The 71895-nt window shown below is 40.3% G+C and overlaps 3 protein-coding genes and 1 long non-coding RNA gene across 8 annotated transcripts in view; 2 read left to right on the forward strand and 2 right to left on the reverse strand.

Moving 5' to 3' along the window:
- ZNF263 (zinc finger protein 263) overlaps positions 1 to 460 on the forward strand; it is a 9502-nt gene extending 9042 nt beyond the window's left edge. Inside the window, exon 7 of the mRNA XM_036737700.1 lies at positions 1 to 460. This exon is cut by the window's left edge and continues 1991 nt beyond it. The gene's annotated coding sequence lies outside the window, so the exon portion shown is untranslated.
- Positions 461 to 22197: 21737 nt separating this feature from the next.
- On the reverse strand, positions 22198 to 30406 carry LOC118830770. Its single transcript, XR_005009105.1, has 4 exons — positions 30173 to 30406; positions 28259 to 28653; positions 25716 to 25928; positions 22198 to 24825 (listed from the first exon to the last, which is right to left on the reverse strand). It is a non-coding gene; the product is annotated as an uncharacterized LOC118830770 (long non-coding RNA).
- A 71-nt stretch (positions 30407 to 30477) lies between these two features.
- Positions 30478 to 48064, forward strand: ZNF75A (zinc finger protein 75a). Of its 5 annotated transcripts, none has more exons than XM_036737701.1 (8): positions 30485 to 30565; positions 32064 to 32142; positions 32554 to 33098; positions 34841 to 35051; positions 35895 to 35986; positions 36361 to 36487; positions 45879 to 45989; positions 46155 to 48064. In XM_036737701.1, the coding sequence occupies exons 3-8, from the start codon at positions 32655 to 32657 to the stop codon at positions 46919 to 46921; spliced, it is 1752 nt and encodes a 583-aa protein (XP_036593596.1). In that variant the 5' UTR covers positions 30485 to 30565; positions 32064 to 32142; positions 32554 to 32654; the 3' UTR covers positions 46922 to 48064. The 5 variants fall into 5 exon arrangements, with proteins under 5 accessions (XP_036593599.1, XP_036593596.1, XP_036593600.1 ...); XM_036737703.1 differs by lacking the exon at positions 30485 to 30565 and adding an exon at positions 30577 to 30611; XM_036737702.1 differs by lacking the exon at positions 30485 to 30565 and adding an exon at positions 30735 to 30807.
- A 5138-nt stretch (positions 48065 to 53202) lies between these two features.
- Positions 53203 to 54943, reverse strand: LOC118831121 (translation initiation factor IF-2-like). Its single transcript, XM_036738279.1, has 3 exons — positions 54878 to 54943; positions 54132 to 54761; positions 53203 to 54046 (listed from the first exon to the last, which is right to left on the reverse strand). Exons 1-3 carry the CDS (start codon positions 54941 to 54943, stop codon positions 53927 to 53929), a joined length of 816 nt encoding a protein of 271 aa, XP_036594174.1. The 3' UTR covers positions 53203 to 53926.
- Positions 54944 to 71895: the final 16952 nt, after the last annotated feature.

Below are 71895 nucleotides of genomic sequence, written 5' to 3' on the forward strand. Positions count from 1 at the left end.
AAGAAGATTTGAATAGCCTGGGTTTACTGAGGATCATAGGGGATGAGGATCAGAGGTCACCGACTGGTTCTTCCCCACTCCTCTGAAGTTGTCCCGATTAAGTCATGGAGCATCCTGTCCTCTATTGAAGAAGGTGCATTAGAATGATCAACACATCTTTAAAGAACCATAAATCTACCCTCTTCAACGCCAGTATTGATCTGCTTCCTTTGCCTTGCTTTGGGTTGATGGCTCTTTCTTTGTATTGTCTTTCTAGAATGACCTGGAAAGTTCTGATAAAAATCCTAGCAATTGGATTTATTCTGTGTCCGTGACTAGCATATACTGAGGCTAGAACAATTATGAAGGTCCATGGGTAAGCGCAATACCTGTCTTGCTCACACTGGACTTATCACAAAGCCTTTAAAAGGAATGTTTTTACCTTCTATGAACATGGTATAATAAAGTCAAATTTCTTTCATGTCTGGCTCTTAATTGTATTAAACCTTTTGTGGAGAAAATGAGATAAGGTAGGTGATGTCATAAGTCTTATCCTCAAAGGACAGGCTATTTTGGTGGTCTTTAGACAATTTCCAGGAAGAAAATGAAGATGTTCCTGACCATAAGCCATGAAATGTTTAAATTCCCTAAAATCATGAAAGTAAAAAGGACGGTTTGGGTGAAGAGAGTTCAACAATCAATGTCCTGGGAGAGAACATGCCTTAGTAGAGAATAGGGTTAAGTGTTGTGGTGAAGGATTGGGGGTGGGTGTTCCAGTGTTTTCCGTGGAAGAGAAAGAATACGTGTAGAATTTTTTTCCTAGCCCAGGAATGTATCTTCTGAAGCTAACCTGAGAAATTAATCCCCAAGCAGTTTATTAAGAGCCTATTATGTTTGAAGTTTTGTAGTAGGTACTAGGGACTTCAAGACTCAAAAAGAAAGCCCTTGCCCTCAAGGAGTTTATATTCAGTCAGGATAGATGTTAGGTAGAGGCCTTTCAGGGGAAGAAAGCAATGGCAAATTCCACTGGCGATGGATGATCCAAATAGAAGAATCCTGGTGTTTGACATTTTCTTTCACTTCCCTTTGCTCATCAGTGTTCTCATTGCTGTAGTTTTCCTATCAGTCGTCTCTGGGTTTCTATAGTAGCCAATTCCTCTTACTGTTTTCTTGTTATTTCTTTCCCTCCCTTTCCATTAGTTCATCTTCCTTCTTAATGGTTTGTTTTTCTTCCCCCATGGATTTCATTTTTAGTATGCATTTAAGTACTTACTATGTACAGGATGCTGGAGATACAAAGAAAAACAGTCTCTTCTCCCAAGGAGTTTGCATTCTGTCTCTGAGCTTTGATTTCCCCATTGGCATTTTCTTTTCCTCCTCAATTTTTCTCCACAATTCCTCCTAATACGCTTAATTGACTGTCTCTTTCTGACTTAGAGAGGGCTCCTCTGCTAGTCTGAACAATGGGCCATCTGAGTTTTCCCATGATGCCGACTAATAATTGGCTCCCTAGGGATCCTTACAGTTATGATAACCTGTGCCTGTTCTACTTGAACACAACCTGTGGTTCAGACCTGAGGGATGGTATGGAATTTTAGAATGGTTTCTGGCTTATTCTGAATTGCCATTTGAATCCTCCTATCTTTCCTTTGCCTCCTAAAAAACATTTTCAGGAAACGACCTTGACACAGTCCATCCCAGGGACAAGAAGTCAAAATTTTGGGAGCTCAAGAGGAGCCACATAAATGAAATGGGATTGATTTACATAGGAAAGTGAAACTGAACAGTTACAAGTTGGGGGAAGAGAGCTTCCACGATTATTGTTGGGGTAGTTTCTGCCAAAGTCACGTCTACATTCTAAGCAAAGACTAATGTCCCACACATATTGCCTCTTCCCTACCTATTGATCATATCAGTAAATAGTTAATTTACTCTCATTAACCTTCACAGTATGGTCGTGAGGAAAAGTGCTTTACAAATTTTAATAAATGTGGCAGATTATGATGTGCCCAGCATGTTATACAAGGGAAGTATAATGTGTAGTCTTATTCTGGACTTCATAATCTCACTGGGAAGACAGAAACATGGAGCAATTAGAGCAGCAGAGGCTGAACAGTGTTGCTGAGGATACACCAGTTTCATGGTGGGATAAAAACATGTTGGAGTAGCTGGGTCATACGGACTTACTAGAATTTAGGATCCTAGATTTCCGAGCTGGAAGAGGCCTGAAAAGCCACCGTAGTCCAGCGCTTTTATTTTATAGATGATTAAACTAGCCAGAAAGGTTAACAGCTTTGCCTAAGTCCCACAGGTAGCAAGTGGGAGAGCTGGCATTTGTACCTAGGTCCTTGGTCTAAATCGAGTGCTAACTTTGAGGAGGGTCTTCAAAGGTAGGGATACCGATAAATAGGCAGAGTAGAGGAAGCATGACTTAACCTGATGGAGGAAGAGGGTATGCTGAGGAATTCGTTTTTCAGTCATTCAGTTGAGTCTGACACTTTGTGACCCTGTGAACTATGCTTTCCATGGGGTTTTCTTGGCAAAGATACTGGAGTTGTTTGCCATTTCCTTCTCCAGTGGAGTAAGGCAAATAGAGGTTAAGTGACTTGCCCAGGGTCACACAGCTAAGTAGTGTCTGAGACTGGATTTAAACTGAGGTCTTCTTGACTCTAAGCCCAGCATTCTACCCACTGAACCATCTAGCTACCTCTTAAGATTATGACATAATGTTCATTATGGTTCAAGTGAACTCGGATTATGGAGACCCTTGAAAACCAGACAGAGGATTTTTGCTATTGCAGTAGTGGGTAGGAAATCATTGTATGTCCGTCAGCAAAAGAGTAACGTGACAAGAGTGAAGTTTAAGGAAATTTATTCAGGCAGGAGGTGTGAAAGTAGATTCAAGTTGGGAGATGGGAATCAGGGAGACCAGAAGAAGGTATCACAGTAACCTGAGCATAAAGTGCTAACACACTGAAAAAGGATAGTGGCAATGGGAACAGAGAGGAAGGTATGAATATTTACATTTTGGAGGAAAAAAGGACAGGCTGGAACTGATGACTAACATAGGATGAAAGAGGAGCATATGTTTTGTGACAGTTTCAGGCATAGATGATTAGGAAAATGATGGTAGCATTGATTTCCCAAAGTTGAAGAAGTCAATCTGGAGTTTGGGAGGTGGCCAAGAGGAAAGGGAGGTAATGTGTTTGCTTTGGGAAATTTTATTTTTTAAAATTTATTTAGTATTTTTTCCCCAATCACATGTAAAAACAATATTTAACATTCATTTTTAAAACTTCGAGTTCCAAATTCTCTCATTTCCTCCCTCCCCACCCCTCTTCATTGAGAAGGCAAGCAATTTGACATGGGTTATACATGTTACAGTCATGCGAAACATTTCCATGATAGTCATATTGTAAAAGAAAACATAGACAAAAAAAAACCCTCAAGAAAAATAGAGTAAAAAAAGTATGCTTCAATCTGCATTCAGACACCATCAGTTCTTTCTCTGGGGATGGATAGCATTTTTTGCCATAAGTCCTTCAGAGATGTCTTAGATCATTGGATTGCTGAGGTTAACTAAGTCATTCATAGCTGATCATCTTACAGTATTGCTGTTGCTTTGTACACAGTACATTTTACTTTGCCTCAGTTCATGAAACTCTTTTCAGGTTTTTCTGAGAGCATCCTGGTCATCATTTCTTATAGCACAATAGCATTCCATCACGATCACATATCATAATCTGTTCAGCCATTCCCCAATTGATGAGCATCCCCTCAGTTTCTAATTCTTTGCCACCAGAAAAGAGCTGCTATAAATATTTTTGTACATAAAGGTCCTTTTACTTTGTGTTTTTTTTTATCTTTTGGGATATAGACCTAGTAGTGGTACTGCTAGATCGAAGGGTATTCATGGTTTTATAGTCCTTTGGGCGTAGTTCCAAATCGTTCTCCAGAATGGTTGAATCAGTTCACAACTCCACCAACAGTACATTAATGTCTTGTTTTTTCCCACATCCTCTCCAACATTTGTCATTTTCCTTTTCTGTCTTATCAGCAAATCTAATAAGTGTAAGGTAGTACTTCAGAATTGTTTTAATTTGCATTTCTCCAAGCAATAGTGAGTTAGAGCATTTTTTTCATATGACTATAGATAGCTTTGATTACTTCATCTGAAAACTGTTCATATCTTTTGATCATTTATCAGTTGGGGAATGGCTCTTAGTTTTGTAAATTTGACTCAGTTCTCTATGTTTGAGGAATGAGGCCTTTATCAGAGAAACTTGCTTCAAAATTTTTTCAGTTACTATTGCTAACTGAATTTCTCTCCATCCTATTTGCCGTGCCCCTGCTCATTTATTCTATTCTCTCCCCTTTCCCCCCATCCCTCCTCAAAAGTGTTTAGCTTCTGACTGTTTCTTCCCCCAATTTGCCCTCCCTTCTGTCACCACCACCACCACCCCCTCCCCTCACCCTATTCCACACCACCCCACTTTTCTCTTATCCCCTTCCCCTCCTACTTTCCTGTAGGGTAAGATAGATTTCTATACCCAATTGAGTAAGTGTGTTATTCTCTTTTTGAGCCAGTTCTGATGAGAGTAAGGTTCACTTGCTCCCCCTTACCTTCCCACTCTTCCCCTCCACTGTAAAAGCTTTTCCTTGCCTCTCTTATGTAAGATTTACCTCATTCTACCTCTTCCTTTCCTTTTCTCCCAATACATTGCTCTCTCACCCCTTAATTTTATTGTTTTTACATATCATTCCTTCATATTCAACTCATACCTTTGCCCTTTGTCTTTTTATACTCCTTCTAACTGCCCTAATAATTTCTTATGAATTATAGTTATCATGTTCCCATGTAGAAATGTAAACAGTTTAACCTTCCTGTTTACCCCTTTATGCTTCTCTTGAGTGTTATATTTGAAAGTCAGATTTCCTATTCAGCTCTGATGTTTTCATCAAGAATGCTCCAAAGTCTTCTATTTCATTGAATATCCATTTTTTTCCCCTGAGGAATTATACTCAGTTTTCTAGGTAGGTGATTTCTTGGTTGTAGTCCTAGCTCCTCTGTCCTCCAGAATGTTATATTTAGAGACTTCCAATCCTTTAATGTAGAAGCTGCTAAATCTTGTGTTATCCTGACCGTGGCTCCATGATACTTGAATTGTTTCTTTCTGGCTGCTTGCAATATTTTTTCCTTGACCTAGGAGCTCTGGAATTTGGCTGTATTCCTGGAAGTTTTCATTTTGGGATATCTTTCAGCAGTGATTGGTGGCTTCTTTCTATTTCTATTTTACCCTCTGGTTCTAGAACATCAGGGCCGTTTTCCGCTGATAATTTCTTGAAAGATGATGTCTAGGTTTTTTATTTTATCATGGTTTTCAGTTAGTCCAATAATTTTAAAATTCTCTCCTAGATCTATTTTCCAGTTCAGTTGTTTTTCCAATGAGATATTTCACATTATCTTCTATTTTTTCGTTCTTTTGGTTTTGTTTTATTGTTTCTTGATTTCTCATAGTCATTAGCCTTGATTGCTCAGTTCTAATTTTTAAGGAATTACTTTCTTCAATGAGCTTTTGTACTTTCTTTTCCCTTTGGCCAATTCTACTTTTAAGGAGTTTCTTCTTGAGTGAATTTTTGTGCTTCTTTTTCCATTTGGCCAATTCTGCTTTTTAAGGCATCCTTCTCCTCATTGGCTTTTTGTACCTGTTTGACCGTGAGTGTGTTTTGATCTTCCTTGTCACCATAGTAACTTTCTATGGTCAGAATTTTTTTTCTTTTGCTTATTTCTCAGCCTGTTTCTTAACTTTTAACTCTTTGTTAAAATTGGGCTCTGCTTCCAAGGTGGAGAGTACAGTGTCCCAAGCTTCAGGAGTTTTGTGCAGCTGTAAGTTTTTGGCTTTTCCAAGGTGATATGATCTAGGGAGAGTGTGTTTACTACTCTCCTGGCCTGTGAGTGGCCACAAGAGCTCATTTCTGCCCTGGAACTGTGATGAGGGTCCCCTCTTTACTGGAACTGCAAGCTTTGCTGTGCTAGTGCTCTTCCTCACCCTGGGACTGCCACCCAGGACTACAATCCAGATCGAGTAGGGGCAATGCAACAGAGTCCTACCTAAGTGCCAGCAAAAAGACCCTTGTAATCGCCTTCTGACTAGTTGTTCAACCCCCTTACAGTCTGTGGGCTGCTGCCACTGCTGATTCAGTGGTTCCCAAGGCCTGCTCCTGGTTTGCTGGGGCTGAATCTGTGCTGATGTGGCCTGGGGTGGACTGTGCTCCACATTCACCCAGGTGTGACAGACCTTTCCTGCTAACCTCCTAAGTTGTCTTTGCCTGGAAAACTACTTCACTCCATGCTTTTGTGGGTTCTTCTGCTCCAGGAATTGTTTTATGGCATTACTTAAAGGTGTTTCAAGGGGTTTTGGGGAGACCTCAGGCAAGTTGCTGCCTTTTCTCCACCATGTTGGCTCCGTCCCCCTTTATCTTCTCCTCCCCTCTCAACCCCTTGGCACATTTTAAAGTGACTGTGAGTCATCCAAGTAGAAATCTCTAATAGATGGTTGATAGATTATAATTAGGCTGAAGGATAGGATCAGAGATAAAGATTTGGAAGTCACAGAGGCCTGAATCAATCACTCCACAAGACTTCATTAAGCTCCTAGTATCAGGCATTGTGTTAGGAGATGAGGATACAAGTACAACAAATGAAACAATCTCCAGTGTATAGACCCTAACCCTAACCCTAAATAAATGTAGATTACACCTAGGGAAATACTAAAAAGTTAGGAGCTGGGAGGAGAAAAAAAGTCAATTAAAGAAGCAGAAAAGTTGGAGAGCCAGAGATGTATATTAGTCAGAAGCTGAGGGAGGAGGGACATTTGAGGACACAGTAAATGAGCAGTTTAATCACTGAGTGAGAAAAGGACATGCTGCCCATCTGACTAACCTTATTATCTCTCTCTTCTGGGTAAGAGGCTCCCAACACAGACATCAGATTCCTTTGTCCATTGGTTAAAGCTCTCTCTCTCAGTAGTTCCAGTTGGCCTTTAGTGCATGTCACCTACAATTTATATGCTGGGTTGCTGGAGGAACATTTTCTCTCTGATGGTTTGGCTTTAACTTATTGTCAAAAACAACTCTCCAAGTTCCTTTCTCCAGTTTCTTGCTGTGCGCTGCCCCTGACTTCTCATTATATCATGCCTGCTACTCTAGGACAGTTGTTTCCACCAGTTTATCCTTCATGGTTAATAAAGTACACCACTATTACAAGTATCTAGTGGATAATGGGCAACACTTGTGAAAAAAAATTTTTAATAAATATTAAATGAAACATAAATGATAAAAGCTGCTTTTATTCTAGGGTAAAAGAGCTCCCAGGGAACACTCCAAATTTTAGCTTATAAACAGGACCTTGCAGAATGTTGAGGTATTTTAAGGCTAACAGTAAATAGAGTTATTGATTATCCTACTGAAGTAGTAATGCACTTAGGTTTTGATCATTTTAATAGTCCCATTAAACCATACCAGCTCATTGGTTTGCTGGAGTGGGCTGTGGCCGTCAGATGTTTCATTCCATACTTCTACGGATAACCCATTCATTAGGATAGGCAATTTGACCGTTAAGACAGGAAATTTTATGAATGTATATGGCAGAGAGCATAAGATCTCTGAAGGAAAATCCAATCGTAGACAACTTTTATCAAAGCTTCATTTACTGAATGATCAGTGATTGATGGGAGTCCTTTCTCAGAGTAATGAGCAGCAAAATCCATCATTATTTATATATACACACACACACACCCATTATTTTCACTGGAATACTTAAAGGTATTCCCAGTTGTTATGCTGTCCCTTCCACTCCATTTTCTACCTCTGCTTTGGGGTTGTCAATGTCCTACTTGATATGGGTAAGTATTTCTTGATATTACAGGCTCTTCCTCTTCTTTCACCTTGGTTGCCAGTGCTATAGAGACTTCTTCCTAAGTGATATCCCATGTTTGCCAGCCTCACCATTCACTTTCACTCCATTCAAATCTTCCCCCTAAGAGCTTACAGTGTGAATTTAATTAACAAAGTCATGGACAAATGTTCAGAAGACATATATACCCCACTCTACAAAGCAAGGTATTTCCTGTACTGTTTGCCTACTATTAGTATGATCCTTACAGAACTGAGCCCATCTACCTCCATTTCTTATAACCTCCAAGAAGGGAGACATCTATCCCTCTAATACAACCCCCACCCACCATCCATATTCTCAGACACTACTTTGCCCTCCCTCTCAGAAATGAAGGTCTGAATTAGATGAAGATAGATCAGATGGAATGGATGTGAGTCTGTGGCCTATTTTCAGATTAAATCAATATGGACTAGGTTAGGGCCTTGGAAATTTTCTAGCATTCTGGGAACTTGATGGCTCTAGCATTTGAGTATTATGAAGTAATTCTTGGGTGCCTATTATGTCCCTAGCACTTCACCAATCCTTGACTTCAAGGTCAGCCATAATGGTTCGGTGTCTCTTCCCCCATCCTGCCCTTGGTAAATGTTGGGCCTTGAAGATGCCCAACTACGGTGATTTCTGTGCAGTAACTTAACTTGCTTCTATTGTTTTTGTGGTCAAGTGACAACAGAACAAAGGATACTAATCTGCATCCCCTACTTTCCCACAATTGTTAGTGTTCATCCTTTATTGAAGGTCCCCTTATGAAGAGGACCAATGACATCAGGAGGTGATGTCTTGACTTGCGAGTGAATTGGATTTGAATGAGTCAGGGCTGTGCAAAGTCATCAGCATCACTCTCTCTGGACAACTGGTAATGGCCATGGATGAAGTGGGCCTTCCTAAGCTATAGATGCCTCCCCAAACTATTTTGAACCCCCAAGACCTGAGAAAGGCTCAAAACCTGGATTGGCCAATCAAGAGAGACATTTTGGCCCACTGTGAGCTTAGCCTACCATAATGCTTTGTGTCTTCTGGCATAACAGACATGCTTTGCTTCGCTCTCTGAGTGAACTCAAAATGCCCCTTCCTGTGTTGACAACTACAAGGCCAGATGAAGCTGACCAGCAGCATCCTTCTGTTTATGACTACCGGACCCAGACACTGTCTTGAATAGTGGGACTTTTCTTACATTATGTTATGTTATGTTGTGTTGATGGTAAGAGAAACACAGACATCCTGGACCTAGAATTTCAGTTGACACCATTACATTCTCCTTTCTTATTGTAATTACAACCTATCCAATTAAGAAGTTCCTTTCTCATGTCTGGATTAACACATCTGGAGATAATAATTTTGGCTGACACAGGCATCCTGAGCCAGGAAAGAAGGGAGAGGTGAAAAGGAATTGCTCTGTGTGTCCAGCCTCAAGTTCATTGCCTATCTCTATATGCATGTTCTGTAAGCTTTGGGAGAAATAAACACTTACAAGCAGCCTGATTTTGTTTGTCTAAGAACAAACTTAGTAATGGCTGACGAAGCTAAGATCTTTTCCAGGTCTCAGTGTGTCTGAGGCAGCGCCCATTCAGTGATGAAAGGCTAGGTAAGATGTGAGGCAAAAGATGGCCTAGACTGATTTCACAGAAGAATCCATCTGAGAGGGGAAGACCCTCAGACTTTCTGGCCAGAACGGAAACAACTGCCATCTTACACTGGCTGAGTGAGGCTATTGTTGGCCAATCGGTGAATTTAAAGGTGCTCCATTTGTCAAGTGGCTCCATTTGAATCCCAATGGGCTTTATCAAAACCGGGCTTACCAGAGCGTATTCCAAGAAATCGTAAATGAAAACTAGGTGACACAAAAGAATTGTGTTCTTTTTGAATGAGAAGGTGGTTGAGGGTTGTAAGGATCGAATGAGATACTTGTAAAGCACTTTGCAAAGCTTGAAGTGCCATATAAATGCTATTATTGTTGGGCTTCCCGGTGTGGAGAAAAGCGCCAAGAATCTTCTCAGTTCCTCTGAAAGTGGGCGTGGAGATAAGTTCAGAGAAGGTCACACTCTGAGCCACTTGGGATTTTTAAAAATCACTTTTTCCACACTGACTCCCAGAATCACAGGATATAAGGAATTCTCATAAGTAGAAGGCAGAGGAGTTAAAGCATTTATTGAAACTCAAAAGTAGCAGACCCACGGACCAGTGTCTCCAATTCGACATCCTGGCAAGAACCTTCCAAGACCAGTACGCCCATCTCATAATAGTGACCAGGAGGCCGCAGAAAAACATTATGGCAGCAAGCCAAGCCATACTGCTGCTTCCTTCCCCCCAATGCCAGGGCCCTCCAGCAAGAAGACCACCCACTGGCCTCAAGCCCCTGCTCAGCACTCTCCGGTCTCCACTGAGGGTCAGTCCTGCTTTTTTTGTAACGCCTGTCGCTGTCACTGCCGCTTCCACCGCAATCTCCAAGCTGTGTTCCAGCTAGCTGACTGCTTCCTCTCTCCTCCAGCTCTTAACTGCTCTCACCAACTGCCTCTTAGCTCTGCCCCAACCATTCAGCAAGCTCCTCCCACCACAGGCTTCCATTGGCTCCAGTCCTAGCCACTCCCCCCAGGACCCTGAGAGCCCCGCCCCTGAAGCCCAGTGAATGGGCAGGAAAGATCTTCCCATTCACTGATTGCCTTTACACTCCTTCAGAGGCCTAGACGGTCTCTTCTGCTGTTCTTGCTGAACCAGGAGTTAGTCTAATGAGACCCTGGGATAAATATTGTTAGTTCTCCACCTTTGTACGGGGCGGGTATGAGATTTGCCATATGCTCAAAATTTATTAAAACTAAGTTCATCATACTTGGATGCAGACTAAAGCATACTTTTTTACTTTATATTTTTTGCAATATAGCTAATATGGAAATGTGTTTTGCATGACTTTACATGTATTATTGATATATTGCTTGCCTTTTCAATAGATGCAGGAGAGGTGGGATGAAGGGAGAGAATTTAGAACTCAAAATTTTTTAAAAATGAATGTTAAAAATAAATTAATTAGGGGCAGCTAGGTGATGCAGTGAGTAGAGTACCAGCCCTGGAGTCAGGAGGACCTGTGTTTAAATATTGCCTCAGACAATTGACACTTACTAGCTGTGTGACCTTGGACAGGTCACTTAACCCCAATTGCCCTGCCCTCCCCACTGCAAAAAAAAAAGTAAAAAAAAAAAAAATTAATTAAAAAGTAACAACTAAAAAAACCAAGTTCATCATAAAAAGTAGTTCTCCAAGGGAGCTAATTTCTATACTTGTGAACAATGATTTGCATATTTTTCTTTGAGCTAAAATCTCCCCAGTGTGATCAGTGGCAATGTTGAGTTTTAGGGGTGCCGGGACCCCAAAATTCAAGGGCAAGTGATGCAGGTCCTGCCTCAAATGAATTTGACCCAAGCCTTCTTTCAGCCAAAGACAAGGTTTATTAGAATATTGGTCAGGGTGGGTGAGATTTTAAGAATCTGCCATATATATGACACTTGTATTGACAAGTGGGCCAGATTAAATCTGAATATTGGCCAGATTCTTAAGGAATCTGAGCATATTTTTTTGACTACAAAAAGGCCAAACTCTTAAGGAATCTGGGCAATTTAAAGGGGGGGCTAGATGGACCTTGTATGCAGAAAGAGGGTGGGAAGGATCTAGGAGTGGCCAAGTAGTCTGAGGAGACTGGGAGGTAATTGAGAATGACCAGGGAAGGGCTGGGTGTCCCAGGCAAACACCAGGGACCTGGGCCAAGAGGAAGGAGTCTAGATGGAATTAAGGCGAGGTGGTCTAGGGTAGGGCCACAATGAAATGTCAGTTGAAAGGATTACTGGGATGGGTTGATGCCTCAGGTTACTGCTGGAGACTTGGTCATGTGGGAAAGTTCAAGGTGGGGTTTCTAGGGCCCATACCCTATCATCAATATTGAAAGGCCACAATCTCAGAAGAACAAAAATTGCCAGTGCCCCAAGGGGCAATGGAGACACACATAGTGAATATAAGTAGGCTATACCATTTTACTAATGAAAACAAGAAGCAATAATTTTTTTTAAAATCATTAAGACCTACTCCAGTTCCCCATTGTGGCAGAAAAGGTGAACCTGGGTTCTCATAGACTATGCCAACATAGCAGAAGCTCTAGCAGCTTCTACCACATTGGTAGAAGTGCAGTTCTTTCAGTAGCTTGTGCCTATTTCCTGAGGACCACAGTAGAGATAAGTAGAGATAGCTTCATAACCAGAAGGCCAACCACCAGGAGGTGAATTGTTTGGTCATTTGCAAAATAGTCTTTAGTCCTGTTCATCTCCTATTTCTGCAGTGATGGTAGCAGAGAACGGACTAGAGGATGCTAATACTCACAGTTTTTAGAGTGTCTATAAATATTTATTACTGGTACTCTTAAAGTGAAATCATCACCCACTGACTAATTCATTGACACACTTCTGGAACACTTGTATCTTATCAATACTGACATTCTGGCTACAACTGAAAGCAGAAGGAAATGGCAGCTAAATGGAAGGAGAGCTCAGACTACACAAAGTTGCAAATAAAGTCAGTGACAGCTGGTCTAATCAAAAGTCCAAAGGCAACAAGAATTATCATTTCACAGGACACTCATCTATTTCACATGAGGAGCTCATAGGGAGCCTACGAAGATAAATGAAGGTTAAATACCAACATCTATTGATACAGAGAGAGAAATTTTACTAAGAAGTTGATAAGACTTTCCAAATCCAATCAACATGCACTTTAATACTTAGCCACACTAATGCAAAGGTAAGCAGAGTGGTGACCAGTGAAGATAAATAGAAAACTGTTGTTCTTTTTCTAATGAGCAACAAAAGAGACCAAAGGTTTGCAAAAACACCAAAGCCTCATCTCTAGATAATCATGAACATTTTCTCCAATAAGAGAGCTGGGAGGTTCTAAATATGGTCAGCACTGAGTAAGATCCAAAAAATTAAAGTCACTGTATTAACTAACAGGAAATGATTAGTTATCTTGGTCAATAATTTCTGAACCAGCTGCCTGTGTAGAATGGCTATTTTTTTTTTTGGTGTAGAATAATGATAGAATTACCAAATTAGAAGATATTATTGTAATTTAAAAGCTTCAACCTGATTTTAAGAAGTTGTTGACACTGAGAAATAGAAATGAATAAAGAAATAGATATCAAGATGAACTATAACTATTTCCTATAGAAACTTAATCAATTTCAATCAATTGCCACAATAAAGCCAAGAGAACCTAGAAACTGCCACAGGCAGTAAACACTTCTTAAGAAGAGAGCTATGTCACCTAAAGTCAACAAGAATTAAGTATACAAACTCATTTTCCAAATCTTGATTATGAGTCATATTCATAAAACAGCAAACAGCCATCGAGGGGAGGCGGAGCTAAGATGGCAGAGTAGCAGGAAAAACAGTAAACTTCCCCTTACCCCAAACTCCTTCAAACAGATCTAGAAAACACATCAGCATCCTTGTGGGGAAATCCAAGAAAAAGCCACATTGAGAAAGGGGGCTGGCCATAAGAAAGGTCCTGAACCAGGGTAAGAAGACAGCTTAGATCATTAACAGGGTACCCACAGGCTCATACCAGGGCACTATCACGGTAGCAGGTGCCAGCTAGCAGCTTCATTGACCACTACCAGTTCCAGGTCATAAACCTAGGTAGATTGAGACATCATATTTCAAGAAATCTTTATTTTTAATTTTTTAAATTTTTAAAAATTTTTTAAAATTTTTTTTTAATATTTCAAGAAACCTTAAAACTGCCCAGATCTCTTAGAAATAGAGGGTAAAGTGGAAATAAGAGAGAATGCACTGGTAACCTTCTGAAAGCAGTCCCAAATTGAAAACTCCCAAGAATACTATAGCCAAAATCCAGAACTTCCAGGTCAAAGAAAAAATACTGCAAGCAGAAATAGAGAAAGAAAGAATTCAAGTACCGAGGGTCTAGTCAAAATTACACATGATTTAGCAGCCACTACTATAAAGGAACAGGGAACTTGGAATATTATGTTCCAGAAGGCAAAGGATCTAGGCTTACAACCAAGAACAACATACCCAAGCAATACTGAGTCTACAGGGCAAAAAACAAAAAAAAAAATAAGCCTTAATGAAATAGAGGACTTACAAGCATTCCTGATGTAGAAACCTTCAAGTTCCAACATAGGATTTAAGAGAAACATAAAAAAGTAAACATGAATAAAATAAAGGACTAAACAATGACAAACTGCTTACATTTTAATATGAAATGATACATGAACCTTATCATCAGGGGTCATAATTAGACAAGGCCTGGCAGCGGTTCTGTTATATCTTGACGATCTTAAAAGAATAGAAAGTGAGGAGAGAAGAAAGGCGGTAGGTAAGGGAAAGAGAGGTTAAGGAAAATTATTTCATATAATCAGAAAGTGCAATTAGAAGTCTACACAAATAAGGAGGAGGCAGTAAGAAGAGTGACTCTCACCTGAGCCTTGCTCTCATCTGAACTGGTCAAAGGAGGGAAGAATACACACACACGCACATATGTACATATATACACATATATACACACATATTATATATGTATACATACACATATACACACACACAGAGTTGGACATAGAAATGCATTTCATTCACCAGGGAAATAGGGAAAGGGGAGAGGGAGAAGGGAATTAGAGAGAAGGTAAGGGAAGGATAAAGGAAGGGTTAGTCCTAAGCAAAACAAACTCTAAGATTGTACAGAAATATTTATAGTTCTTTTTTGAGGTGGCAAAGAATAGGAATCTGAGGTGGTACCTATAAATGGGGAATGGATGAACAAGCTATGGTATATAAATATGATGAAATACTATTGTGCTGTAAGAAATTATGAAGGGAATGGTTTAAGAGAAATCTGAGAAGATCTGCATGAACTGATACAGGATGAAGTGGATAGAACTAGAACAACCAACATATACAATGATAATTTTGACAGACTTAGGAATTCTGATCAGCATAATGCCCAACTATGATTCCAGGTGAGTGATGATGAAACATATTACCCACTTCCTGATAGAAAGGTGAAGGATTCAAAGTGCAGAATGAGACATTTTTTTTTTTTGATCTGGACAACACAGAAACTTGTTTTGCTTGATTATACATGTTTGTAATAAGGGTTTTGTTTTTCTTTCATTCCCAATTGGGTAGGACACTAGGGTAGAACAGAAAGATGTACATTTTTGCTTATTGAAAAAAATATATATATTTTTAAAAAGCAGTGGAGGTAATAAGGAATTCACAGTAATCTTGTCATGAAAATTGATTAAGCCATGAAAATCAATTAAGCCAGAGTCTTCAAAAAAAATTATCGAAGAAAAGGGAATGGGGACAAAAAACAAAAACGGGAAATGGAAAAGATCAATCAATATTTCTTCAACAAACTATTTTCCCCACCAATGACAGAATTACTAGATTTGGACTCAATATATGTAACATGATGAAACAGAACTAATACTAAGTAAAATAAAGATGGGAAGAGCATAGAAGAGGCCTAGGTTGGAGGTGATATAACTTTGAAGACTCTTAAAAGCTACTGGATGAGCAAAAATCATAAATGTTAATATTACAGAAAAAATATTTCAATAACTGCCATCCCTTATGCCTATTTTAAAAAATCTTGATAAGAAAAACTTATACACGTATTACAGTCAGAAGCTTGTAGATTACACAAACGCCTCATGCCTTTATATAATAAATATTTCCTTCAAGAAAAGTATACTCTAGCCCTTTCCCTCCGCTCCCCCAGACATGAACGCCGAAATACTCTCTTTCTCTGACTCTCTTTCTCCATCTCTCTCACACACACGCACACGCACACGCACACACACTAGATCATTAGTATTTTTGATGAAAATACAGGCCTACCTTGTTTTATTGCGCTTCATTTTATTACACTTCACAGATATTGTTCTTTACAAATTGAAGGCTTGTGGAAACCTTGCACTGAGCAAGTCTATTGGCGCCATTTTGGTGCCATTTTTCCAAGAACATGAGTTCACATCAAGTCTCTGTGACACATTTGGTAATTCTCGCAATATTTCAAACTTTTCATTATTATTATATCTATTATTATAATTATTATAATCATTACATATTGTACTTATATATGTGAGAAATAACCCCTTCGGACTCAGAAGGGGTGAAGTAAAAGCCAAGTTTATTATGCAACTGCAGCAGTGAGTGTCCTATGGAATAGACACAGCCTTACATACCTATCCCAACCACAAAGTCCTGCTTCCCCATTAGTTGGGTACTGCAGGGTGCACAACTTTCCAGTATGCCTACTACACATTTCCCCTTGCTATGGTCCCCCCTCCCATCAAATGTATTGCATGACCGTTGAAATGACCCTTTACTCCTCTCAGGGGAGAAGTTACTATTCATAAGCTCATTGCGCAAGAGTTCTCCAGGCAAGACTTAACCTTTGCTCTGCTTGGCTGCCTTCTAGCCCAGAAACCGGATAAAACTGGCTGGGTCCTGCTTTGCCCGTTTTTTCTGCTGATTGTTATTTTGGAGTTTCTGGAGACAAACCCCTCTGTTATCTCTCTCAATAGATAACAAATATTATCATTATAACAGACTGTATATGACACATTTATATTACATTGTATATTATGCATTATGCTGTAATGCTGTATTATAACATGCCATTTTTTCTGTTGTTATGATCAGTGATCTTCGGTATTCCTACTGTAATTGTTTTGGGATGCCATGAATCATTCCCATATAAGACAGTCTTCCGACTGGTCCACCAGCCAGCTATTTATGCCCATCTCTCTCCCTCCTCAGGCTTCCCTATTCCCTGAGATACAATACTGAAGTTAGGCCAGTTAATAACCCTACAATGGCCTCTGAACATTCAAGGTGAAAGGAAGAGTTAATCAATGTGGCAAACTTCACTGTTGTCTTATTGTAAAGAAATGACCACAGCCAGCCTGATCAGTCAGCGGCCTTCCACACTGAGGCAAGATTCATCAGCAAAAATGCTATGACTCACTAAAGGCTCAAGCGACTGTTCGTATTGTTTCAGAAGTATTCTTTAATTAAGGCACGCTTAGTAGACTACAGTATAGCGTAAACATAACTTTTATATGCACTGGGAAACTTAAAAATTCATGTAACTCACTGTTTTGGATATTCGCTTTATTGAGATGGTCTGGAACTAAACATGCAGTATCTCTGAGGAATGCCTGTACTAGAAGGGAAAGATCAGGCTTTCAGAAATTAATTCTACATAAGAACACATCTTTAGAGTCAAACATTGCAAGTGCCTGAATGAAAAAACGCAGGGCACACAAGATGCCATTGTATCACTTTGTTGACATTTAATTTGGTAGGGCAGAACAAAGCCTTAAAGGCTCTCCTCCAATAAGGCATATCCCATGCATCTCTTAAGGTTTCAAAAACTTTCCTCGTTGCTGTTTGTTTGTTTGATTGAAATAGATGCGACAACAGAAGAAACTCTGTTCCACAATCTTCTGGTTAGCATCAAGCAGTACACAAAACAGAAGATACATGCTTGCTGAAGGTGTTCCCCATTTTCGTACAGAACATTCAGTACAGAGTCCAAATGGAAAAAAATTCCTTATGTATTAGGGGTTCTTAAACCTTTATTGGTCATCGATCCTTTGCAGTCTGGTAAAGCCTACGGCCCCTTCACTGAACAACATATTTCAATGCATAAAACAAAAATACTTAGAATTACAAAGGGAACAAATTATATTGAAATAAAGTTATCAAAATATTTTTTAAAACAAGCTCGTGGGCCCCATGTTAAGAACCCTTGCTATAGATGGTGAGATCTTCTAAATACTCCCTCCCATTTGTGGGTGATATTATACTGACTGCATCAAGCCAGTTAACAATGTTTAATCTCCTCAACGAGATTACCAATCACTCAAGAGAGTTCACTCAACTATCTGAGAAAAAAACTAGGTAGTTGCATGTAACTGGTCCATCAGTACATATCTCTTGGACAGGCACTGGAGGTCTGTAGTGCATTCGATACATAACTGAAGAAGAGGAAGAAAGTGGACTGGACTGCATTTGGGAAAATGTACCATGCCTTTAATATCCCCTAAGACAAAACCCCATATTTTTAATACCAATTTTCCTCTAGAGATACTGAGGATCACAGAATAGACACTGTGGGAGAGTTAATTAGGGAAAGAAAAGGATTGCCATACAACCCTGAGCACCCAGTTTAGATAACAAATTTAAAATGGATTCAATCCAGTTATGTAACTTCCTCAAATATTATTTCACAGTAAGAACAAATGACAGTTATACATGTTTAAGAACCTGCCTTGCATAAGGGTGGCTAGTGGGGTTAACCTAGAAAGGCACCAGCAGCAATAGGACAACAGGTCAATGGATTTAAGAGCAGACAGCAATATACATTGTCTTATATGTTGAACTATAGCAGTGGTCTCTAAAGTGATCCCTTAAGAGGGGATTCTGGGAAGATGGCGGAGGAGGTCAGAAAACTTTCAGCTTTCCAAAGTTTCTCCATGAAAAAAGACAAAACATCACCTCAGAGCAGCAAAAATAAAGAGGTAAAGTAGTTGTCTTCCCAAGATGATCTGAGAAGACCCCAGGAAAGCCCTCCAGTAGTGGAGGTTTGGCCTGAGTGAAGTGGGAACACCTCTAGGCTGACCCTGCAGAAGCAACATCAGGCATCAATTGTGTTACCCATTACTCTCTTACAGAAAGACAAGTGTTCCATATTTCTGTGATGACAAGCAGCGGCTGGTAGTATGTTACCTAGCAGAGACTCTTTTTAAGAAACCACACATTTAGTCTGTCCCTTCAAAGTAAAGGTAATGGTTTAACAATGAGAAAGAACTGTTCTTTGAAAGAAACTTATGATGATCCATTGAAAATGGATGTGTCTCATATATGCACATGTAAAAAAAAAATTTTAAAAGAATATTCCAACCTGCTTTAAAATTTATGAATTAAATATTTTAGAGGGTTTTGCATCTGTTTAAAATATCAAAATGATATACCTTCCAATTAATTTGTAAGAAAAACTATCATCAGAAAAGATGGAAATTTACTAGCTGGAATTAAACAAATATCTTTATATGACTGGTATATGGATTAAAAAATAAGTATCATGATTTTGGAATCAGTCAATGATGCACTTGTTGCATCTGAATCCCCATATCTTTGTGAAGTATCTTTTTCAGCTGTGATGGCCATTAAAACCAAGTATTGAAATAAACTGAACTTAGATCCATGCCTTTGAATCTCTGTATCACAAGAAGTTAGACTACGATTTCCAAAAATATCGAGGCACATTTAATCACATTACTCACACTAAAAATACCAAGTAATAATTTAGTCAGAACAAAAAGAGTTTAAGATTCAAAATTATTTAAAATAGATTTCATCTTTATCTCATCTTTCCTATTCTGTATGCTTTATAATGCACATATTAATACAGTGGTACATGTGTAAAACAGACGTAAATATGTGTTTGGGGGTTTGCGTTCAAAAATGTTTTTCTGATAGGGACATAAAAATGACCAGTTGAAACTGGGAACAGAAGACAGTAAAGCCGGCGCTGCAGTGAGAAGCTGGGAGAGGAGGGAGGAGTGTGGCCAATAAGCCACTGTGCACTTAGGAGGAGTTAAAGGAAGACTAGAGAATTTGGTCAGATTGAGGAATTTCAGGGTCATTATTAATAATAATAGCTAGCATTTATATAGTGCTTTCTAAAGATTCTTATTTCATCCTCACAACAACCCTGAGAAGTAGAGGCCATTATCATCCCCACTTTTTAGATGCAGAATCTGAGACAAAAATTAAGTAATTTGTCCAGGTTCGCACCGCTAGCACACACTTGAGGCTGGATCTGAACTCAGGCCTTCCTGACTCTGTAATGTTAACGGAACAGAAGATCTTCCATCCATTAACTGACCTATGTGACCACATGTGTTCAATCATGGATGTCTTGCTGCCCAGTTGTGATATATCCTGAGTCACACAGTAACCACTGGGGGAGGAACTTGCCTAAAGGGAAGCTTGCTTAGGGGAGGCTTGCTTGTAGGAAGGTTTTCACAACTTGTGATACTAAGCTAATTAGGCACAAAGTCAGGAGGGATGTGATGCCTTCTGGCTCTCAGTCTATCAGCCAAAAGTGTATAAATATACTGAAGTTGGTATTTTGCTCTGGTAGCTTGCTCATGAAAAGGACCTCTTGAGTTCCTCGACGGGTCTCTGAGTAGCTGTTTGTTAAGCGACACCGCCCCCTCCCCCTCCCCCCCGCCCCGGGCTATTCAGATGTTGGTGCTCCCCCAATCTGGTGGTATATGTAGGTGGTTGTATTACTTTGTTCAGACAGTTGGAGCCCTGTCTGTTGAATCTCTGTGCCAATTTCTCTGTTTATATTTTCTACTTGTCTGTAATTAAAGTAAGATTGTTGACCTTTCAAAGAACCTGTACTAGCAGGCCATCCTGGGTGTGTCAGGGTGCTTGCTGATGCAGACTCCAGGTTTAACACTCTGTCCACTGGGCCACTAGATGCCTAAGATTATGCAGGTAGAGTATTTATGAGTAACAGGACAGGAAGAGTATGAGTGGAATGAGTGAAGACCTCTCATAAAAGGGAACAAATTAGATAAATAGAAATAAGTTCCATTTCTCTACTTAGTTAATTTCCTTTCTGTAAGGCCATTTCTCTACTTAGATATTTTTCCTTCTGCAAGCCAAGCTAGTTACCGTAAGGCCCCTGAGGTTAGGAATCGGACAGCAGATATTCCCATCTTGTGTATTTACCTAAGTGCAAGAGGCCCAAAAGAAAGAAGGTTGAGGTGAATAAGTCAGCAACCATAAAATTCTCTGAGAGTAAGGATAGGATACAGGATGCTCACCCCCTGTGTATTGACCCCAGGATAAGGGAACCTCCGCTTGGGAGAAGAATGGATGAAAAGCCGGAAAGCCAGGTGCAACGTAGACATGCAAGACCAGTTAGGTATAAGAATGATGGGGGACAAGGTGGAAGGGTACTGGGGATATCTGTTTATAGCCACAGATGTGAAGATGAGGTAACCAACAACTAACTTCTGCCTGTCACCGATAACCAAACCATTTGTTCAATCATCATTGTCACTGTCATTAAGACATATTTATTACCTCGAGATTGATGGTAGAGTGGAATAAGAATGGTGAGAAAGTCATGTCCGTCACTTGTCAAAAATAATTAAAACTTTGTTCCTTGCCATTGTCCCTGGGATAGATTTATCGCATCCAGATTGTACCCTCAAAGCTTAGATCTGCAAGCTGAGAGGAAGGGGGTTGGGAGGGGGAATTGAGGTTAGGGACCTATATAAACACCTCTAATTTTCTGTGTCCAGTGCGCTCTGACACTGAGAGGTGCCTGGAGTTGCCCTTTCCTGCGGGATCGTAATAAATTTTCCTTTCTACTTTCACCTTGAGACGCCTGTTTTAATTCTTGGATTCATAAATCCGTACCACACAAGTATGACCATTCTTACGTGTAGCTTAAGTGGAACAAAGGTGTAAATGGTAGGAGTTGAGGAAGTTCATGAACTGGCAGTTTGTTAGAGGAGAAATCAACATGTATACTTAGGTGTCCAATTATAAAGTCAGAGATTGGCACGGAAGGAGAGACGGAGATCCAGGCACAGAATTCTTAGGGAAGGAAGGAGAATGAATGACCTGGAAGCTGGTAGATGACTGCAACTAGGACCTAGACAGAATCATATGGATGGATGAGGTGAATGTCAAAGAAGTTTAAGCAATCTCAAACTATTAACAGCTACTTGAAAGACTGTTCCAAATTAACATGAACAGATTCAAAGTGAAATAGAAAAACTGATCACAATCTCTATAATGTAAATGGAAAGAAAAACAACAAAATAAAAACTGAATGCTGTGAAATTAAAAAGCCCCTAAGAAGAGCTATGAGAATGAACTTCCCCACTTTCTTGGCAGAGGCACTGATCGCCACATGGAATGCTGATGGGTTGGAAAGTTCTGATGAACTACAAGAGATGATTCTATTAGAAGATGAGGGTAAGGGACATATTGGAAAATGGAGATATAAATACAAATATTTACATTTAATATGTAATTGTAAATAATATATTGTAACATGCAATAAATGTATAAATAGAAAGAACACAAAATTTATGTATAATAAAAATGGTGTATTTATATACAATATAAATAATACATTTATATAATCTGTATAATATAAACAATATATAAAATTTATATAACTAATACATGCTATAATTAGTATGTTTACAGTAACATATTACTTATATAAACTATAATATAAATATAATATATAATATAAATGTTTTTTAAAAGGTTCCAGAGCGACGGTGACAGCATATATCCGTAGGGGGCAGTGATGAGCAAGAAGCCTCCTCTTCTTCCTCCTTACTTACTTACTTACTCCTTACTGTCCCAATGTCAGCAGACATGAGAGAAATGTCCAGTACTGGAGAAGGTGGCTAGGAATGTAGTATCTGCTCGGAGGAACCAGGTTTCCATCAATGTATAGGAAGAGTGCGAAAGGAAGACGTCTGAGATGAAGGAAAATTTGTTACTGATAGATAGCGGGCAGTTACAGAGGCCAAAATAGTAGGAAAAAGCAGAACATAGTAGGACTCAGAAGGAACACGGCTGATAATGGATCAAGATGAGAGGAGAGGGGATAGAGGCAGAGGAAAGGAACTTTTGCCCAGAAGACTGTAACTCTACACCACAGAGATTAGGAAGGATGAAGGTGTTTGCTAACCATAGGTTACTGATGCCTAACTATTGGACCAGGACTTTCAGAGATCCTGGTAGAGGATCCTCCCTGGGATTCTTTCACAAGAGGTTGGAAAGAGTGGGGGAAGAGAAAGGAGCTAGGGACAGAAGGTGGTGGTTCCACTGGGAGTAATGAGTGATCACTCTTCCCACCCACATCTTGCAAAGGACCCTCAATATTAAAGAGGTCTGTTTCACCTTCCCTGTCCCTTAAGGGGCACAAAATAGGGTTAAAAATAAGCAAGGGAGGCAAGTCGGCAGCCGCTCTATGGGTCACTGCTAATAGTGGTATTTAGCTCTTACCTTAATGGATGACTGAGGGGGGAAAGATACTACTTGGTGCCTTAGCTGAAAGAGAGCCAAGAAATGAGGTCTAGGTAATAGGGGCAAGTCTGGAGGTAACTAGGCAACAGCTGCATCTCTCTGCAGGAAGGTTCTGACTATAATCTCCTATCCATGTGAAGCATGTGCAAAGAATCCTTTGTGGAGAATCATACCACATGAAATAATATGAATCTGTGGCATGGCCGAAGCAGACAGTAAGGGTTAAAAGCTGATATACCACCTTCAAGTAAATCAAATCTCTGGCTAAAAATAACCCTCCACTGAATTCTACATTTGATAAAGGTAACCATGGTTCTGGAAGACTAGGACACACCTAGTCCTGTGAAGAGGCTGATCATCAGAAGGTCGACCACCAGTATTTTTTTTAGCAATACTAATTCACGAAGTCTGTCTGCTAAGACATAGACAACTTGAAATCTATTTTGGTAAAGGCAAAAAACCCACACTGCAGGACACAGGGATTTTTTCAAAGCACTAAATTTAAGTAATAATATCTAATCACAACTAGCATTTACATGGTCCTTACTATATGCCAGACACCATATTAGGTGCTTTACAAATATTATCTCATTCGACCCTCACGACAGCTCTCCAAGTAGGTTCTCTTCTTTCATTATTCCTATTTTGTATTTGAGAAAACTGAGGCAAACAGAAGTGACTTGCCCAGGGTCACACAGCTATTAAGTGTCTAAGGCCATATTTGAACCCAGATCTTCCTGGGTTCTCTTCTAGAGTTTCACTCTAGCTACTGTACCACCTAGTTGTCAGAATTACATCTCGCCAAAAGAAAAGAACAAGCTGGAAAATATCTAAGAACTTAGGGATTAAAAGTAGTAGTATTTAAGGGTAGCTTATTGACTACCACTTGAATACAAAGCTATAAAGAAGCAGTTTGAAAGATCATGAGGAATGGCCATTCTTCCCACCAAGATTTCCCTATATCAAGATCTACCTTCAGGGAAACTGCCAAGGGTGATTTCAGTAGCATTTTCCCAGGCAGAGGAGATGAACAAATATTAAGAGGTGAGACAGCAGAACCACTCTGGGAATGACTGCACTGATGCATTAGGTCATGAAGAAAGATACACCTTCACAGTTTATCTGATCATACCCTTCCCAGAGATTAAGACCCTGGCAAGGCAGAACATATGCACAGACTACAGGGATGATAAATAGAATTAGGAAAGAAATAATGACAGAAAGGGGGGCAAATTCCATATCCCTAGGTTTGGGGGGAGGAAATGGCCATGGGAATCTCTTTAGAATGGTGGGAAACAGGGATCACTTCTCCCTCCTTTGTGCCAAATGTCTGGGATCCAGTTACCCAGGTAGGACATGAGATTATGAATTCTCAAGTTTCTAAGTACTCCAAAAAGGAAGTAGAGGTGGTCCTATGAGAAGCTCCCATTAGCGTTCAGTTTAAGCACACACACAAGACGGGCCTGAAGTTGTTTTCTCATTTCTATCCATGTGGGCCACTCAGACGATCTTCAAATCCTGCTGGGGATCTACATAGAACTAAAGAGAATGTGATTCTTCCTTCAGCTTGGGATCAACAACGTGGTTGAAACTCATTCTCTACTGGGATCAACAGCAGACTGGTCCCCAGTGGGTTATGCCAAGTCTGGTCTCCATCCTGGGTGAAGATACCATCTTAAACTGGCACTTTAGGATGCAGAGGAAGTCATACACTCTCCTGCTTCACAAGTATGTTGAGAACCAATTCTGGAGTTAGAAAATTAAACAGCCAATTTATTTGCAGGGTTACTTTTAATGCTAACCAACCTGTATGGGCCTGCTGGGGTATAGTATTTCCTTAATGAAAACCTTCCCATTGTCACTACACTTACATGATTTCTCAATGTGGGATTTTTGATGCTGGAACATGTCTGAGCTTCCATGGAAATTCACCTTACATGTCCTGCCAACTATAAGGCTTTTCTCTGTGTGGGTTTTTTGGTGGCAAAGACTATACCTGAAGCTAAAAGTTTCCCATACTAAGCACATTTGTAGGGCTTCTCATCCATGTGAATTCCACGGTGCAAGCAAAGAGCTAATGTCCAAACAGATCTCCCACAGTCAGGACATTTAGAGTTTCTTCCCTGTGTGGGTCCTCTGACATTTAATTGGGCCTCAGCTATGACTCACATTTGCAACACTCGTTACCCTGGCAGGGCTTCTCTCTAGTGTGGGACTCTCAGCACAAGATGAGTTATATCTCCAATGGAAGCTCTGTCCCTATCGGGTGCCCTGTGTGGACCCTCCTGTGCATGTGCAGTGCTAAGCAGTAACTGAAGTTACTCATACTAAGAGGGCTTTTCACCTATGGGTGTGACCTAGACCTCAGGAAGTCTGAACTTCAATTGGAGTTTTTCCCACAGGTGTCACACTCAAAAGGTCTCTCTCTAGAACAGACTGACTACCTCATATTTCTCAGGGGTTGAACTGTGTCTGAAACTTTGCTCACAAAAAGTACAGCTGTAGGGTCTCAGTCTCAGGTGGACAGTGTGATGGGCAGTGAGAACAACTAACTGAAATGATATGTATGTTCCCAAATGGGTAACAAGTTCTGATTTCTAATTGCAATTTTTGATATACTCAGGACACCAGCTTACCTGAAGAATACATCAACTTGTTTCTGTGAAGGATGTTTGTGATGGATGGCTTTTTTTTCTTTAGAGCCACTACATTCATGGTTCCCCCAGGAATGCCCTAGCTTTGGTCCTGGGGACTCTGCCCTCGAATTTTCCTCAAGAATATCTCTTTTGAACTTATTTCTACAGGACCTTCCTTCTGAGGTTTCTGCTCCTTGATCTCAACTTCAACTCCTAGGAAGAAAAAGACAAAATGAGACCACTGATTCTCCCTGGTGGTATAGGAAAAATACTGGTGGGTTGTCAGGATGTGGAGATGGGTAATGGAGCTTATTTACCTATAAATGCTTGGTAGAACAGCAAATAAATATTCTCTAGACCAGAGCTGCCCAAGAAGCTGAAGCTCTCTCTTTGCCCATAAATGATAAACACCTATGATAAACTGTTGCTCTATAGGGGGAACCAGCAAGTAGTAATGTGGACGGGTTAGGTCAGCATTTCCCATTCCTCCTACAGAGTACAGACAAGGTGGACACTTTGAATTTAGAGTAAAAAATGAAGGTCTTGAGTAGAATTGAATCTGGGCACTCTCTTAAAAGTGTAACGGATGAATCTGGAATTAGTAAATCAAAATTTTATGACATTAAAAAAAAAAGAAATTGATTTTGGACTTTGTGTTAAAGCAAGATATACCATTAGTTGGGCAGAGAAAAGAAAAAGAACAACCAGTGCCAAATACAGTGATGTTGATGACGCTGTATACATGTGGTACCAACAAAAGCATTCAACTGGTGTTCCTGTTAGAGGTGTGGAACTTCAGGCTGCTGCTGAGAGATTTGCACAGTGTTTTGGTCGAACAGACTTCAAAGGCAACACTGGCTGGCTTTTCAGATTTCGAAATAGGCATGCAATAGGGAACCGAAAAGTATGTGGGAAACAAATTCTGAGTTCAGTTTCGGGAAATGTTGAACCATTTAGACAGAAGATATCACACGTTCATCAAAGAGGAGAGACTATGTCTGGCTCAGGTGTACAGTAGGGATGAGATAGATCTCTTTTGGAAATCAATGCCAGAAAATATTCAGGCAAACAAAAAAGATATATGTATGCCAGGGCGGAAAATAAACAAAGAACAATTGTCAGCTCTTTAGTGTGCTAATGCAGATAAGACGTGCAAGCTGAAGTCAGTTATTACTGGAAAAACAAAGCAGCCTGGGTCTATTAACGATGATGTAAATGCTTTATCAGTGATACACAAATCCAGTAAAGATGTCTGGTTCACCAGAGAAGCATTTTCCGAATGTCTATCTTTTTCATACAAAATGTTATTTCAATATACAGAAACAAGAGAAGCTGGGAGAGAAACAGCAAAATCGGATGACAAAAAGTAAAAAGGTGAAAAAAGAGGGCACAGATAATCAGTACAAAAATACTGATAAAACGGCAACTGTAGGTAGTGTAGATTAGTGAGAAGGTAATCACCTAACAATCAACATCAGAGGTTCCCCCGTCATGACTTTTAAAGACTGCCACTACTGGGGATCCTCTTCCTGTTCCTCCCTACTTTTATTATAGCACCATATTAGTAAACTTTGAGGAAAGTTTCAATACCTTCTCACTTCTTGTCCATCTCAAGTACAGACAATCAGGAAGGAAAGAAGTCCACAATGCATCCTGGAACCCTCCCTCTAACCCCACATGAAAGAAGTTGTACAGGACAACAGAGACCATAGAAGAAAAAGGAGGTAGAAGCAAAGAAAAATCAAAAGATGCCCAGAAGCTCTAACAGGGAGCTGAAAGGAGGGTAAGAGGGGGAACCAGTTGGTAGAATGAGATCACACATTTCTTTCTTTCCCAATGCTACGGCTTCACCTCGCTGCTGAGAAAAAAAAAAATTTAGTACAATTCAGTGAATACAGGTAGTGAGGCAACAGTTCAGGAAGCAGAGACAGGTCTTTAGTCTTCCAGGACCTGCCATACGTGCTATTTTGATGTTCTGAGAACTGGAGACAGAGGACATTTTGCTAAATAGGGAGGTCAATAAAGCAGCCTGTTATCAAAATAAATACAATTTTACCGTATTTAATAACATGTCTTGACAAATCTCTTATTATGTTCGTTGATTATTAATTTCACGTTTGGTAGGGACATTTCTGCTCTAAGTGAAGCTTTTCCCACACTCACATCATAGGATTTAGAGGTTGAAAAGATTTTTGAGATCGCCTAGTCCAACCTCCCATTTTACAGATGAGGACAATGAGTCCCAGAGATACTTACTGCCTAATGTCACATAATTAGTAATGGTCAGAACGACCTGACCACACAGTGATCTTTCCATTATACCATTATATTTACCATATTTCCATTATACTTTGGTTCTTTTCTCTTATCTTGGGGTGGGGTCTCTAATGAATCACTCTTAAGAATACCTTTCAGTGAGGATCTTCCCCGCCCTTGGGATGCTTATAATGCTTCAGAAGTATGGTAGTAATAGGGTGCCCAAGTGTGAAGGCTTTACAAAAGGATTTTCCAAATTTAGAACATTTAAAAGATTTCCTCTCTACCTTGATCTCCTTGAGTTGAATCAATGCAGAATTCTGAGAAAAATTCTTCTATTTGGGATACTTTTAATTTCTCTTCAGTGTAGACTCTGGTGAGTTAGAGTCAAGATCATGAAGTGTTTTAGCAGACAGAAGGCACGTTTAAGGGCGGAACTTGGAATTTTTGGTTTATTCTTTTCTGCAAATTCTTCTCTTGGGAAATCTCTTAACGAGGGGATTTCTCCACAACTCTTTCATTCTCACCATCTTTCCTCCATTTTAGCACAATCTCTTGAGGTCTTTTGGGTAACACTCTCTGTGACTTCAGTTTCTCAGAAATCTTCTGCTGCTTGTTCTCACTCCTGATCCACAAATACATAAGAGGGTACAGGAATTTTAGCTGTCTTCCTTTCCAAATACTGGGAAGAAAGAAAAGTGTGTCAGGGAATGAAAGATTGACATTTCAGCTATTTTATTTCCCTTAAGGATAGTTCTGACTGACCTGAACTCACTTTCTAGCTGTGCAGATTTCTCTCAAGTCTCTCAGGTGGGAACGCTACCTTCAAGATCTATGATTTCTCCCTCACTTAAGCATAAGAGACTGCCTTAGGTTCTGATTAATGGAGAAGATCACATGGGATGTGACAGTCTATGATGATAATAGTTTAACTCATAGACCAACATACAGTAGTTTTTGCAAAGCCAATCACACAAGCTTAACAGTCAACAACATTTAGCATTGGATAGAAAGAGGTAAAAACAATTCTGCTCCTCAATCAAGGACTGCACCATTCACTCTAGTTGGCAAACCACCACACGTATGCTATACATCATAAGATACAAAGGTAAACGCACATCAGTGTAGCTACACACGGAACGCGCATGTCTTGATCCCATCACAGCAATTCAAAAATTCATTGGATTTTAGAGCTGGAAGGATCTTAAGAGATATTCTCCTACAGGAGTGCTTAACCTGAGGTCTGTGAACGTGTTTACTGTTTTGACAACTGTGTTTCAATATAATTGGTTTCCCTTGTAATCCTACCTATTTCATTTTACATTCTGAGAAGGGCCCCATAGGCTTCAGTAGGCTACGAAAGGGATCCATGACACAAGCCACTTCTCTTACTTTATAGAGAACCGAGAACCAAACGCACGGCATGAACTAGGATCATCCCCAACAAACTGCCAATGGGAGAAACTTCAACGGGTAACTTTGGAAGGTGAGAGCACAAGCAGGCAAAAATAACAACGAAATCTGAGGAACTGACAGCAGATTTATCTCTTTTCCACGTTCTTCTCCTCCCTTCTCTAAACCTTGTTTGCCAAGAGATGCCCTATTTAAAGGGCCTCCCGCAACATCCTTAATTCAACATGGATTTATCTTCCTGGTGCTAAACAAGCCAGAGCTTGGCAGGTTGTTGACTGCAGTAAAGGGCTCCCTTTGAAGACCTCTCAGCCCCAAACCACCTGTCCTCCCGAGGCAGGCTTGACCGTGTTCTCAGCCCCGAGCAAACCCCCAGAGCATCAGTTTCCCCTACAGCTTTTCTCGCCAACCTTACGTCAATTGCATTTCCCAAACAGGGGCCTGCCGAGCGGTGCGGGTGGGGGTGCGCGGGACTCCAGGCTCTACCTTTCACTCGCTCTGTGCTTTTAAACGCTCCTTAACCTCCCCGGACCCGCGTTCTCCTCCGTAAGAGAAACACTCTGTGCACCACCCGTGTCAGGGACTTTACGTGGAGATCGGGCAGCTTTTCGCCGCATGGCACCCTAGAAACGAGAGGTTTCTCCGGATAAACCACGGGAGGGGCCGGCTGACCCGGGGGCGTCGGAGTCCCACTAAACGCCGACAAGCCCGGGCCCCGAGGAGAACAAGACCGTGCCGGGGACCGAGAGGATTGCGGCGGGAGGCCTTGAGGACGAGACACCGGCCCTTACCAGGAGAGGCTCCGCGGCCACCGCAGAAATCCTTCCGATCGGCTTCCGGGCCCCTCCAACGTCCTTCCCCGATCAGAGGAACCCAGAAAGCCGACTGCAGAGCGCCGGAAGAATGGGACGCAGATACTCGTAGAACCCGGAAACAGTCCTCTCCACGGAGCACCACCTGACCAGGCACTTCCGGGACCTCTCTAGGATGCGGGCGGACCCGGTAATCAGTGGTATTTACACCTCCCCCACCCTCGGACCTCTGACTCTTAACACACTGGAGGGCCCCCGCGCAGTTAGCAAAGGGTATCAGGGTACGGGCAGGGTTAAACCGCCAAGCGTCGGCAGAGCGTCACTTCCGGGTCCGGTCGGGGCCTAGTCAACAGGACGCTGCCCCAGGAAGAGGTAGGAGATCGCGGCAAGGAGACCCCCGGGAGCGGCGCCGTACATGGTGGGCGGGGGTGATGAGCTTGGGGAGTCAGCAGCCCCTCCTTACGGCCCCGGCGCCGGGCGGGGCTTGGGGTGGCCAGTGCGGACCGAGGTCGCCGCGGAATCTCTTCTTTCCCGTCTGGTCGTCCTGGGCCCTGGTTTCATACGACCCTCCCCCGAAGGGACGTGACGCAAACTGACGTGACCCTAACCCTACGGTGACGTCGCGCGGGTCCGGGGGGCTGGGAATGGGGGGAGGGGCTCTGCGCTGCTGCTGGGTGGGCTCTCGGCGGGGCCCAGGCTTGGTTGCCACGCCGCCCTTTTGAAGCTGTCACGGCGCAGAGACTTGGAAGGGAGCGAAGAAATCATCTGGTCCTGTCTGCCCGCAGCCCCACCGGGACGGGGATAGCTCGCTGGCGATGAGAGCAGCCCACTGCTCCCTAGCGTTTGCTGGTTCGCCCAGTGTCTCTATTTTACGGAGGAGGAAACAGGGACTTGGCCGCAGTCTGTGTCTGTACACGTGTGCGTGCACGCACAGACACACACACACACACACCCCTTATTTGGGCCTGAGTATTCCTCTAGCACGGTGCCTGCCAAGCATGTAATTCGTCTCCAAGAAATATGTTGAATTGAGTTAACCTGCGGTGCCAGGGAAGTCAGGTGCCCCGCAGCCTCCTGTGCCACACAGGGTGACCTGGAGACTCATCTCTGGTGTCCAGAAACTGAGGAGCTTCTGTGAGAGGCCCGGCACGCGTTCTCATTCCCACTCTTGACAGTCACTGGCAGGAGGACGTTTAGAGGTGGCTGTAGTGAACACAGATAGACACAGCAATGTCCGTGGCTCCTGGGGTAGCAGCAGATGCTTCTCAGGCACACGTCTTCTGTAGTGGTTCTGGGAAGTAGGGACACTGGCGTGGCCTACATTGGTAGATCAACTTTTGGTGGCAAGCAGCCCATAGACCCTGAAAGGTGCTATCTCCTTGAATTTGGCTGCTTGTATGCAGGCTGGGTTGTGACTAAAGGTGTGTCCGTACAGCCAATTTGACAAAAGTTTTGTTCTCATCGATATCAGCTCTTTGGGAGCCTAGTAGAGCTGGGCCACATCTGGGACAGGTTCTGGGGTTCTTTCCAGCCACTAGACCCAGCCAGAATGACTCAGGGAAGAGGAAAGGGACAGGGTTACAGAGGAATAGGTCTGCTTTTGAGGCCTCTGTTATCTTTCCCACGTCTTCATATTCTGTTCTTTGCTTTATTTTTTTCACATGAGATATCCTCAATATACTGAACATATTAATAATAAAGTAATCCATATTTACAGTTCATGAAACTTTCTCCATAACAATTCTGTGTAAGTTTCATTATCCCCAATTTTACAGATAAAAGACCAGAGACCCCAAAAGATTATAGTCGTCTTGTTGGTAAGTCTTGAACCTGGGACTCAAACCCAAGTTTTCTGATTTTACATCCACAGTCCATTGCTGTGGCTGATGGCCTCTCCAGATAACAATGAATAAGCTGGATCTCCTCTTTACAACACTGAGAAGATCAAGGTGAGAGGACCAAGGTTCTCCCCTGGGATTATTATTTGTGAATATTTTTTGTGACAATTTAATATTTATAAGAATCAATGTTTGGTTTGTGGGATCATTGCTAGTAGGCAAACAGATAACTGGAATCTTTGGCTAATCCCAAAGCTCTTTTAAATACAGTATTCTGGTTAGTACTGAAAGTTAAATGATCTTCTGACCTTCTAGATGTGGGAAGTTTAGGTGAATAGAAATGTAAAGAGTGGGGATGTTTGGGAGGCAGGAAAAAGAATACCTCCCCCCAAAAGATACAAACTGTCACCAGACTTATAGAATGTCAGAATGGAAATTATCTGTGACTCCCAGGTAGCACCAAATGAATAATGCTTCTTGAGTCTTCCTTGTTGACGTTCATAGTTTTTAATCTGCCCTCAGGAAGAAGATTGTCCTAATTTTATACCAGAAGAGGCACTTAGCACTGGAAGTGTGAGCACCAGTACGGCCACTGACAACAAGAATAAAACTTTTTGAACAGGATGATGGCCATAGAGGTAATGGTGGCTGCAGATCTAAATCCCCAGATCCAGGCTTTGTGGGAGAAAGAAAAAAATCTAAAAGAGACTTCAATCCAGAGTCAGGAATCTGTCCTACAGAATGCTAAATCTGCTTCTGAGACCTGCCGACAGAGCTTTAGGAGCTTCCAGTACCAGGAGTCAGCTGGTCCCCAGGAGACCCTTAGGCAACTTAGGGAGCTTTGCCATCTGTGGTTGCAGCCAGAGATCCACACAAAGGAGCAAATCTTAGAGCTGTTGCTGCTGGAGCAGTTCATGAATATTCTTCCTGAGGAGACAAAGACCAGAGTTCAAAAGCATTGCCCAAGGAGCATCAAGGAGGCAGTGACATTGGTAGAAGATTTGCAGAGTACACTTATAAGACAGAGCAAAGGCAACAGAAAGAAGATACCTGAATTGGACAACGAGGTATGAGAAAAGCGGAAAAATGGAGGGTGAGATAGAAAATATCACTCTTGTTCCTCCATAACTTTGCAAATTTGTATGCTCATGGCAAAAGACTTTCTCATTACCAAGAGTCAGTGGTCAGGATACCTGTCAATGCCACTGAAATCTCAGAAGGTTCTTTCTTCTTTAGCTAAGAAAAGGGAATTCCTTCTATCCTCTTTTAAGGCCAGAACCATGGCCTTAACTTTATGTTGGTCCGTATTTCAACCATTTCATTTTTTGCAGTGTCTTTTCAGTCACTTTTTAATTTCCTATCAGAAATTCCAAATTTTGGATTACTGTAGTTTTTAACCAAGATCAGCCTAATATGTGATCAGCAAGGTTACTGGGAGGTGGAACAGAGGGTTATTTGTAGGGGTTGTTGTCCAGTAACTTGTCTGGCACAGCCTTTGTCTTCCAAGTTAGGCCCTTGTCTTAGGGTTACTAATGTTATGTTTCAAAAAATAATATTTCATTTTATTCAATTAATGTGTTTTTGTAGTATCTTAAGATGATAAGAGACTAGAATTATTGCTATAGGAATTTATATGACCAGGTAGGATACAACAAAAAAACCTGGTAAAAACTGGTAATCTGGATAATAGGGACACTGAGGGAATTCTGAGATAGAGGAGTTGATTGGGCCTAAGTAGATTGAGGATAAGCTGATGGGATAATCTAGGTTGCATCAAGAAGGCAAGACTTGAATTCCTTCAGGCCCAGTAGAGAAAATACAAATAACCAATAAAGGAATGAAAATAAGAAAATAAGGGGGGAAGAAACAATGTTTAAAATAAAGGAAAGGGCAAACAGCTCCAGAAAAGCATCAAAGAAAAGGAGAAAGAAAATAAGGTAATGGAAAGATAACAAAACAGGAAAAATCCAATGAAGGAAAAGGAAAAAATATATATGTACGAAGTTCATCTTTACTCCACATCAGGCAACTCATTTCCTGGACACAGAGAAAGTTAGTTTTCCTCCTCTAGTAGTCTGTATAGAGAAATGAGCCTTACCCTCTGGGCCCCATTCTGGAGAACATCAGGCATAATCTTTCAGTCTTGTATACTCAGGTCTCGATCCATGCTTTGCACCACAAACAGTTCAACAGGATCAGTTGGGAAAGGAAGCAGTTCCTTCCTCCCTTCCAACACTGCCACCCCACCCCCACCCCAAAATGGAAATTTGGTGGTTGTATAAGTAGGGAGCAGGAGCCAGAATGAAGCTTCTGGTTTGATGGGGAAACCAAGAGGAAGCAAAGAATAGTAGGAAACTGACTAGCATTTCAAAGGATTGGTGATTTCATCATGTGTAGGTGCTACTGTAACTTTCACCAGCGTGTCACAAACTCTCTGTATCTCAGTAAAGGAACTATATAACTTACTGCGTAAAAAAATTGTTACCTAGTGATAAATGTTACTGGTAGTCTGTTGACAAGCTTCTCCAAACTTAGCTAGGCTCCTCTTGAGACAATGGATATATGCCTGTCACCAGGCTAATACCAAAGCTTTTCTATTTTGGTCGGACCTGCCAGGAGTTGTATTCCACTGTTAATTCTTGTTGGGGGCCCAACATCACCTCTACATCTTGATGAGGCAATGTGCCTCCTGACTTTTCACAGAATCTCTTTTTGAAGAACTGAACCCTAACTACTGCTCTGTCCCCAAAATGAGTGTTGCTCTCTAGCCCAAGCCCTGTGGTAATAGAGGATGGGGATTAATTTCCAGGTTACAGTCCATGAGCAGGGACAGGAAGTACCCTCGGAGAAGGCAGCACCCTTGGGAAGAGCATCGGAAGTACTAAGCTTCCATCTGGAGCCAGCAGAGCCCCAGCGTATGGGGGTGTTCCAGGAAGAGGAATTGTGGAGTACCCACCCACGACTACAGGAACCACTGAGCTGTGACCCTGAAAAAGAGCTCCAGCTGGTGCAGGAGAGGGGTGAGGAGCTTCCTCAATACTTTCCTCCTCTTAGGGGTGGTGAGATTCAGTCAGCAAGCATTCATTGAACACTTCCTTGGTGCCCAGAGCTGTACTAGACACTGGAGTGGATACAGAAGCAGAAAACACAAACCTTACCCTCAGGGAGACTACAGTTCAACACAAGGGAAGAGGGACTCTGCAGTGAAGGATGTGCAGGTCTCACACATAGCCACAGAGTGGAAAGTTATTTGTTGGGGGTAAGGGTGGAGAAGCAAAGTGCTTAGGGGCAAGGTAGGACATAGAAATGATCAATGTTGCAGATTCTGCTTTCAGGAAAGATAAAAAAAGGTGGTGGGGTGGGGAAACTTGGGCAGGGAAGAAGGATGCTACATGGTCCTGGTAGGTAAGTCTTAGTTCTCTAGGGGAGCAGGACAAAGGTTTTCAGTGATAAGGCAGTGTGTATGAGAACTGCCAGAAAAAAGTCAAAAGCCAAACTCCTAAATTTCATGGTGAATACTGGAGTGTCTAGATAACTGAAATATTCTATCAATCTGTGAATTTCAATTCAAAACCCTTTTAATTGTAGTCTAGAAAACAGCTACTTGTAGAGGGAAAATGACATTGTATGCCATAATGGGGGTAAGGATTATTGCCTCCATGTAAAAAAAGATTCCACTTTATTATTCATTTTCCTTTTGGACTGATGGAATATTTGTTCAGATTTGCAGTGCAAAGGCCACCTCTTCCCATGCCCTACTGAAGTAATCAAGGGATCTCTTATATTTCACAAATAAACCTAAGGTGTCCCCTGACACCAAAGATAGAAACACATTACTCCCTGGCTTTTCTCCCCTTCTTCAGCTCTGCCTGCTCACCAGGTTCCTGTTCTTCCTGAAGAGAGACCTACCAGAGATTGGGAGGTGGCATCTGTATTCTTCACACCTGAGTCCCAGGTGAGCTGCAGTTCTCAAGGTACCTTCTGAAATCACATTGTTTCCTAACTGAATGTGAGCTTCTCAGCATCTTTCTTTGCTTCCCATGAACCTTTCTGTTCAATAGTTCCTCTAGGAAATTTCATCTGTTATCTTCTGTCCCACTGGGCTTGTCGTGCAGAGGAGCTGGGAACCTTATGGGTTGTTTGTTTATTCCTTGGGCTGCCTCCTCCATACCTCCCCCTGCCATTTACCCAGAGGTTACATATGAGGCACCAACATCATCCATGCAGAATTCCTTTTACACATTTAATTTCCTTGGGTCTTATTCATTATCCAGGGACTAAGTGGTCAGGTGGTGGCAGGTTGTGAGCAGGGGCTTGTTCTCATTTCAGAGTCCTGTGACATTTGAAGATGTGGCCATGTATTTCTCTCAGGAAGAATGGCAGTTATTGGGCTCCATTCAGAAGGACCTCTACAAGGATGTCATGCAAGAGACTTACAACAATATGATTTCAGTAGGTAAGAACTCCTTTATCTTAAAGCTGAGTTGGGGGAGGTTCTCTGATATGCTCACCTTTGAAAAAACATTTTATTTGTTTTAATCAGCAAAGACCCACCTTCTCTCCCTCCCATCCCCAGTTGAGAAACAAGAAAAAGAAAACCCATTACAAACATGTATAGTCAGTCAAATCACATTTCCACACTGGCCGTGTCCTAAAAAATATTTGTCTCATTCTACCTTCTGAATCCTTCACTTTTCTCATTATTAGGAGATGGGTAGGATGTTTCATCATTAGTCCTTTGAGATATTGGTTTGTCATTATACTAATAGTTCATCACATTTATAGACCATAAGTTGTTCATCCATTCCCCACTTTTATGTGTACCGTCTCAGAATCTTATTCTTTACTGTCTCAAAAAGAGTTATATTTTTTTACATTCTTAGAATTTGTTTTGTTTGGAACTAATCCCTCTCTTAAGCTGCCTTCCTTCTAAATTTTCCTCTTCCCTTCTCCTCCCTACCTCCTATTTCCTTGTTGAGTGAAATGTATTTCTGTACCCAACTCTGTGTATGTATTCTTCCTTCTTCTGACCCGTTCAGATAAGAGTAAGGTTCAGATGTCATCTGCTCATCCCACCCCTCCTTCTTATTTGTATAGATGTCTACTTGTGTACTCTAATTATATCAGATAGTTTCCATCAACCTTCCTTTCCCTGTCCCCACCTCCCAGGATGTTCTCTCTACATTCTCCTTTAAAGATCACAAGACATAACAGCACCGGGCCATGTCTAATTGCGCCCTCTATGAACACTGATAATGAGAGAGATCAGAGGGGACACATGGATCATCTTCACATATTTGAATGTGCAGAGTTTATCTTTATTTAGTCCTTTTTCGTTGTTCATTAATGTTTACCTTTTTATATTTCTCTTCACTCCCATGTTTGACCTTCAGAGATTTTCTGCACCTTTGGTTTTTTCAACAGGAATGCTTGGAAGCTGTCTATTTGAATAAAAGTTTCTCCCCTTCCCCTGACCCCCACAGCATTATACTCAGTTTTCCTGGGTAAGGTATTCTTGGTTTTAAGCCTGCATCCTTTGCCTTCAGGAATGTTATTTTCAAAGTTCTCCAGCTGCTAAATCATGTGTGATCTTAATGTAGCTCCTTGGTACTTGAATTCTTTCTTTCTGGTTGGTAACATTACTTTTTTCTTTGACCTAGAGGTAATAGATTTTTGGGCTATAATATTCCTAGGTGTTTTCATTTGAGGGGTTTCTCTCAGGAGGCGACTGAGTAGTGGATTTTTAAATTTTCCACTTTACTCTCTGGTTCTAAGACGTTTAGGCGGTTTTCTTGAAATAGGATATCAAGGTTTTTTCTTTGTTTTGTTTTAGTCATGGTCTTTAGATAGTCCAATGATTCTTAAACTTTTTCTCCTGGTTTGTTTTCCAGGTCAGGTATTTTGTTATGGGACACTTTAAAATTTCTTTTTTTTTTTTAAATTTATTTAGTTTATTTAATATTTTTAGTTTTCAGCATTGATTTTCACAAGAGTTTGAATAACAAATTTTCTCCCCATTTCTACCCTCCCCCCCTACTTCAAGATGGCATATATTGTGCTTGCCCTGTTCCCCAGTCAACCCTCGCTTCTGTCACCCCACTCCCCCCTCTCAATATATTCCTCTCTCATCCCTTAATTTGATTTTTTTTTAGATATCATCCCTTTATATTCAACTCACCCTGTGCCCTCCGTCTATATATAATATGTATATTCCCTTCAGCTACCCTAATACTGAGGTCTCATGAATTATATACATCATCTTTCCATGTAGGAATGTAAACAAAAGAGTTCAACTTTAATAAGTCTCTTATGATTTCTCTTTCTTGTTTACCTTTTCATGCTTCTCTTGCTTCTTGTGTTTGAAAGTCAGATTTTCTATTCAGCTCTGGTCTTTTCACTGAGAAAGCTTGAAAGTCCTCTATTTTATTGAAAGTCCATATTTTGCCTTGGAGCATGATACTCGGTTTTTCTGGGTAGGTGATTCTTGGTTTTTTTTTTTTTTTCAATTTTTAGTTTACAACACTCAGTTCTACATAATTTTAAGTTCCAGATTTTCTTCCCTCCCTCCCTCCCTCCTTCCCCAAGATGGCATGGAATCCCATATATCTTCCACATATAACTTCATGTTGAATTAATTTACACACTAGTCAAGTTGTGGAGAAGAATTATGACCAATGGAATGAATCATGAGAAAGAAGAAACAGAACCAAAAAAAAAAACCCCAAAACAAGAGAGTAAAAAAAGGGGGGAGAAAGGTGAGCATAAAGTGTGCCTCAATCTGCATTCATACTTCATAGTTCTTTCTCTGGGTGTAGATAGCTCGCTCCATCGTGAGTCCTTTGGAGTTGTCTTTGAACATTGTGTTGCTGAGAAGAGTAAAGTCTATCAGGGTTAGTCCATATATCTATGGTTGTGTATTGTTCTCCTGGCTCTGCTCTGCTCACTCAGCATTATGTCGTGTAGGTTTTTCCAGGTTGTTATGAAGTCTGTATCGTCCCCATTTCTTATAGCACAGTAGTATTCCATTACCTTCATATACCAGTTCAGCCATTCCCTAATTGATGGGCATCCCTTTTATTTCCAATTCTTTGCTACCACAAAAAGAGCTGCTATACATATTTTTGTTCATAAGGGTCCTTTTCCCACTTGTATGATCTCTTTGGGATACAACCCTAGAAGTGGTATTGCTGGGTCAAAGGGTATGAACATTTTTATAGCCCTTTGGGCATAGTTCCAAATTGCTCTCCAGAATGGCTGGATCAGTTCACGACTCCACCAGCAATGTAATAATGTTCCAATTTTTTCTCATCCTCTCCATCATTTATCATTTTCCTGTTTTGTTATTTTAGCCAATCTGACAGGAGCGATGTGGTACCTAAGAGTTGTTTTGATTTGCATTTCTCTAATCAGTAGTGATTTAGAGCATTTTTTCATATGCCTATAGATATCTTTAATTTCTTCCTCTGAAAACTGCCTGTTCATATCCTTTGACCATTTCTCAATTGGGGAATGACTTGTATTCCTATATATTTGGCTCAGTTCCCTGTATATTTTAGAGATGAGGCCTTTATCAGAGACACTAGTTGTAAAGATTTTCTCCCAATTTTCTGCTTCCCTCCTAATTTTTGTTGCATTGGCTTTTTTTGTACAAAAACATTTCAATTTAACATAATCAAAATTATCCATTTCACATTTTGTAATGCTCTCTATCTCTTGTTGTGTCATGAATTCTTTACTTTTCCATAAATCTGATAAGTAAACTATTCCTTGCTCTCCCAAATTGCTTATAGTTTCAGCCTTTATTCCTAAATCATGAACTCATTTTGACTTTATTTCGGTATATGGTTTAAGATATTGGTCTATGCTCAGTTTCTGCCCTACCATTTTCCAATTTTCCCAGCAGTTTTTGTGACATAGTGAATTCTTAGCCCAGAAGCTGGCCTCCTTGGGTTTATCAAAGAGTGGATTGCTGTAGTCATTGACTTCTCCATCTTGTGTACCTGTCCTATTCCACTGATCCACAATTCTGTTTCTTAGCCAATAGCAGGTAGTTTTGATGACTGCTGCTCTATAGTACAGGTTAATATCTGGTATGGCTAGGCCACCTTTTCTAGCATTTCTTTTCATTAATACCCTAGATATTCTAGACCTCTTGTTCTTCCAGATGAATTTTGTTATTATTTTATCCAGCTCTGTAAAATAATGTTTTGGTAGTTCAATTGGTGTGGCACTGAATAGATTGATTAATGGAGATAAAATTGTCATTTTTATTATATCAGCTCGGCCTAACCATGAGAAACTGATATTTTTCCATTTATTTAGATCTGACTTTATTCATGTGAAAAGTGTTTCATAATTATGTTCATATAATCCCTGGGTTTGTCTTGGCAGATAGACTCCCAAATATTTTGTAGTGTCTACAGTAGCTTTGAATGGAATTTCTCTTTCTATCTGTTGCTGTTGGGCTTTGTTAGTAATGTATAGGAATGCTGAGGATTTATATGGGTTGATTTTATATCCTGCAACTTTGCTAAAGTTGTTTATTATTTCAAGTAGTTTTTTACTTGATTCTCTAAGTAAATCATCATATCATCTGCAAAAAGTGATAATTTAGTTTCTTCTTTGCCTATTCTAATTCCTTCAATTTCTTTTTCTTCTCTTATTGCTACAGCTAACATTTCTAGTACCAAATTGAATAGTAGGGGTGATAATGGACATCCTTGTTTAACCCCTGATGTTATTGGGAATGCATCTAGCTTATCTCCATTACAAATAATGCTTGTTGATCGTTTTAGGTAGATGCTATTTATAATTTTAAGGAAGGCTCCATTTATTCCTATGCTTTCTAGTGTTTTTAATAGGAATGGGTGTTGTATTTTGTCAAAGGTTTTTTTCTGCATCTATTGAGATGATCATATGGTTTCTGCTAGTTTTGTTGTTTATATGGTCAATTATGCTGATAGTTTTCCTAATATTGAACCAGCCTTGCATTCCTGGAATAAATCCTACCTGGTCATAGTGTATTATTCTCGTGATAAGTTGCTGCAATCTTTTTGCTAATATTTTATTTAAAATTTTTGCATCAATATTCATTAGGGAAATTGGTCTATAATTTTCTTTCTCTGTTTTGACTCTCTCTGGTTTGGGTATCAGTACCATATTTGTGTCATAAAAAGACTTTGGTAGGACTCCTTCTTCACCTATTTTCCCAAATAGTCTACAAAGTATAGGAATCAAGTGTTCTTTAAATGTTTGATAGAATTCACATGTAAAATCATCTGGCCCTGGAGATTTTTTCCTAGGGAGTTCACTGATGGCATGCTTAATTTCTTTTTCTGAGGTGGAGTTATTAAGAAATTTTACTTCTTCTTCAGTTAACCTGGGAAATTTATGTTTTTGTAGATATTCATCCATATCTCTAAGGTTGTCAAATTTATGGGCGTACAATTGGGCAAAATAATTCCTAATTATTGTTTTGATTCCCTCTTCATTATAAGTGAACTCACCCTCTTCCTTTTTGATACTAGTAATTTGATTTTCTTCTTTCTTTTTTTTAGTCAAATTGACCAAAGGTTTATCAATTTTATTGGTTTTTTCATAAAACCAGCTCTTTGTTTTATTTATTAATTCAACATTTTTCTTGGTTTCAATTTTATTAATTTCTCCTTTTATTTTCAGTATTTCTAATTTGGTATTTAACTGGGGATTTTCAATTTGTTCTTTTTATAGCTTTTTCAGTTGTATGCCTAGTTCATTAATCTCCTTTTTCCCTATTTTATTCATGTAAGTATTTAGAGATATAAAACTTCACCTAAGAACTGCTTTTGCTGCATCCCATAAGTTTTGGTACGTTGTCTCATTATTGTCATTCTCTTGAATGAAGTTATTGTTTCTCTGATTTGTTCTTTGGCCTACACATTCTTTAGAATTAGATTATTTAGTTTCCAATTAATTTTTAGCTTATTTTTCTATGGTTCTTTATTACAAATAATTTCTATTGCATCGTGATCTGAAAAGTATGCTTTGACTACTTCTGCCTTTCTGCACTGGATTGTGAGGTTCTTATGCCCTAGTACATGGTCAGTTTTTGAGTATGTGACATGTACCGCCGAGAAGAAAGTATATTCCTTTTTATCTCCATTTAGTTTTCTCCAGTGGTCTATCATATCTGCCTTTTCTAAAATTCTGTTCACCTCCTTAAATTCTTTCTTATTATTTGGAGGTTAGATTTATCAAGTTCAGAAATGGGTAGGTTGAGGTCTCCCAATATTATAGTTTTGCTGTCTATTTCTTCTTGTAACTCCCTTAACTTCTCCTCTAAGAATTTGCATGCCATACCACTTGTTGCATATATGTTAAACGATGATATTGCTTCATTGTTTATGGTGCCTTTTAGCAGAATGTAGTGTCCTTCCTTATCTCTTTAAATTAAATCTATCTTTACTTTTGCTTTGTCTGAGATTAGGATGGCTACACCTGCTTTTTTTACTTTAGCTGAAGTGCAATATATTTTACTCCAGCCTATTACCTTAACCCTTTGTGTATCCCCCTGTTTCAAATGTGTTTCTTGTAAACGGCATATTGTAGGATTATGGTTTTTAATTCATTCTGCTATCTGCTTCTGTTTTATGGGAGAGTTCATCCCATTCACATTCACAATTATGATTTCTATCTGTGTCTTCTTCTCCATCCTATTTCCCCCCATTTATGCTTTTATTTCTCTCTTTCCACTTCTACTCCTCAACAAAGTTTTGCTTTTCACCATCACCTTCCTCAGTTTACCCTTCCTCTTGATTCCCCTCCCTTATCTTACCATTTCCCGCTTGCTACTTCTCCCCTCCCTTCTGACTACCCCCCTCCCTTTTTTCCCCCTTTCCCCTCCTACTACCTGTAGGACAAGTTAGATTTCTATACTTATCAGGTTATGTTATGCCCTTCTTGAATCAGATCAGATGACAGTAAAGCTCAAATACTGCTCTTCTCCCTCCCTCCTTTCCCTCTACTAAAATGTGTTTTTGTGCCTCTTCATTTGGTGTAATTTACCCTTTTCTACTACCTCCTTACCTCTTCTCTCGTAGCCCTCCCTTTGCATCTCTTAATTATGTTTTTTATCCTTATATCAGTGATTTTTTTTATATCAGTGATTTTAAACAGACATTCACAGTCTATGTGTATCCCTTTCAATTATCGTAATAGCTGTACTATTCTCAAGATTGACATATATATGTATATATATATATATATATATATATATATATATAACATACACAAGATGATATAGTCTTATATAAAGATGTAAATAATTTGCCCTTATTGATTAATAAGGTTTGTGGGAGGGGTTTTCCCCCTGTTTACTTTTTTACATCTCTCTTGAGTTTTGTATTTGAAGATCAAATTTTCCATTGAGTTCTGGCCTTTTCATCAGGAAGATCTGGAATTCCCTTATTTCGTTGAATGTCCATCTCCTTGCCTGAAAAATTATGCTTAATTTTGCTGGGTAGTTGATCCTTGGTTGTAGTCACAGCTCCTTTGCCCTTCGGAATATCATATTCCAACTTCTCCCATCTTTTAATGTAGAAGCTGTGAGATCCTGTGTGATCCTGACTGTAGTTCCACGATATTTGAATTGTTTCTTTTTGGCTTCTTGCAGTATTTTCTCCTTGACTTTGTGATTCTGAAATTTGGCTATAATATTTCTTGGTGTTTTCAGTTTGGGATCTCTTTCCGGGGGTGATCGGTGAATTCTTTCAATGACTATTTTGCCCTCTGGTTCTAGGACCTCTGGGCAGATATCTTTGATAATTTCTTCAAAGATACTGTCAAGGCTCTTTTTTTCATGGTGGATTTCCAGTAGACCAATAATTCTTAAATTGTCTCTCCTGGATCTATTTTCCAGGTCAGTTGTTTTCCCAATCAGTTATTTCACATTTTTTTCTAGTTTTTCATTGTTTACATTTTCTTTTCCTAGTTCTTGATGCCTCATAGAGTCATTAGCTTCCACCTGCTCAACTATAATTTTTAATGAGTTGCTGTCTTCATTTTGCTTTTGAATCTCCTTTTCCAATTGATTGATTTTACCTCTCAGGGTGTCTTTTTCTCTATTTAGATTCTGAATCTCCGTAGCCATTTCGCCAATCTTATTCTTTAAGGACTTGATTACGTCAGTGGATTTTTTTTTTCCATTTTTTCCATTTTTTCTTTTACCTCCCTAATTTGGTTTTTAAAATCCTCCTTTAGCTCTTCCAGTAATGCTTTTTGGGCTTGAGACCAGTTCACATTCCCTTTTGAGGTATCAGATGTGGGTACAGTGTCATTGCCAACCTCTTCCAAATTGGTATTTTGATCATGCCTGTCTCCATAAAAAGAATCAATGCTCCTCAGTTTTTTTGTATTGTTCTTCATGTTGGTTAACCTTTTCCTGGCTTTACAATAAATTTCTGCTTTTGGGGCTCAGAGCTGTCTATCCCAGCTTTCTTATTCTGGGGGTTGTCAGTCTAGTTACTGGCTTAGTGAATTATAGCCTTCAGTTTCCTGAGGTGTGTGGGAGGGGTCTGGCTGTCTGAAGTCTCTTCCCCTAGGGTTGCTGTCCAGCACTATTGCTCTTCAGCAATAGTCTCAGCTCTTTGTTGTTTGAGCTGGTGTCTGGCACTTCCCCTGCGGGAGCAAGTGTACATCTGGGGTCCTGGTGTTGACACCTGCTGGCTGTGCCCCTATGGGACTCAGGAACTCCCACTACTCGGCCACTGAAGCCCCACTTCTATCTCCTCTATTTCAGTGTGTTTTTCTGAGGAATTCTCTGGGTCGGGGCGGGGGGGGAGGGATTAGAGCCGTTTACCGGGCCATTATGTCTCCCGGAAGTTCAAGAAGACGTATTTCATACCTTTGGGCTGCAAACCTCAGGAGTTGATGTCTATCAGCCGGTGGTGTTGCGCTGCCTTGTCGCTTCCACAGACTGCCATCCTGTGTTGGCAAGCCTGGGGATCTCCATCAGTTTCAGGTACCCAGCTTTCTCCCAGCTTGTCTCCCACTGGTTTTCCTGGACGCTTCTGCTTTGGTGCTGTCCGGGGCAGCTCTGCGTGTCAAGCGCTCTCCCCGCCTACAGATTCATCCCTTCAGCCTTTCAGACTCTCCTGGCTTGGAAATTTGCCTTACTCAGACTGCTTGTGGTTTCTAACTGTCTCAAATCTACTCAGATTCACTTTTTTATAGGAATCTGACAGAACTTGTGAGAGAGCTCTGGTAAGACACAGTTTTCATGAGGCCATCCTGATTCTTGGTTTTAATCCTAGCTCCATTGACCGCCAGAATATCATATCTAGGGTTTAGTTGTTGCTCCTCTTCTTCCTCAAGAAATACATTGAATCACATAGAGCATTCAGGAGGAAGAATATGTTATATGGCCATCCTTCAAAGGCAGTATTAAATAGTATTAGCCTTAGTCAGAAGACCTGGGTTCAAATTCTGTCTCTGACACTCACTGGCTATGTGATTTCTGACAATATACATGTTTCTTTTTTTCATTTGAAAGATGGAGACAAAAACTAACTACTTCACAGGACTGTTGCAAGGAAAGTGGTTTGTGAATTGTTAAGTCGCATAGAAATGAGAGTTATTATCAACATCATTTGTTTCTCAGTCTCTTTATCTCACATATAACCCATAAGAGAAATTGCAGCTGAGATTTTGCCCATTCAAAATTAAGGTCAGTGGTGAGGCTGAAGAAACTCAGCTAGTACATTAGAAACATATAACATTTTCTAAGGAATCACTGGGTCACACCTGAAATATGGTCCTAAGTTAGTAACAAGTCATTGTCAAGGTGACTGCTACTTATTTCTTCTCCTCAGCTCTCTTTCTGATTCCCAAACCTGAACTGATATCCTGTTTGGAGCAAGAGGAAGAGCCATGTGTCACAAATTCTAAGGAATCCAGTGAGATCCCAAAAGATTCCAATACAGGTGAGCAATGAATGAGAATGGGTGAAACTAACCCAGAAAGAAATATTCTGGTATTCAGTGCTTTCAGGATCTTAGCAATTTTAGAAATTTTGTTATTTTATTTATTTTCATCAACTAATTAATTAATTTATTTTCTTTCTGTGATTTCTTTTTTCCCCAAAATAGAAATGACTGATTTTCCTATTTATCCTAATGAGGCTGAGGCTACAAATGAGAAAGAAAAGCCTAAGGCAGCACATCCTATTCCCTTAGTAGTACAAGCACCAGATAGTACTTTATCTATATCTAAAAAGACTGATGAGGAAGTTCTCCAGAGGGCAGAATTGAAAGAAGGTCATGAAAAGCAGCTTGGGGAAGGAAAGCCACAACAAAATTTACCTGTAGGAAGATGGAAAAAATTTGCTTCCTGGAAAAAAAGTCTACGAAAACTCATGGAGGTCCACAAGAAGGCCTGTACAGGAGAAAAACCTTTCAAATGTCATATATGTGGGAAAAGCTTCAAAGTTAGCTCTGATCTGATTAAGCACCAGAGAGTCCACACTGAAGAAAGACCGTATAAATGTCAAGAATGTGATAAACGATTCCGATGGAGCTCAGATCTTAATAAACACTTGATGACACATCGAGGAATTAAGCCACATAGATGCTCCTGGTGTGGGAAAAGCTTCAGTCAAAACACAAACCTTCTTACTCACCAAAGAACACACACAGGAGAGAAACCCTTTAAGTGTCATGAATGTGGAAAAAGATTCAGTCAGAATTCCCATCTCATTAAGCACCAAAGAACCCATACAGGTGAGCAACCCTATAAATGTAGCATGTGTGGGAGGAACTTCAGTAGGCGTTCAAGCCTTCTAAGACACCAGAAACTCCACAGAGAAAAGGAAACAGTCAGTGTCCTCGTTCTGAAGGAAAGCTCTAAGTGGAGATGAAACCTTAAAAGAACATAGATTTATATGAATTTATCAATATTTGAAAAATGTTAAAATTTAAACCCCATTTTTCTCTAAAGAGAATTTAAATAGACTATGCAAGAGGGAATGGCAATATTTCTAGTACATAATGAGTTGTCTATGACAAGAAAATTCTTTATAGGACAGCAATACTAGGATAGTTTCTGACAAAATAATAAGTATACTATACCAAAAACCAACTCTTCAAATAGCAGATGCTGTCTGAAACCAAAGAATGATCTTGATACACATAAAGTGTGGAAATGAATGCTGATCATGTATTAGTGTTTTCTGCTACTGTTAAAGACACAAATTAAAATTCCTGTCAGAAATAGTATTTCCTAAAACAAAGGACACACACACACACCCACCTACCCACCTACCCACCACTGCTGCTGCAAGTATACCAATTTCGAATTCCAAGATTCCTGTTCCAAATTCTGTGCAGCAGAGATGAGTTATGATTTTCCCAAGTATTTCAACAGGATTTTCTCTTCAACGTCTTTCTCATAAACACCATTCACAAGACTGTCACTATAACTTCTTGCCTTAACCTCTTTTAGTGGTCAAATCCTGTTGGTTCATTTTTTGCTTATTCAGTCTGCAGAAAAAGCTGTGGAGTAAAAAATAAGTCAGCTCTTGCATCTCTTAACTGATAATTTATGGAATATGATGGATAGCAAGGCATTCTCCATCGCTAATGAAATAAAATTGCATTGGAATTTACCTCATGAAGGAGAACTGCTGTTAGATGTGAGGAGTAATTTTCCAGTAAATATCTTGCCAGGTTTTAGAAGGAGTGCATAAGGGAAGGTATAGAATTCCCTTACCTGGAAAAGTGAACAAGAGCAGCCTTACAAAAGAGAACTTTCCTAAGGCCTCAAAGAAAAAGGATCAGCTCCAAGTCTGTTATCTTTTAGTTAAGATGCCATGGGAAACTGGAAACTTATTTATTATAGACAGAATCTTGTCATCTCTTGGCTCCATGATGTGGTGAGCATTTGAAATGTTTGGGTACAAGGGGGATAGTTTGGCAACTGGTATTGTTAAAAAATGGTGGTAAGGTGAGAAAAACAACATGTTGGTATTAACTGTCTTACATTAATAAGCTCTTAATGGACAGGAAGTATCTGATTTTTTTTTACATGACACACAAATGGACACATAATAAAAACTTCCTGATATTAAGTTCAGTAGGTTGGTTAGTTTTTATGGTTTTGTAAATTTCTGAGGAAGCTACCTGCAGATCAGTCAGTCAGTCAACAAGCATTTTAAAAGTGCCTATTTGGAGCTAGGTTCTGGGGATACAAATAAAGAATTCTTGGGAATTCTCAATGCAGAGTACATTCCTGACTGAGCCGAGTTAGGCATAGCCTTGCACAGAAATCACATAATCAGAACTGAAGAATTTCAAAGGACCTTAAAAATGATCTAGCTCAGTCTCTTCATTTTAGATGAGAAAAACCAGAGGTAGCATATGACTACACAGCTACTTACTTATACGAAGAACTAATTCCAATTTACAACAGTCTGTCACAGGGCTGAACCCTGGTTTCTCCATGGCAGTTTAGCCTTAACTGCATTCCTAGGTCCATGCCTCTCTTCCTCAGTCTCATTTCAAGGTCAGAAAGGGCCAGGCAGCTAAGTAGCAGAAATGTTAGCTGGATAACCTGCCCTGTGAGGCTGGAGACTTTCTGTCCCACAACATTTCCTTCTTAAAGCCTTCCTCAATCCTATATTACCACCTGCCCTCCCCCTTCCTTATCTCCCTGGGTGAATCAGAACATTTCTGTTTCCTGGCTTTGTTGTTTTCAGGTCTCAGCCTCTGTCCAGATGAACAGTTAGGCATGAAGATGAAAACGAATTTCTTTAAGGTGATTTAGGTTCCTGAGAAACAAGGCAGGGGATAAAGACAAAGGTCTAAGTCAAGTACCCCAAATGAAGCCACTTACTGGCATGGGGCTAGTGCTCCCACCCCTTTGGTGTTCATACACTACTCACCAGCATTAAAGCAGTTGCTCTGGTTGCAATGGAATCTTTTTTTTTTATTATTATTAACTGTCACCCCTTGGTGTTCTCACTGATTGTGACACATCGAGGTGGATACTTACAGGGAAAGTAGAGGAAAAGTCTGTTAGGAAAAAGAATTCTGGCTCAGAAGAGATTGATCCTAAGTATGAGAATATCCACTAGAGCTTCAAGGAGTCTCCAAACAAAAAGCAAATGATGAGGCCCTAAAAAGGTGGGGCAACTTTGCTAGGGTCTGGAAGGTGGGTTCCAATTTGATTCAGGGAACAATGGTTAGAACACTTGCCAGTAATTTATATTCTACTGGAGGCCAGAGGGTGTGACACAAAATTCACCAATTCAATGAACAGTAAGTGCCAACTATTTCCAAGGTACCATCGTATACAGGATGGTACCTTATGCTTTACTAGCTAGGCACAGGATGTACACACATGAGTAAACAGAATGAAGTAAAGAAGAGAGCAATGATAGGTCCTAGGAGGACCCAGAAAGGCTTTTTGTAGGAGTTCATGTCATGAACTCAACCAGAAGGAACCTAAGCAAAGGTGAGGAAGGAGCACCTTCTGGGAATAAGGGGGAGCCTGGCCAAAGACACAGCATGGAGACTGAATGCTAAGTCTGGAAAACTGCTACCAAGTCAGCTTAGCTGGAACACAGCACTTCTGAGGGGAGCAATATGCAGTGAGGAGACTGGAACCAGTCTGTAAAAGGCTTTCAAAGTTAGGTGAGCACATTTGTATTTTATCCTCGAGGGAATAGGGGATAATGAACAGAGGAATGGCATTTTAGGAAGATAATTTTGTCAGCTATGTTGGAGTAAGGCCTGGGGAGAGACACTGAAGCAGAAAGACCAATCAGAAAGCTAGCATTAATGGGCCAAGCAGGTGGTGATGAAGACCTGGGCTAGGATAGTTGGTAACTGACTGGATGTGGGGGATGGAGAGAAGGAAAACTGGGAAGTTGTGTATCTGGAGGACCAGGTGGTGGCATGCTGTACAGAAATAAGGGGGTTTGGGGCAGGGCCAGGTTTGGGTAACAGAAGAAAATCAATTACATTTGAACATAGTAAATTTGAGATAATGTGACATTCAGACAGATAGCCAGCAGGCAAACTGGATTAGAATTCAAGAGGGATCTTAGATGTGGATATCTGCCTGAGCTGAAAGTCATCTACATAGAAATGCTAACTGAACCTACTGGAGATCATCAAGGTAAAATGAGAAAAGGGAAGAAGGCCCAGGAAAGAGCTATGGGCAGGACATATATGATGATCACCCAAGGGTTACTGAGAAGTGGACCGGAAGGTAGGAGGAAAGCCAGGAAAAATGTCATGGAAACCAATTAAGAAAAGAGTACCCAAGAGGGAGGGGGTGTCAACCGTTATCAAAAAGTACAAAGAGGACACATAGTACAAGTGAATAAAAAGCTATGGAATTTAGCAATTAGATTGCTGGTAGATTTGTAAAAAGTTCAGTTTCAGACTAGTAGTGGTATGGGAAGCCAGCATTACCAGGCTTTAAGAAATGAATGGGAGATGAAGTAGAGACAAAGAGTGTAGTTCAGAGGTGCCCAAACTTATTTGGCCTACTGCCTCTGTGCCAAAAAAAAAAAAAAAATTACTCAGTGCCCCCTGGAAATCTGTTTTCTTTAACCCTGTAATGATTTTTTTTTGAAATTTGCATCATTTTGATATATATATAGGCATATGTATATATATTAAAATGATGCATCTTAAATTTAATAATTTATTATAAATTTGTGGGTTTTTTTTCCAGCATTGAAATTTTGATGATGCAATACTCTGTCTTGTAACAGTAGCGTATCATATTGTAGACAAGTCATCACAAGCACATTTTCCTGCCAGTGCTGGCTGGACTTCCCGACAGTGCGAGAAACACAGTAAATGTGCACTGCCAACACTTGGTTCTTAAGACCCTGTCTGCAGATTTGACCACTGATAGGTTACAACTTGCACTTTGTGTGTCTATTTGGAAAATAGTGTAATCATTATGACTTTAACTCTGTTACACAACAGATGAAATATGTAGGAACAGTTCTTCAAAATTTTCTTCTCTTCTTTCCTTATGCTTCCACTGCCCCCTTAGTTTTATTCAACGCCCCCCAATTGCACCAGAGGCTACCCCACCTCCAATCATTCCAGTGCCCCCCAGGGAGCAATGATGCCTATTTTGGGAACCTATAGTTTGAGGGATGGGGAACTTGCAACCTCCAGGCCATGTGAGGCGTTCTAGGTCCTTGGGTCTGGCCTTATGACAGTCCAAGTTCCACAGAACAAATCCTTTTATTAAGGGATTTGTTCTGTGAAGTTTGGATTCAGTTAAGTGCTTTGCAAGTTTTAAATCAATATATAAATGGGATTGATTTAGAATTTGATAACTTCCTTAGCATGAAAGTAGAAAAAGAAGTTTCCTTCTAGGAAAGTTCACCAAGACCAAGTCCTTAGAAAAGATAAACAGTATTGGGCCTTCTACCACAAAAGTTTTCATTTAAACCAAATTAATGATTTATTGGCATGCTTAGTTACTAACCCAAATTTCCAGAAACTAGAATCTGCTGTGCTTTTACCTCCTCTAAAAGAGCTATTCAATCCTCCCCCTTAGTTATGTGTTTTTTTTTAATTAAGTAGAAGCTTGGGAAAGTCTTCCTTGCTCCTCTGTATTCTTATACTCATTTCTCACACGCAATAGTATTCCATTGTATTCACATACCACAATTTAAGGCTTCCCCACTTGACATGTATTTACTTTGTTTCCAGTTCTTTTGGACTCTAAAAAGTGCTGGTATAAATATTTTGTTGTGTGTTAGACCTCTACTTCTATCTCTGACCTTGATCTCATCAGTGGCTTCTCTGGGTCAAAGAATACGACTGGTTTGTCATTTCTGAGCACAATTCCAAACCACTTTGAAGAAGGGTTGGACTAATTCACAGGTCCACAGACAGGGTTAGTGTAGATATCTTTTCACAACCCCTTCAATGCTGACCATCCCCATCTTTGCCATATTGCTGGGGATGAAATGAAAGGTCAGAGTTATTCTCTTATTGACGATCTGGAACAATCTTTCATATGGTTGGCTGTCATTAGTTTGCAGTTCTTTTGAGAACGGTTTGTACCCTTTGATCACTTACCCATTAGGGATCAAATTTTGTCATCACTAACCTTTAGATGACTTCTAGGAATCATTTCTAATTTTACCATGGACTTCCATAGTTCTGTTCCAGGCATCTCTGTCCCATTCAATGGAGACATACTGACTTAGGGATGATTTCCTGTCATTTTAAATAGATATCTCCTCCCCTGTCATCTAGAGATTTTGTCTCTTCTTTAGGCCTAAGACACCATTGATTTTGTAATCCTGGGTGGGGCTCTGTAGGCACCTTCAGCTCCAGTGGGAGACTGTTTTCAGTGATGTCATCTCCTCTGAAAGCAGTTACTGGCCTCGAACGCTGTCTGCGACCTGAAAACAAGCCCTATAAAGACCAAAAGGAGTTGGGAATGCTCAGAAAGTCAAAGATAAAACTAGAAACAGGAAAAATCACCTTAAGAGAAGAAACTCCCCTGTGTATCTCACTCTTTCTTTCCATTTTAGTAGTAGCAGCTGAGCTCCACTCCTTCAGTCTCTCCCCCATTATAAACAAGGCTTGTATACAGGGCTACCATGATTGGGGTTTTTTGTGTTTTGTCCAGAACTATGATTTCATTGGCTGGAGATACTCCTTCCAGTGAGGACCCCTCCTCACCCTTACCAGTTTAGATCAGCAAGTGCTCTATAAATCGCTTCTAGTAACCTAACGATTGAATGAATGGATACTCCTAAAACAAAACTATCACTGTCACTCCTACATTCAGAAACCTTCAGGAGTTCACCAGTGCCCACAGTTCAGAGTCCTCTGCCTGGCATTCAGGGCCCAACCTCCCTTGTGTTGTTGTTTCAGTCTTGTCCAGCTCAAGATCCCATTTGGGGTTTTCTTGGCAAAGATACTGGAGGCATTTGCCATTTCTTTTTCCAGCTCATTTTACAGATGAGGAAACTGAGGCAAACAGGGTCACCCACATAAGTGTCTGAGGAAAGATTTGAACTCAAGATGTAATATGCATAAGTGTGGAAAAGGAGGTTGGAAAGTTAGGTTAGCACATTTGTATTTTATCCTAGAGGGAATAAGGAATAATGAACGGAGGAATGGTGTTTTATGAAGATTATTTTATCAGCTATATTGGAGTAAGGATCTGGGATGAACATCAGGATGGATGAGTCTTCCTGACTCCAGGCTGGGCCCTGTACCCACTGCACCACCTAGCTGCCCAACGTTGCTATAACATAACCTTATCTTTCTACAGCTTATGTCTCTAGCTGGATGGGACTCCTAGCCTTTGCTCATGCTCTTCCCACAACCTGGAATGCTCTCTCACCTAGTCTTTGATAATCCAGATCCATTCTTCCAGGTCTAGCTCCAGTCCCACTTCCTTCACTTAGGCCCAACCACCCTTCTCTGAATTTGTATAGCCACTGTCTGTACACCTCAAAGGTTTCAGGATCTCATAGGGGTTGGGGGAGGGGAGGGTCCTTTACAGATTATCGAGTCCAACCCATCTCATTTTAGAGAAGGAAATTAGATTCACCGGAGGTAAGTGACTTGCCCAAGGGCACACAGCTGGTGAACAGGCCCAGCCAGAACTAGAACTCAACTTTCCTTGCCTCGAGCCAGTGTTCTTTCAAATGTTCTCTCACATTATATTCTCAGCAAATGAAGTTGGACGCTATCTTTTACAGTGATCTCTGCAAGGCATAAAGCAAGAAAAGTAAATAAATAAATGGAAAAGCAATAGACCTCTGAGGATGTGTGATTTTTGTCCCCCTCCACCCATCCAGGACTAAAGTGCTGCTGGAGGCACGTGCTGGTTAATAACTCCTCCAGGGCCACAGCGCCAGCGAGAGTCAGAGGTGGAATCTGGACCCAGGTCTTTGGGACTCCGAACCCCGTAGCCTTTTAGCCCGTAGTGTGCACTGCTTCCATACAAACTGAGTCAGAGCAGCATCTTCTCCACGGACTTGTACCTGCAAAATGCAGAGAGGATCGGCAGACGCGGGGGCTGCCGATGCACGTCTTCCCCACCAAGCCCAGGGTCCGTTCTCTTCTCACCCACGGCCTCGGTCCGGTCCCCAGGGCTTCCTCAGCGGGGTCGGGGAGGATGGCCAGGTACCGCTTTGGCTCCAGCACCGGCAGCTCACCACCTGCGCCTTCGTTCGGGCCTGAGGACGGAGCTCCGGGGGTCAGCGGGGCCCTCCCGCGTCCCCGTCCTCGCCCCGAGGCGTCCCCCTCCGGGGGCTTCATCACTGCCGCCGCCCTGAGAGGAAGCTGTGACCGGTGGCACCGGGAGAGGCCGCCGGCGGTGACTGGCCGCGGACGGAGCGGGCCGGGTCCGTCCCCCGGCGCCCTCCCGGGCCGTTTTCCTTGGGCGGACTGGGGCTGGGGGGGCGGGGCCTGAGGGGGAGGGGCGGCGTGGAGACAGACTGAAGCCCAGAGCCGGCAAGCGCGAGGACTGCTGGGAGGTGAGGAACGAAACGGAGGGAGGACCCTGCGACCCCCACTGATGTCTGGCCCGACCCCGCCTCTAGGCCGTGGCTCCCTGCACAGACCGGTGGTTGTCTTGGGCCGGGGCGCACTGAGGCTGAGTCGCACAGCCCCCTGGGAGTTGTAGTTCCCGAAGCTGTCGGCAGGTGTCAGAACACTGGAGAGTTCCCCCACCGCGGCTGAGGCGTTCTGAGAGGTCTTCAGGTTGGGATCGGTGTAAGGTTAGCTAGCTGTTAGGCGAGCCGGCCCTGGCGTTTTCTCTTCCTAAGCTTATCCTCAGTTGAAGCCAAGTGGGCTGGGGGCTAGCTGGGGACAGCGGGCGTGGTTAAGCCGCCGGCCTCGTTGGATGCCTGCGTTTTACTTCCTTCACAAGTGTGCATCGGGCTTGTTCACCCTTTGACCTCGTTTAGCGGTCTGTTAAGCGTATGGGACCAGATCTGAACTCAGGAATGTGTCTTCCTGTCTCCAGGCCCAACACTCTATTAACTGGGATACCTAGCTGTCCTCCCCTCAATGGCATGACCAGATATCTTTAGATGGCTTCCTAGATTCCACAATGACTCAGGGATTTGTACTATATGAGTTTTTTTAAATAAATTTTTAAAAAATTATTTAGTATTTTATTTTCCCCTGATTACATGTAAAAACAATTTTTAACAATTGTTTTTAAAACTTTGAGTTCCAAATTCTTTCCAGGTTTTTCTGAGAGCTTCCTGCTTATCATTTCTTGTAGCACAATAGTATTCCATCACAATCACATTGCACAATTTGTTCGGCTATTCTCCAACTGATGGGCATCCCCTGAATTTCCAGTTCTTTGCCACCACAAAAAGAGCGGTACAAAAATAGATCCTTTTCCATTTTTTATCATCTCTTTGGGATATAGACCTAGAAGTGGAGTTGCTGGGTCAAAGAGTATGCACAGTTTTATAGCCCTTTGGACACAGTTCCAAATTGCACTCCAAATTACATCAATTCATAACTCCACCAACAATGGACTAGTGTTCCAGTTTTTCCACAGCTTCTCCAACATTCATCATTTTCCTGTTTTGTCATGGTAACCAGTGTGATAGGTGTGATATGGTACCTCAGAGTTGTTTAATTTGTATTTCTCTAATGAATAGTAATTTAGAGCATTTTTTCATATGTCTATAGATAGCTTGAATTTCTTCATCTGAAAACTACCTGTTCATATCCTTTGACCATTTATCAACTGGGGAATAACTTGTATTCTTACAGATTTGACTCAGTTCCCCATATATTTTAGAAATGAGACCTTTATCAGGGACACTGGCTGTAAAAATTGTTTCCCAGTTTTCTGCTTCCTTTCTAATCTTGATTGCATTAGTTTTGTTTTTGTAAAACCTTTCTAATTTAATGTAATTAAAATTATCCATTTGTATTTTATAATGTTCTCTATCCCTTGTTTAGTCATACATTCTTCCATTCTCCATAGATCTGACAGGTAAACTATTCCTTATTCTCCTAATTAGCTTATAGTCTCACCCTTTATGTCTAAATTGTGTACCCATTTTTGACCTTATCCTGATGTACAAGGTAAGATGTTGGTCTATGCCTAGTTTCTGCCATACTGTTTTCCAATTTTCCCAGCAGTTTTTGTCAAATAGTGAGTTCTTATTCCACAAGCTGGAGTTTTGGGGTTTATGAAACAGTAGATTACTGTAGTCATTGACTACTGTGTCTTGTGTACCTAACCTATTCGACTGGTCCACCACTCTGTTTCTTAGCCAGTGTACTATATAATCTTGATGAAAAGTCTTTTTGTTTCTGGGCCAGAATTCTGAATATATTATACTTGCATTTGACATTACATGACTGGGTAAAGTGAGGTGACATATAATTGACAAGGATTGGTGCCAACCCATGTAACTTCAGCTAAGTAGTGCCCAGATAGCTATTCTGCCAGTATACACATCTCATTTAAACTTTACGACAACCCAATGAGGAGGACAATACAGGTAGCATCGCACAGTGGATACAGAGCTGTATCTGGAATCAGGAGAGATTGTCGACTCATACTTTCTCTATTTGTAAAATGGAGATGATGTCAATAAAATTTATTTCACTGATTAGTTATGAGGGTCAAAGAAGACGTGTAAATATAAGGTTCTTCACAAAACTCAAAAGTGCTATAGAGATATCAGCTAGTATCCCCATTTTACAGATGAGGTGGTTATTCTTGTTTATCCTTTGTTCTGTAAATGGATCACGACATCAGGAAGGTTATGCCATGACTTGCAAGTAAATTGTATTTAAGTGAGGGAGGGCTGTGCAAGTCACCAGCTTCCCTTTCTCCTCTGGAGCCATCTGAGTCTGGTGGCAAGATACAGATCAGGATGACATATGAGTAAGCTGAAGCTAGAAGAATTGACCCATGGTCACATGGTGTCAGAGGTGGAATACTTGCTGATTTGATTGACTAAGCATTCACAGTGCTATCCTGTTATTTTTCGGTTGGGTTCTGCGTGTGTCTGGAATTCTGTTGAAGTCCCGCTGATGAGCTAGGAGTAGCAGTCACCTTGACAATGATTTGTTACTAACTTAGGAGCATATTTCAGGTGTGACCCGATGATTCCTTAGAAAATATTATATGTTTCTAAGGAAGTGTGATATACTAGCCTCACCACTGACATTAATGTTTTTTTATTTTATTTTATTTTTTTTTTTTATAAATTTCTTTATTTATTTTTAGTTTACCACGCACGGTTCTACATAGTTTTGAGTTCCAGTTTTTCTCCCCTCCCTCCCCCCTCCCTCCCCAAGACGGCATGAAGTCTCATATAACTGTCATGTATAACTTCGCATTGAATTAATTTATGCACTAGTCAAGTCGTGGAGAAGAATTTTGACCAATGGAATGAATCATGAGAAAGAAGAAACAGAACCAAAAAAAAAAAAAAAGCCCAAAAACCAAAAACAAAAGAGAAGCAGAAAAGGCGAGCATGTAGTGTGCCTCAGTCTGTATTCAAACTTCGCAGTTCTTTGTCTCGATGAAGATAGCATTCTCCATCGTGAGTCCCCTGGAGTTGTCCTTGCCCCTTAGGTTGCTGAGAAAAGCGCAGTTTGTCAGGGTTGGTCCTCACGGAATCCATATATCTGTGGCTGTGCACAACGTTCTCCTGGCTCTGCTCCGCTCACTCAGCATTATGTCGTGTAGGTTTTTCCAGGTTGTTATGAACTCCATATCATCCCCATTTCTTATGGCACAGTAGTATTCCATCACCTTCATATACCAATTGATGGGCATCCCTTTGATTTCCAATTCTTGGCTACCACAAAAAGAGCCGCTATAAATAGCCTTGTACATATGGGTCCTTTTCCCGCTTGCGTGATTTCTTTGGGATACAACCCTAGAAGTGGTATTGCTGGGTCAAAGGGTATGAACATTTCTATAGCCCTTTGGGCATAGTTCCACACCGCCCTCCAAAATGGCTGGATCAGCTCACAACTCCACCAGCAATGCAACAATGTTCCAATTTCCCCACATCCTTTCCAGCATTTATCATTCTCCTGATTTGTTATTTTAGCCAATCTGACAGGAGAGATGTGGTATCTAAGAGTTGTTTTGATTTGCATTTCTCTAATCAGCAGCGATCCAGAGCATTTTTCCATATGCCTGTAGATAGCTTTAATTTCTTCCTCTGAACCTGTTCATATCCTTTGACCATTTCTCAATTGGGGAATGGCTTGTATTCCTATATATTTGGCTCAGCTCCCTGTATATTTTAGAGATGAGGCCTTTATCAGAGATACTAGTTGCAAAGATTTTCTCCCAATTTTCTGCTTCCCTCCTAATTCTTGTTGCATTGGCTTTTTTTGTACAAGTAATTAATTTGGGAAAGCAAGGAATAGTTTACTTATCAGATTTGTGGAAAAGTAAAGAATTCATGACCCAACAAGAGATAGAGAGCATTACAAAATGCAAAATGGATAATTTTGATTATGTCAAATTGAAATGCACTGACATTAATTTTGAATGGGCAAGATCTCAGCTCCAATTTCTCTTTTGGGTTGTATGTGAGATAAAGGGGCTGAGGAACAAACTATGTGGAAAATAATAACTCACATTTCTGTGGGACTTAACAATTCACAAAGCACTTTCTAAAATAATGATATTCCTCATGCTGTTGTTGAACTCAAAAACACTTTAACTTTCCATTTTTAAATTACTTATAGTATCAGCTTTTACTCCTAAATCATGACCCCATTTTGACTTTATTTTGGTATATGGTGTAAGATATTGGTCTATGCCCAGTTTTTGCCCTACCATTTTCCAATTTTCCCAACAGTTTTTGTGAAATAGTGAATTATTAGCCCAGAAGCTGGACTCTTTGGGTTCATCAAAGAGTAGATTGCTAAACTTGTTGATTTCTCCTACTTGTGTACCTATCCTATTCCACTGATCCACAACCCTATTTCTTAACCAGTACCAGGCAGTTTTGATGACTGCTGCTCTGTAGTACAGTTTAATATCTGGTGTGGCTAAGCCACCTTCTCTAGCATGTCTTTTCATTAATACCCTAGATACTGTAGACCTCTTGTTTTTCCAAATGAATTTTGTTATTATTTTGTCCAGCTCAGTAAAATAATTTTTTGGTAGTTCAATTGGTATGGCACTGAATAGATAGATTAATTTAGGTAAAATTGTCATTTTTATTATATTAGCTCAGCCTAACGATGAGCAACTGATATTTTTCCATTTATTTAGATCTGATTTTATTTGCGTGAAAAGTGTTTCATAGTTATGTTCATATAGGCCCTGGGTTTGTCTTGGCAAATAGACTCCCAAATATTTTATAGTGCCTTCAGTAACTTTGAATGCAATTTCCCTTTCTATCTCTTGCTGTTGGGCTTTGTCAGTAATGTATAGGAATGCTGAGGATTTATGTGGGTTTATTTTATATCCTGCAACTTTGCTAAAGTTGTTTATTATTTCAAGTAGTTTTTTACTTGATTCTCTAGGATTCTCTAGATGAAATCATCATATCATCTGCAAAAAGTGATAATTTAGTTTCTTCTTTGGCTATTCTAATTCCTTCAATTTCCTTTTCTTCTCTTATTGCTACAGCTAACGTTTCTAGTACCAAATTGAATAATAGGGGTGATAATGGACATCCTTGTTTCACCCCTGATCTTATTGGGAATGCATCTAGCTTATCCCCATTACAAATAATGCTTGTCGATGGTTTTAGGTAGATGCTATTTATAATTTTGAGGAAGGTTCCACTTATTCCTATGCTTTGTAGTGTTTTTAATAGGAATGGGTGTTGTACTTTGTCAAAGGCTTTTTCTGCGTCTATTGAGATGATCATATGGTTTCTGCTAGTTTTGTTGTTGCTAATATTTTATTTAAAAATTTTGCATCAATATTCATTAGAGAAATTGTTCTATAATTTTCTTTCTCTGTTTTGACTCTACCTGGTTTGGGTATTAGTACCATATTTGTGTCATAAAAAGAATTTGGTAGGACTCCTTCTTCACCTATTTTCCCAAATAGTCTACAAAGTATTGGAATTAGTTGTTCTTTAAATGTTTGATAGAATTCACATGTAAAACCATCTGGCCCTGGAGATTTTTTCCTAGGGAGCTCATTGATGGCATGCTCAATTTCTTTTTCTGATATGGGGCTATTAAGAAATTTCACTTCCTTCTCTGTTAGCCTGGGCAGTTTATGTTTTTGTAGATATTCATCCATATCTCTAAGGTTGTCAAATTTACAGGCATACAGTTGGGCAAAATAATTCCTAATTGTTGTTTTGATTTCCTCTTCATTAGAGGTGACCACACCCTTTTCATTTTTGATACTGGTAATTTTATTTTCTTCTTTTTTTAATCAAATTGACCAAAGCTTTAACAATTTTATTGGTTTTTTCATAAAACCAGCTCTTTGTTTTATTTATTAATTCAATAGTTTTCTTGGTTTCAATTTTATTAATCTCTCCTTTGATTTTCTCTGATAAAGGCCTCATTTCTAAAATATACAAGGGAACTGAGCCAAATATATAGGAATACAAGCCATTCCCCAATTGAGAAATGGTCAAAGGATATGAACAGGCAGTTTTCAGAGGAAGAAATTAAAGCTATCTATAGGCATATGAAAAAATGCTCTGGATCGCTGCTGATTAGAGAAACGCAAATCAAAACAACTCTCAGATACCACATCTCTCCTGTCAGATTGGCTAAAATAACAAAACAGGAAAATGATAAATGCTGGAAAGGATGTGGGGAAATTGGAACATTGTTGCATTGCTGGTGGAGTTGTGAGCTGATCCAGCCATTTTGGAGAGCAGTTTGGAACTATGCCCAAAGGGCTATAGAAATGTTCATACCCTTTGACCCAGCAATACCACTTCTAGGGTTGTATCCCAAAGAAATCACGCAAGCGGGAAAAGGACCCATATGTACAAGGCTATTTATAGCAGCTCTTTTTGTGGTAGCCAAGAATTGGAAATCAAAGGGATGCCCATCAATTGGGGAATGGCTGAACAAGCTGTGGTATATGAAGGTGATGGAATACTACTGTGCCATAAGAAATGGGGATGATGCAGACTTCGTAACAACCTGGAAAAACCTACACGACATAATGCTGAGTGAGCGGAGCAGAGCCAGGAGAACGTTGTGCACAGCCACAGATATATGGATTCCGTGAGGACTAACCCTGACATACTGCGCTCTTCTCAGCAACCTAAGGGGCAAGGACAACTCCAGGGGACTCATGATGGAGAATGCTATCTTCATCCAGAGAAAGAACTGTGAAGTTTGAATACAGAACGAGGTGCACTACATGCTCGCCTTTTCTGCTTCTCTTTTGTTTTTGTGCTTGGGTTTTTTTTTTTTCTTTGTTTTTGGTTCTGTTTCTTCTTTCTCATGATTCATTCCGTTGGTCAAAATTCTTCTCCACAACTTGACTAGTGCATAAATTAATCCAATGCGAAGTTATACAGGACAGTTATATGAGCTTCCATGCCGTCTTGGGGAGGGAGGGGAGAAAATCTGGAACTCAAAACTATGTAGAACCATGTGTGGTAAACTAAAAATAAATAAATTAATTAAAAAAAATAGGTATTAAAAAAAACTTTCCATTTTTAGTATACTGGGTCCTCATTCATGCTAACATCCATAGCCACTTGTAATCTGGCTTTGCTTTTCCTTCCCAGTCACTATTCCCCAGTGGATGGTCTTTAATCCAACCAGATCCACCTCCTTAACGCCTAATGCCATGATCTTGGCCATGATCCCATATTTCTGCATTGGATCATTCTATTCCCCTGACTGCTCCCGCTATACAAATTCAACTTTTTTGTGCCTGCTTGTATCACTTCCTCAACAAAGCCTGCCTTAATAATTCCACAGATCTCTTCTTTTGATGATGTCAATTGCACTTACTAATTAATATATTTTGGCATTTGGTTGCAGTCTATTGAGTACTTTATTCTACACTCAGTTTTTGTTTATTTTTTTCCTCACTTTAAGAAAACTCAATCTTAAAAGCCCAAACTTATTTTTGAAAAAGATACATCATAGGCTTATTATTCATATTACAAAAGAATTTTTGTTTTGCCAAAGTATTCACTTAAGAGATGGCTTAGGTAACCCATTCCAATGATGTTTTATAGGCTTGAAGTAGTTAGGGAACAAACAGAAACTCCTGATAAATAAACATTCAAAATGTCTGTGTTTTTTTTTTAAAAAGATGGGCCATAAAATAATATTGTAAGAAGTAACTAATAACAATAAAGGCAAAGCCTCTCCCAGGGTGGAACTTCATAAATATCTCTGGGTACCTGTTCAAGAACATTTGGAAACAAGAATATCTGTAGGAGAGGCATAGAACTATCACAGGGATACACATTAGTGTATATCCTGTAGAAGGTGGGATTTTAGCTGGAGCTTGAAGGAAGCCAACAGACAGAGATAAAGTGGAAGAGTATTCCATGTGTGGGAGACAGTTAGTGAAAATGCTCAGTCAGGAGATTTGTCTCGTTAGAGGAACAACAACAAGGCCAGTGTCTCTGGATGGGGGAGTACATGGTTGTCAGGGCTGGGGAGGTTAAGTAAAGAATAAGATTAGAAAGGTGTCCCGGAGAGGTTAGGAAGGGCTTTGAACACCAGAGGCTTTTATATTTGATTCCACAGGTGATGGGGAGTCACTGGAGTTTATTGAGTAGGGGGATGACATGGTTGGATCAGTGCTTTAGGAAAATTACTTTGACATCTTGATTGGAGGATAGGCTAGAATGGGGAGAGATTTGTGGCAGTGAGATCATCCAGGAGGCCACTGCGATAGTCCAGGTTTAAAGTGATGATGGCCTGTACCAGGGTGGTGGCAGTGTCATAAGAGAGAAGGGGGTGCATGCAAAAGATGTTAGAAAGGTAAAATTGAGAGGCATTGGTGGCAGATTGGATGTGGGGGAAGGGAGAGAGTGAGGGGTCAAGGGCGACACCTACATTTCAAGTCTGGAGGACTAGGAGGATTCTGTGAATCTGTGACCTTGCTTCAAATCAGCCTCAAGAGATTAACATATACAAAAGCCAAATAACAGACAACAAATCTGATTTTTTAAAAAGTACCATTTCTCAAAACCATGGGCTGGGGTCTAGCAGAGAGCCTCCCTGGCAACACCCTCAGGCATGCCCTGGACCTTCTGAGGTCTTGGTCTCACTGCTGGACCCTGAAGCATGTCAAGTTTTCTGGAGAGAGATACAGCCAGGCTTGGAAGGGGATGACAGAGGAAGGGGCCAGACTCACAAAACCACAGGAAACTAGAGATGGGTGTGAATTAAATGACTATTTAGTCCAACCTCCATACTTTATAAAGAAAACTGAGGTTTGGAGAAAGGAAAGGACTTCCCCCAGATCACCAAGTTGATCATTAACAGAACAGCAGGGGCAGTGGCTGCTTCCTGAGTTTCAGCACCACAGAATCAAGTGGCTGATCAGAACGGGAGGTCAGAGATCTCTTTGCTGGTGCTGAGGCAGGATTCTCTTGCTTTGCCCTGCTTGGATCTGGGTTGCAGTCCTGGGGAAAGAGGAGTGCTGGTAGGAGAAATCCCCTGAAGCTTGGCACAGAGCACTCTCCACTCTAGAAGCTGAGTCACACCTTGACAAAGAGCTCAAAAGTCAAGTAATCGGCTAGGAAAATGAGCAGACAATGTGAAAAAACACAGGCTATAGAATCTTATTTTGGTGACAAAGAAGATCAAAACATATCACCAGAAGGAGACAACAAAGTCAAAGATCCTACATCAAAAGCCTCCAAGAAAAATATAATTGATCTCAGCCCATGGAAGAGTTCAAAAAAGATTTTGAAAATCGTGCAAGAGAAGTAGAGGAAAAATTGGAAAAGAAATGAGAGTGATGCAAGAAAATCATGAAAAAGAAGTAAACAGTGTGCTAAAGGAGACCCTGAAAATACTGAAGAAAATAACACCTTAAAAAAAAAGACTAACCCAAATGGCAAAAGAGGTCCAAAAAGCCAATGAGGAGAAGAATGCCTGAAAAAGCAGAATTGGTCAAATGGAAAAGGGGGTCCAAAAGCTCACTGAAGAAAATCATTCCTTAAAAATTAGAATAGAGCAAATAGAAGCCAATGACTTTATGAGAAATCAAGAAATTATAAAACAGAACCAAAGGAATGGAAAAAATGAGACAATGTGAAATATTTCATTGGAAAAACCACTGACTTGGAAAACAGATCCAAGAAGAGATAATTTAAAAATTATTGGACTAAGTGAAAGCCATGATCAAAAAAGAACCTAGACATCATCTTTCAACAAATTATCAAGGAAAACTGCCCTGATAATCCAGAACCAGAGGGGAAAATAGAAACTGAAAGAATCCACCAATTGTCCCTTGAAGAAGATCTGAAAAGGAGAACTCCTAGGAATATTGTAGTCCAATTCCAGAGTTCCCAGGTCAAGGAGAAAATATTGCAAGCAGCCAGAAAGAAACAATTCAAGTATTGTGGAAACACAATCAGGTAACACAAGATCTAGCAGCTTCTACATTAAAGAACTGAAGGGTTTGGAATATGATGTTCCGGAGGTCAAAGGAGCTAGGATTAAAACCAAGAATCACCTACCCAGCAAAACTAAGTATAATACTTCAGGGGAAAATATGGATACACAATGAAAGACAGGACTTTCAAGCATTCTTGATGAAAAGACCAGAGCTGAACAGAAAAACTGACTTTTACATACAAGAATCAAAAGAAGCACAAAAGGAAAATAGGAAAAGGAAAGCATAATGGATTTATTAAAGTTGAACTGTTTACATTCCTACATGGAAATATGATATTTATAACTCATGAGACCTTTCTCAGAATTAGGGTAGTGGAAGGAAATATACATACATACATACATACATACATACATATATATAAATTAAAAATAATAATTAAGGGATGAGAGAGGAATATATTGGGAGAAGGAGAAAGGGAGAGATAGAATAGGGTAAATTATCTCACATAAAAGAGGCAAGAAAAAGCTGTTATAATGGTAGGGAAGGGGGGGAGGTGAAAGGGAATGAGTGAACATTACTCTCATCAGATTTGGCTTAAGGAGGGAATAACATACATACTCAATTGGGTAGCTTATGCTACAGGAAAGTAGGGGGGAAAGAGATAAGGGAGGGGATGATAAAAGGGAGGGCAGAGTGGGGGAGGAGGTAAGCAAAAACAAACACTCTTGAAAAAGGATAGGGTCAAAGGAGAAAATAGAATAAAGGGAGACAGGATAGGATGGAGGGAAATGTAGTTACACCTTCACAACATGAATATTATTGAAATATTTTACATAACAACCTATACTGAATTGGTTGCCATCGCAATGAGGATGGGTGGGGAGGGAATAAGGGAGAGAATTTGGAATTCAATATTTTAGAAACAAATGTTAAAAATTGTTTTTACATGTAACTTGGAAATAAGATATAGAGGCAATGGGGTATACAACTCTATCTTACCCTACGAGAATGTAATGGGGAAGGAGATACAGGGATGGGGGGGGGTGATAGAAAGGAGGGCAGAATGGGGAAAGGGGTAATCAGAATGCATGCCACCTTGGGGTGGGGGATAACAGAGAGATGGAGAGAAAATCTGGAACTCAAAATCTTGATCTCCAAAAAAATAAAGAAAGAGAAAGAGAGAGACAGACAGAGAGAGAGAGAGAGAGAGAGAGAGAGAGAGAGAGAGGGAGAGAGAGAGAGAGAGAAAGAGAGAGAGAGAAGAAATTGCTCTGGGCTCAGGTCTCTCCATCTGTAAAATGAGGAAGTTGGATTAGGTGACTTCTAAGATCCTTTCCAGTTCTATATGTATGCTCCTATAATCAAACAAGCCAGATAAGTAACCTTTCCTCATTGTCAGTTACAGGATAACGTATCCTATATAGCACAACAAAATAAGGGGACCATAGAAGTGTTAGAGAAGCAGCACGGTATCATATAAAGAACACTAGACTTGGGGATCAGAAAACCCAGCTTTGTCATAGTTCTAGCACTTACTGTCTGACTATGGGCAAATCACTGAACCTCTAGTGTGTTTATCTGCAAAAATGGGCCTAATAATCCTTGTACTATCTACCTCGCTGGATTATTGTGAGGAAAATACTTTATAAGCTATAAACTACAAACGTGAGCCACTATAATTGTAGTTTGATATTATATTTATGTGATGTACTATAATAAATAACATGGTATTAGCACCATAGCACCTGATTACATATTATTAAATCTTGGTTAGTATCTTGAAGAGTAACCATGACATATATGGTGTGAAATGACAGACAAAGTTTTAAAATGATTCATATTTGGCTTGGGAATGTATTTTTATGCTTACATTTTAAAATGGTGTCTGAACTTCTGAGAATTCACAATATTCAGACTCAATAATGAAACTAACATCTAAAGATCTAATTCTGGAGGAAATCAAAATTGACTCCTCAGAAGCTCTTAGAATGATGGCAATCAAGCATTAGGCTATAGTAAAGCTGACAATCCTAAAGTCGCAAGAAACCTTAGCATTTCTATTATCCTCATCTTTGCCCCCCTCCCCCACCTTGGACTTTGCCTTTGGGTTGCCTAGCTCTCACAGATGAGTGTTTGCTTTGCCTTGTTATGAAACAGGCCTCCAAGCCTGGTCACCTCTTTACCATGCCATCAGTCTGCCTCTGTCCTAACCCACTCCCATCCCTACCCCACCCAATCTTTCCTGTCCTCCTTTACTTGTTATTCTGCCTTTAGAAGGTAGTTCCTTAAAGGAAAGGATTGTCTTGCTTGCTTTTATTCCTATTCCCAGTGCCTTAGCACAGTGCCTTACACAGAGTAAATTCTTAATAAGTACTCTATTCATCTAATCTAACATCTCAGATAAAGTATGGCATATAAAGTATAGGTATAACTTAATATAAGTTGGCAGCTTATATATAACAAGTCATATTAGGGGCAGCTAGTGCACAAAGCATTGGGCCTAGAGTCAGAAGGTTCTGTGTGGGATACAAGATTGTGAAAGCTTCCCATGAATAAATCAGGCAAGGTAATACTGAAATGGTACAACTTTAGTTGGGATGTAGACCTCACTAGGCCTAAGTTTCGTTTTCTTGTAAATCATATGATTTCGGGGAAATCAGGTGGTCTCCCCCTCTCCCCCTCCCCTAGCCTACTCCTATGCCGTCATCCCAACATTGAAATTTCCCTATAAGGTAATTCTGTAGTTTCTATGGTAGTATTGGGTAAACTTATTCTGGAATAGATTGCGAGGCCACCTGTCCCAGCAAATAGGGACAGAGGTTCAGCCTCTAGGGGTGGAATTTCTTAGAATTGTTTGTACAAGGTTATATATCCCCTTGCTTGCCTTCTCCCCCTTGCCTCTCTGCACTACTATCCTGCCCTGGTAGTGGGAGATGCCCAATTCTCGTGAGACTTGATCAAATAAAGCTTTTGTTTTGTTTCTACCTTGAGAGACACCTCTGTTTTTGTTTATTTTGAGCCTGTGGTTTGTCCCACACAGTTCTGAGAGCAAATTTGACCTCAGACTCTTTTAGCTGTGATCCTGGACAAGTCCCTTAACCTCTGCCTGCTTCAGTTTACTCACCTGTAAAATACAGGTGATAATAGCACCTACCTGCCAGGTTTGTTGTGGGGATCAAATGAGATACTATTTGTAAAAGCCCTTAGTGAAGTGCTTGGCCCATATTCCCTTTCTTCCCCACCCACCCCACCCCCTCCAATATATGGTAGAATTTTTTAAATAACATCTGTAACAAATAACCATCACTGCTTAAATATATTTGGTACCAAGAGCTAATTCCTGGGTAAACCCAAACATCTGTTTCTAGCTGGAGCTGCTGGTTCTCATAATCGGTCAATATTTATCCTCCTATAACTTTTAGCTGCTTTTCCCACTTCGGCCCTTTGGAATAATAAACAGATCTACTCACTCTTCTAGATGACATTTCTAGTATTTGAAGATAGCTAGTATGTCTCCCCTTAGGAATTGTTGTCTTTATCCAGGCTAGACATCCTCTATTAATCCAACCATTCCCTTTGTGACATGGTTCCCAAACTGTCCTCGTCACTCTCCCCTGAACAAACTTCAGTTTACCAATGCCCTTCCTAAACTGTGGTGTCCAAAACTGAGCACAATGCTATTAATTCAGTTTCACCAAGACAGCAGAGTATGCCTATTGCTTTCTGTGATCTGGATACTACTTAATTCAGCCTGATACTCCACCATACAGATAGCTCATAGATGCCTTTTCTCAGGTTGGGAGGTAAATTTATATTTACATATTTTCATTTTTGTTTTAAGTGTCATGGTTTAACGTTTCTTCCTACCACTGCCATTGGGCCAGAGGAATGGCTCCCTAGCCTCACCTAAAATGCTGAAGGAAAAAAGGGTGAATCTTGTTTTTTTGGTTTTTTGCTTTTTGAAAACATAGACTTAAAGGACATTGACGATTTCAAACTATGTTCAAAAGCAGTCACGGAATGTTAGAAAGGAAAGGAACTTTCAACATCATTCTAACCAACCATTTCACTTTATAAGACTATCATATAGGAAGGACGAGGCATTTTGCCTTAAATGAAATGCCTTTATAACGCATTATGTAGATAGAAACTCTTATTCTCAATATTGTTGTTACAGATGAAGATACTAAAGCTCAGGGAGGTTTAAGGGACTCAACCAAGGACACACGCAAATGTTTTGAAAACAGATTTATCCTTTACTAAATTACCGTGATTGGGATCAAAACAGTTTTGTTTCTTTTGCCATGGCAAGCAGGAGTAGGTGGAGTTGATATTCAATAAGAACAAAATAGTTGTCCAATGTACAAGGCATTCTGGTGGATGCTAGTCCTCTTGTTCTGCGAAAGAGGGGTCCAAAAGTGAATAATCTGAGGACCGCTGGCTGACTAAAGCACCTGTCAATGTTAATAAGAAAAGAATTTCATTAAGAAGGGTAGTGATGAAGAGTACACAATACAGATATCCCTTCAAGCAAATCCAATATACAGACATTTACATTTATGTTTTTAAAAAGTTAAATGACAAGGATTGAGGGGGATCATTTACATTAAGAAAACACACACACAGTTGTTGTTGTTGTGTCGTGTTTGTCCTTCGTTCTCGAAGAGGACCATGACAAAAGGGAAATGATGACGTGACTTGCACTTGACTTTGATTTGAGTGAGGAAAGGCGATGCAAGGTCCAGCCTCACTTTCTCCCCTACTCTCCCCGCCACCCAGAACCTTCCTTTAAATGGCAAACTCCACTAGCACATGAAATTTGAAGTAGTGTGTGACAGGCTCTAAACCTATTTCCCAAAGAGGAGTTCCACATATGCCTTGAACAATAGCGGCCTCACTGAAATGTTTGTAGCTTCCAAGGGGGAACTACTTTGAAATTTCCAACACTCACTGAGAACTCAAAGCTGTGGCCTGATTATTTAAAAAACAAATGACTTTACATTACTTTATAGACACGTATACCACTTAGTTTTTGACTAGGGCAGCAGAATGATAGTTTGTAAATATCTGAAAAATGGAAATATCACCAAATAGTGATATTACTGAATTGGAGCTAGGCAGGCTAGAGAATGACAAGTTTGCCATCTGGGAATCTACCCCAGAATGTAACCTGAAGAAACAAAATGGTCTGAAAAGAAAAATGAAACAGTTTTAATTGTTGGGATCAATGACAAAACTTAGCCCCTTTGGTTTTCTCATCAAGCTAGTATCATTTACCTTGAAAAATCCATCTGATGTATTGACTAACCAACACAAATAGAAAATTTGTTCATAAATCTGAAATTTAAAATTTATCTTTCCACTGCCCAAAGCACTCAATCTTCAAATTCTAATTTTGTTCACCAAGGTTCTATTTCCAACTAAGTTGGTATTCTCAGACAACTTAAAAAAGAACTTACTCTTTATTTATTCAATCCCAATGCTGCTTTGCCTGCACATCCCACAACACAACCATAAGAGAATCACAATGGTATTAAAAGGGGAGAAATAGAACAACTTTTTGCAAATTAATAATGAATGGCAGCCATTGTATGGTTTCTCTTCAGGCCGGTGTCATTATCCTTTAACAATTCATCTTTGAACACAAACACAAATATAAAATATTTCTTTTTATACAATGAAACCTCATCTTTACGTTTTTCAAAGCATTCAGTGTTCAGATTCTAATTTTGTATACTGAATTTCTGATTAGTTCCATTCATCTTAGCATCTTCTACCAACTCAAAGAACATAAGTCTTCCTTTCTTCAGTCTTAATGCATGTGAATTTTTTGATGGTAACTGAAGTATGATTTATCACTGAAACATTTCCCACACTTGACACATTTGAAGGGTTTCTCTCCTGTGTGGATTCTCTGGTGAGTTATCAAGTGAGAACTTCGACTGAAGCTTTTTTTACATATAGCACACTTAAATGGCTTTATTCCTGTGTGGGTTCTCTCATGATTAACAAGGTCTGAGCTGCGACTAAAACTTTTCTCACACATTGTGCATTTATAGGGTTTTTTCCCTATATGCATTCTCTGAAGAGTAATGAGGTTTGAACTGCAGTTGAACTTCTTCTCACACCTAAGAAATATATAACGTTTTTCTCCAGCATGGATCCTCTGGTGTGTAAGTAGATGTAAGCTCTGACTGGGTCCTCTCTCCTGTATGAATTTTTTGATGGGCAGCAAGATTTGAATTCTCAGTGAATCTTTTCTTACATATGAGACATTTATAAGGTTTTTCTTCAGTATGCATTTTCTGATGTTGTATCAGATCTGAGTTCTAAATGAATTTTTTGCCACACTGATTATATTTGTGGGGTTTCTCTCCTGTGTGAAAGCCTACCAAAACTTTTCCCACAGTCAATGCACTTAAAGGGTTTCTGTCCAGTATGTGTTTTCTTATGCCTAGTGAGATTTGTTTTCTGAGGGAAGCTTTTGCCACATTCAGTAGTACATTTGCAAGGTTTCTCTGCAGTATGAATTATCTGATGAACTAAAACATCTTATTTTGACTAAATCTTTTATTACATGTTGAACACTTGTAAGGTCCTTCCCCTGTATGGGTTCTCTAATGCTGTATAAGTTTTGATTTACAAATTGTGACAACAATTTGGCTAGCAGCTGCTGTGGGAGTTTAGGACCCACAACAAGAAGGCTACCAGCTCAGATTCTTTGATCTGCTTTACTAAAGAAACCAACTCTGAGGAGTTGACAATCTCACTTTAATCAAACATACATATATAACTCACTTAGATCAGGAGGAAAAGTGAGCACCCTGAACTTCAGAGAAAATACAAATAGAAATTACAAACATCAACAGACAGACCTTCTGTGATTCAATCCCAATTCACAGTTACCAGGGAAGCATCAACATCTGAGTCTGTAAGCCAGGGGCTCTTAACAACAGCTGCCCAGAGTCTCTTCAAGTCACATGACTTTCTTCCAGTAAGTGAGAGCCCCCAAAGGAAAAATGCCTACCTCTGACTTTATATACCCTGTTCAGGGTCAAAGGGCATCACAACATATGACTGAAACCCATGTGACCTAAAAGCTTCTGGCATCACAAACATGTGATTCAAACCCATGTAAGGCTTTCTCTTGAGGTAAGGAGGTCATCAAAGACTCTTGATTTAATCAAAGAAACAAAGGCCAGGCTCATCAAGGGCACTCGATGAAATAAGTGCTCCAAAAGAGAAAACAGTAAAAAATTCCCACCTAAATTACTGATACACAAATGAAACTTTTTCCACACTTATCACATTTATTAGTATTGTCTACTAGGCAGATGGTCTCAGGTGGAT

This window comes from Trichosurus vulpecula, chromosome 9 (genome assembly GCF_011100635.1).
Source record: "Trichosurus vulpecula isolate mTriVul1 chromosome 9, mTriVul1.pri, whole genome shotgun sequence".
Taxonomy (NCBI): Eukaryota; Metazoa; Chordata; class Mammalia; order Diprotodontia; family Phalangeridae; genus Trichosurus; species Trichosurus vulpecula.

Bases quoted from the DNA above. Each gene is read 5' to 3' on its own strand.
- ZNF75A (XM_036737701.1), top strand. From the start codon at position 32,655: ATGATGGCCATAGAGGTAATGGTGGCTGCAGATCTAAATCCCCAGATC. The intron at 35,052-35,894 runs GTGAGGAGCTTC...CCCCTTCTTCAG, and splicing joins CCAGCTGGTGCAGGAGAGGG to CTCTGCCTGCTCACCAGGTT. The intron at 36,488-45,878 runs GTAAGAACTCCT...TCTTCTCCTCAG, and splicing joins CAACAATATGATTTCAGTAG to CTCTCTTTCTGATTCCCAAA.
- LOC118831121 (XM_036738279.1), bottom strand. From the start codon at position 54,943: ATGCACACTTGTGAAGGAAGTAAAACGCAGGCATCCAACGAGGCCGGC. The intron at 54,762-54,877 runs GTCCCCAGCTAG...CCCAACCTGAAG, and splicing joins GCGGCTTAACCACGCCCGCT to ACCTCTCAGAACGCCTCAGC. The intron at 54,047-54,131 runs GTGAGAAGAGAA...TGCATTTTGCAG, and splicing joins GGACCGGACCGAGGCCGTGG to GTACAAGTCCGTGGAGAAGA.